Genomic DNA, 72,089 nt, shown 5'->3' with positions numbered 1-72,089 from the left:
TTTTTTACAGTGTAGTTTCTTGTTAAAATGACGTGGACTTTAATAAATCATGCTCTTGGGCACAATAAGCAAGCAAACATTTAGTACATTCTATATCTCATTTAAATGTGTACATTTTAATTTATATATTTTAGTGTGTGTCAACAATCAGTGCCATTTTTGAGGAGCACGCATGTGCATAAATGCGTATGGGAACCCCGGAAATTGACATATGAGGGAACCCGTGATGAATAAAACATGAGATAAAGCAAAACAGTGAATTAGTCCTCAGTTCGTTACAGCAACACGTCAGAAAAATTACGTTGTATGGAGAAAACTGCTGATTGAATGAACTGCATGTTTACAGGTTAAGTGTACACAAAATACTGCATGTTAACGTTATTACAGAAATGTAAATTAGCTAATAATATTGAATACATTAACTGAGATCTCAAATCTGTTTGTTGTTTCAAATTAAAAAGTGTTTGTGCTGCCTTAAAATTTTAAGTTTAGTCAACTCAAATATCCACGTTGTCACATTTCAAGTTGACTAAACTTAAAATTTTAAGGCAGCACAAACACTTTTTAAGTTGAAACAACAAACAGATTTGAGATCTCAGTTAATGTATAACTAAATTTTAAGGCTGCTTGAACACTTACTTTTTAAGTTGAAACAACAAATTTTTTTTTTTTTTTTTTACAATGTATACCACCTGCACTTGACGTCATTAACAACAGTCCTATTGTTGAACTAATGTGGTTCAAATGAAATTAGGTGCAACCAGTTTCGGGAAACAGATGTGACTAGTTAGTTTCTACAACAATGCATCGTACAATGGTGGTTCAGCAGTGTGTTATGTCATTGTACGGTAAACTCACTACAGTAATCCATACTGTCAGTAATTCCATACTGAAAAAATAAGTGCTTTTAGTGACATTATCTAAAAATTTAAAGCAAGAGCAAGTTGAGGAGAGATTTTTTTTTTCCATTTGGGGCTGCTAGTGATGCAGAAATGACATACTTTAAGTGTGCTAAACGTACAGTCTTCATGGCTTATTGCTTGATTTGAGATGCTTCAACTGCTATGTTGATATTTTCATCTCTTTCTGTGTGTGTGTGTGTGTGTGTGTGGCATCTCCGACACTCAATGTCAAGCCTAGCTAAAGCAACCTGAGTTCTATTTCATGAAAGACCCCTGCATCTGCATATATATATGTGTGTGTTTGATGCAGATCAGCTCCTGGTGTCTTAGATGGACTGTCAGAGCCACGGCTGGACTGACAGGATGTGGGAAAGGGAGACAGGAAGGTCAACTGAGGGAGAGATAAAAGAATTCAGTGGGGTGATTTCTGCCCATCTGGATACTCTCATCTCTCTATCCCACAATGCATCAGAGATGAACATTCTGATGCAATGAGACATCCAAGAGAAGACACTGAAATGAAAAGATGGAACCACAGCAGTCATAAATAGGCCTGTGTGTGCTGGGGCTCTCTGTGTGTAATATGGGACATTAGACTTGTTTACTATCGTAACAAACTGAGGGTCCTATTTTGAAGTCGGCATGAAAAGGATGTTGCATTAGTCTTTTTTTCCTATTGTGACATATATTCACATGAAACGGCTTCTGGAATAAGAACAAATGTAGGGCGGGATTTGATTTTGTCTATGGGAATTGATTTGATGGTTGAATGGTTGTGGTTTGCTATTGGTCAGTCTCATGTGAGTGACAGGATCTCACTCCCTCACAACAGTAAACATGCATGGTAAATTTGGTGTTCATCATGACTAATGGATCTGTTAAATATGCATTCAGTAGTTGATTTGCTGATTTGAATTTAAGTTTTCCACATTAGGAAATAAATTGTGTTTTTGTAAAGAGTCATCTAAATGGTGTAGACTCACAGGAGATGAAGACTGAACTCATAATAATTTTCTATAAAAAGCCTAAAATGCTAAATAATAAGCCCGGTTAGGGACAAACATAACATCTGAAAAGTTAAAGGTCCCGTTTTTCGTGGTTTTTTTTGAAGCTTTGATTGTGTTTATAGTGTGCAATATAACATGTGTTCATGTTTCGCGTGTAATAAAACACAGTATTTTTCACATAATTTACTTATCTGTATACTGCTGTTTCCACTGTCATAAAAACGGGCTGATGACTTCCTTGTTCTATGAAGTCCCTCCTTCAGAAATACGTAACGAGTTCTGATTGTGCCAGCGGTTCCTGTGTTGTGATTCGACAGCAGTTTAGCGCATCTTGCCCGGAAAGGTCACGCCTCTTACCATAACGTGGAGATGCATGCGCTCAGTGTTATTGTAAACATGTCTTTAATTTTACCCTATCAATTTGAGCCGGAATCAGACCCGGTGATTGGACTGCGGGATGAAAATAACAGCGTTTCGACGACATGGCGACAAACACACTCTACAAACGCAACTCTTGTGTATTCCTGTGGGCGGAGGTTAGTCAAAAAACTGTTTTAGTGACGTCATTAAAGAAGGAAGTAGAGGGATGTAGTCCAAACTGGCCGTTCGATGTAGGCGACTTCTGTTAAATAAAATATCTCGCTTGGCATTGAACTTTGAGCTTTAAAATTTTACAGATTTTATTTATACTCTAACAACAACATTACACACTAACTAAAGTTTGAAACATGGGATCACGAAGAACGGGACCTTTAATATATATATATTTGTAATGTGTTTTAATTTAATTTAATTTAGTCACAATTTTGTTATAATACTGCTTTGATCTCTTGTGGTTCCAGTCTTGTGGCTCAGATCATGGGAGTCGCAAATAGCGGAGGAGCTTGAGGTGGGCCCGTACCTTTCTCAGCTCTCACCTGTTGGTTCCAGTGCTTTCACTTGGGACCCGGAAGCATGCCCGAGTGAAGGCCTGGTGCTGGCTTTATCCAGTTTTGAGGAGGTGGATATTGTCAGCATTAATGCAGGGGAGCTTGAGGATTTGCCAAAAAATGTTTTTTTTAAACCTACACACAGAGGTGTCCAGGTCCTGGGATAGGCCTTTCTCTGCCCATGTCTTAAGCCCTATGGTCTCCAGCTACTCATCAATCATGAGGCTGAATGAACACAGGTATGCACCGATGCTCAGGGTTGAAGAGACACTTGCAAACTATCTCTCCCCTAAGTCTGCATCACCCCTCAAGGCCCTGACGCTGCCCACCAATCCATGTAGAACCATATCATCATTGGTGGGCAGTCTATAAGGTGGCAGGTCAGGCTGATAAAATGGGGATCTTACAGGCATACAAAGATGACCTGTTAGGGAACTGGATGAAGGCAAGGGTGTAGAGCCAGACATGGTTGCAGACAAGGAGTTGCGTAAGGCCACAGATTTGTCTCTTCCGGCCACCAAGTAGACGGCCCATGCCATTGGCCACTCAATGACAGCTATGGTGGTTAAGGAGAGGCATCTCTGGTTGAACCTCTCTGGAATTAAGGAAAGAGACAAGTCTTTCCTGATGGACACCCCACTCTCCCCTCCTGGCGTCTTCGGTGACACAGTCAATACTGTCTTTGAGAGGTTCCAGGAGGACAAAAAGCAGGCGGCAGCATTCCAGAGATTTATCCCTTACCAGGGTCAGGTCCCAGCAGCCCAAGCCATCGACAAGGTCCTCATACCACCAGCAGCAGAAAGAGAGTGTCGCATCTCGAGCCTTCCTCAGCAAGACTGGGGGTCAAGACGGCACTCTGGGGGAAAGACGGATTTGAGGACCGTCATTCTTGGTAAGAAGGCTCTGGGTAAGAGGTCCTGACACCAGATTGCTCAGGCCTCTGAGGGCAGGCCTGCTACTCATGCCACCGCTGTTGTTTCAGGGCGCAGCAGTTTCCAGTGAGCTCATTGTCTGCCCAGACTCTGGGACTCTTGTGACACCGTGAGACTTGCCTGCTCCGATAGGGGTTCTAGAGAAGTATATTTGGTTGTTCCCTGCCAGGCATCCACTTCTGTCAGGACCACTATCGTCAAATATGATAGATAATGCATAGAGTTTGTATTGGCGGTATGGTTCTGTTCTGGGCAAGAACTCCCTGCGCATCCATGCAGCCTAGCATTTTTCGAGAATTAGTCTGATTCAGGGGAAATAATAAGGCCAATCCTGACTGAAGAGAGGAGGAGCTGGGGATGGAGGAGGGTAATTTGCTCCTGAGAAATGCAATAGCTGCTGATAATACGGAGGAGCTTATATATAGATGCCGTAATAGGCGTCGTATTCCTATAGGTAGACGCAAGTCACCTGGGAGTCAGCTGATGCAAGCTTGACTGACGTGACCTGCCAGAACTGACGCTACGCTAGATTTCTGTCAGGACCACTATCGTCAAATATGATAGATAATGCATAGAGTTTGTATTGGCAGTATGGTTCTGTTCTGGGCAAGAACTCCCTGCGCATCCATGCAGCCTAGCATGGATAAGAGCAGGGAGAGCAGCAATAAACCCCCAAAACAAACCATATGCTGATATCCCCCAACACAAACTGAGTGCGAAAATCTGAATGCCATTTTTCCTCAAAATGCAGTTACCTGAATGACCTGAATTTTATTTATTTATTTATTTTTTTTAAATAAATGGGGGAAGCTTACACCCGTAGCGGCAGCAAATCTGATACAACAAGCATGTTGTAGCGCATTTAGTTAGCGATTTTTATATATCATATATGCTTACACCGTTAGCAGCAATCTAGTCGGTGAAGCATACACCCATTGCCTAATAAATTTTTTTTTTTTTTTTTTTTTTTTCTCTCTTCTCTCTCCTATTGGGGAAGCTTACACCCCTAGTGGCAGCAATCTGTTACAACAAGCATGTTGTAAATCACAGACTAGTATTAAACTAGTGGTAGTCAGGTTGGGGAAGCATACACCCGCAGCAATAGCTCTGAGTTAGATGCAGCGTGCAGCTAAGAAATGAAATGCAGTGCTTACTCATCATGAGCACGATTTCTGCTCCAGTCGGGCCGATTCCTTTGGCTACGAAAGACAAGATGGCCACTCCCATGATATCACACTCCTTACAGGACCATCAAGTTAGACATTGTTAGGGTTGAATAAGAAACCTCTGTGTATTTAAAGAAAAGCATGTTACAATACTTTGATAAGTTTTCAAGCCACAGACGTTTGTTCACTTATCACAGAATGTTGCGATATGATTGGATATCATAAAGAGCATAAGTCTAAGACAACAGCTTAAGATAACATGTACCTGAATAAACTTACCACAGTAGTGCTTATAGTATGCAGCAATGACACTAGAGCTTTGGTAACAAGCAATTTTTTAGATAGCCTTAAGATCAGCTTGTTCTAACCTTTAAGAACGAGCGTTTCCAGTGGCACTATAGCTTTAAGAAAAACGATGTTTACTATGTGCTGCACCACAACAGAAAAGCCGTTTGCACCATGAATCTTTGTTTTTCTGTCTCTACTGCAAAGCTGCTTGAATCTGCGATGTATAGCGCTAAACACGGCGATTCGACCAGCGTGTGCGGCGATCAAGCCGGTTGCCAATGACAACAGATAGTAACGCACATCGCCAAATACGATCGCAAAAGCTTTGCAAAAACATTTTTACTGAGAAGGACTAGAAGCCTAAGCAAGAGTGATAGCTTTAACAACATCATGAGTTAGATTTAAAACAATGAGCATTAAAAGGAACTTAGCTTAGCTTCGTGGAAACATTCAGAGATGAAGGAGAGTGAAATAGCCGGCTGTAACGTGGATGTTTGATCTCGTCTTGAAACGTTTCTTCATGCGGGGAGTGCAGATCATCTGAACTGCCAGTCCATGTCTAATTGCAGCGATGCGAGAAGCAATGCTAACCTTAACTCAGTCATTTCCAATCAGTCGGCTTATGATCAATGCAGTGAATGAGAGGTGAAATCCACAAATCCCTCTCGCTAAATTCCCGATTGCACAATTCCTAGTGAGATGATGCTGTTTGCCTGTCGAATTCGCCATTTAATTTGCTCCTGAGAAATGCAATAGCTGCTGATAATACGGAGGAGCTTATATATAGATGCCGTAATAGGCTTCGTATTCCTATAGGTAGACGCAAGTCACCTGGGAGTCAGCTGATGCAAGCTTGACTGACGTGACCTGCCAGAACTGACGCTACGCTAGATTTCAGGGCATAAGGCATGCTAGTCAGGATGCAACAGAGGTCAGTCTCGAGAGACTGTTTTCCTTTGGTAGATTTTTTGGCAGCGTTGAAACTTCTGCCAAATGGGTCTCAATGGGTCCTGCAGATTATAGTGAGGAGGGTACAGAATTAAATTCAAGTCTTGTCCACCTCACTTCAACAGGGTTCTATCTAAGATAGTCAACCCCAAGCAGGCTCAAGTGCTGAAACAAGAGGTTCAGTCTCTCTTAACGAAAGAGGCCATAGAACGTGTTGCTCTTCCTGAGAGAGACTCCAGGTTTTACAGCCGGTGCTTCATAGTTCCAAACAAGGATGGAGGATTGTGTCCCATCTTAAATCTTCATCAGCTAAACCGTTCTCTGAGGACATACAGGTTCAAGATGCTAACTATCAGCCTTATCCACTGCAGAAAATGTTATTCTTTCTTAGATTTTTTGTCTTATTTCCAGTCCAAATATCTGAAAATTCTTAAATCAAGAAGCATTTTCTAGACAAGTAAAAAATTATTGTCTTGTTTTCAGAAAAAATAAGACTAAATTAAGTGAGTTTTTCCTTAAAACAAGCAAAATAATCTGCCAATGGGGTAAGCAAAATAATCTTATTTCAAACCCGAAAACAACACATTGGCAGATTATTTTGTTTGTTTTAAGCAAAAACTCACTTCATTTTGACTTATTTTTTTCTGAAGCAAGACAGTAATTTTTATTTGTCTAGAAAATGCTTCTGGATTTAAGAATTTTTTGATATTTGGTCTGGAAACAAGACAAAAAAATCTAAGTAAGAAAAACATTTTTTGCAGTGTCATAACTCAAATCAGATCAGATGTCTGATTTGTCACAATAGATCTAAAAGATGCGTACTTCCATATATCCATTCTTCCTCAAAACAGGAAGTTCCTCAGGTTCGTTTTCAGGGGTGAAGCTTACCAGTCTTGGGTTCTTCCTTTTGGCCTAGCATTGTCACCTCACACCTTCACGAAGTGCATGGATGCAACGCTGGATCTGTTGTGACTCTAGGGCATCGGTGTACTCAACTACATCGATGACTGGTTGATTCTGGCACAGTTGGAGGAAATGGCGGTCCGGCATCGAGATGTCTTCCTCACCCACATGAGGTGCTTGGGGTTAAGACAGAACTCCAAGAAGAATGTGCTTTCTCCATTACAGAGGACCACTTTTCTAGGAGTAGTTTGGGATTTGACTACGAAGAAGGCATTTCTGTCTTCTGCATGTAGAGTCAATCCTTTTAGCCGTAGGCAGGATCAAGCTTGGCCAAGCGTCACTGTGAAACCATATCAGAGGCTGAGGTGCTTCCTCAGTGCTAGTACTTGCTTACATATCTCAAGAGTGTAAGAGATCTACAGGCCCCTATATGTTGTCTCTCCTGCTTAGAATTTGCTCCCGGTAGGTCTGCTCACTGGTGTAAGACTGACCAGCTGTTGGTATGCTATGGTTCACCCAGGCGGGGTTCCTTGGCATCCAAACTGAGAATAAGCAAATGGATGACTCAAAATGAGCCAAGAACGGGAGATTTTCAGAGTTTGAGTGTGCACAACTGATGGTGCGAAAAGTTACTAATGCTGGATTTTAGGATTTATTATTGTAAATGAAAATCATATTTAGGTCACGACTGTCAGTTGATTGTGAACTAATTCTGCTGTAAAAGTGCGAGCTGTTAAAGCCCAATTGTAAAAAAAGAAATATGGATGAAATATGAATATGGACATGTCCATATTTATGTATTTTTGTCTAAACGGAGACTTTAATAATGCAAATGATTTCCCATGCATCCTCCCTGCTGCCGTTACAGTTTCAAATGATTTTAAACTAGTATGTTTGCATAGCATTTATCTTAATGTTAACACTTTATGCCCTATGTGATGTCTGTTTTTATATTGTATGTTTATATTTGTCAACACACATTCTACACAGTTTTTTTTTCTTCTCATTTTTATATACTATATGGTATGTTTTTGTATTTTCACTTGTTTGCACACTTGAATTATCAGTAATTATCAGTTGTAGTTAGAGTATGACAAGTTTTTGGTAATAAAAATATATATATAAATATATAAATGTATTTATATATTTATATATATTTATTCATTTGTATATTAATTTAAATATATAAAAATGAAATTAGCAATCATCAATCAGTACTTTTTATATTTAATAATTAAGTACTTTAAAAATCAAGTATTTTTGTACTTTTACTAAAGTAAAATTGAAAATAAGTAATTTTACTGGAGTAATATTTCATTAGGGTATCGGTACTTTTACTCAAGTACTCAATTCATTTGCTTCATCCATCACTGGTTGTGATTGCCAATAAAAAAAGCAACATTTTGAGCATAAAGCTGAGAAAATCACATTTTTGTGAAAGTCTACATCTGGATCAGATTCAGAACAATGATCAAAACACAGATCGAGTAGATTGAGTCCATCAACACCCCCAAAGCTTGCACAGTCCTATAGATAATCCTAGGTTGACATTTCATTCAGTAATTTTGATTTATATTATTTTTAATGTTGATGATCGTGTTATTTTACATATGCATATGATTACATACTATCACTTGTTTCTGCATCTTCTTCACCTGTGTTTTGATCAGGAGATGTAGTACTCTTTCAGAAGATGTGTATAATATCACCCCCTACCTTATAACAGATGAAAACACGGAAAGCTGTAAAGTCTTGTCTTTGGCGGGGGAAGCGTTTTCATGAATGACAAAATATCTCATCAATGGAGGAGAAAGAGTAAAAGTATGAGATGCAGTGGGCTGGGTCTCTCCACATCACATTCATCAGATTATATAGCCTGTATCTGTGCTCAGAAGGATTCACAATGGGACAGGCATTTGTCAGTATGGCGCAGCTGTATTAACGCTCCCATATCATCATCAATCAGATTGAGTTCCCTTGAAAGGGAACATCTCAATTACAACTGTAACCCTGGTTTTCTGAGAAGGGAACGAGTCACTGTGTTGCCTTGCTATACTTCTGGCATGCCTGTGAGCGACTTATTTCAGCCAAATTAAGAAGCTGACACTGTTGTGTTCTGGGTATCCTTTATAGCTTATGTGGCATGCAGTCACAGGGTGACGTTGCACCAATGAGATTGGAGTGTTTTAACACGCAAATATCAATAATATTTTGACAACTCAACTAGTCGAAAAACAACATTTATCTATGAAGAGAGAGAAATATAGTTTGTAAATATTTCATTCAGTGCTGAAAAGTATTGCTAAAATGGTTCAAACTAATTAAAAGTAGACCAGTAGACCCAATATGTATCATTGCATTAACTAAGCTGCACTCTAATGGCAAACTCTATTGAAATGAATTGTCAATCGAGTGTGTCAAGCTTTGCGTGAGGTGTATTATTGATATGATGCGTGGAGTTGTTACCTATGTATACATTTTCCAAATCAGTCACTTACAAGGTTCTCTGTCAAGTCAAGTCAAGTCAAGTCACCTTTATTTATATAGCGCTTTTTACAATGCAGATTGTGTCAAAGCAGCTTTACAGTGATAACTGGTATATAATTTGGCTGCACAGCAGCTCTTAAAGAATAGTGTCAATGCAGGCAGATCAAAAGCACTGTTGAATAAATGTCAAGAATACTGTTGAATATCAAATGTCAAGTCAAATGACAAGTGTCCCCAACTAAGCAAGCCAAAGGTGACAGCGGCAAGGAACCAAAACCCCAATAGGTGACATCAGGTGGCAAACAGGTGGCAAACAGGTGGCAAATAGGTGTTAAATGGAGAAAAAACCTTGGGAGAAACCAGGCTTAGTCAGGGGGCCAGTTCTCCTCTGGCGAACAGTGCTTTGTTACGATTCAGGTTGCTATCATAAGTCTGATAGGATCGCAACATTCAAAGTATTTATTTCAGTTCCATCCAGTTGAGGATTGTATTCATCACGCCGGTATGGACAGTCTGTTGAGGAACTGTGGCACTGGCTGTCATGTTTCAGTGAGGACGCTGCCTATGTGGGCAAGAACAGCAATACGACTAGGTATCGGATCAGTCAGATATATGCATCTTCTCAACGAGAGGCTAATATGCCTATTAATAGTTCCTATATATTCAACTCATCCTGACCAGGCTCAGTTCATTACACTCTTAACCAGCATGCATTAGTCTCCCCGACTCCTTCTGTCTCTTGGGGGGAATTTAATGGTTGAAGCTTTTTAACCCATTTAAAGTGTTTGATGTCACTGGAGAGCTTCTATACTTATACAGTTCACTGCAGAGAGATGCAGAAATAAGTTGAAATTCCCAGTTTAATACCATCAACCCTGAGCCATGTTAAATTACTGGGGTTTTAAAAACCTTTTTAATAAGCTCTTCTCTGAAGGACATGGAGTGATTTCCACAGTAAATGATGAAGGCCTGTCAGTCATGTGTCTAGAAAACCAAAAACCTGATCAAATCTGAAATTATGAACATTTTGAAATGTGCTCTCTCACTGTTTTACAATAATAGTTGCAGCCAAATGCAAATTCTCTTAGCATTTACTCCTCATATTGAGTTATGAATGCAGTCTGGTTTTTCATAGAAGATAAAAAAGATGCTTTGCAGAACTTCTGAGCTGCTCTTTTCAATACAATGTAAATGAGTAACAACAGGGACTGTAGAGCTTAAAAATTACATTGTTACTTTTAGTAACTTATGCATTATATTGTGCATATTCTGAAATCTTATAATTGCTTCATGTGGGAAACAGAATTAAATCAAAATTATTATTCACTTTTATCAACATGTTGCCACCAATTAAAAAAAAAAGGATATAATAAATGTTGGGTGGGACATTTTATCTATTAGGAATTAATTGGATCCACTGTGAGAGCATTTATGCACAACATTTTGCATGATATTGAAGTTTGCAATGGGTGGCACACTCCTGCTCCTTATACTTTGGCAGCTAACAGCATGTTATGATGCATTTGACAGTTTGGAATTCTCTCGATCCATTTGTCTAAGCAGGTCCTGATTGTATCTTTGCACCTGGGATGGCCCAAGGCACAGTTTGCCAACCATGCTGGACTTGCATTAGGGCCATTATGTTATTATGACTTACAATAAATTTAAACTCTCACACTCTTAAAACATCAAACTGAAATTTGCTATATCTAATCTAATAGCAGTTAAGGTTAATAATGAACGAACAAATGAAAAATGGATGTTTAATTCTGACATTTGCAATTAAGTGAATGCTTATCTTTGTTTTATCCTGCAAGGCACTTCTGCTCTGATTTTTTTTTTTTTTTAAAGGGAGCAGTATCAAAGGGCCTGTTGTCATTTGATTATTTGAGTTGAGAATTAAAATACTTAAAGCAACACTGTATACATTGTTTTTATAAAAAAAAAATATTTAAGAAATGTATGATTATAACATAAGTGCAAAAATAATATATCTTCAATACTGTGTCATAACTTTACCCAGGTACACTTTGATAAAACGGTAATAATTATTTATGTTTTAGAATGGTCAGGACGGATTTTGTGAGATTTTGCACACATACGTCATATCCGTGAGAAGAGACAGGAAGCTCCGGCAACTCTGGCGCATACATGGTATGGGAGTAATGTGAATATGAAGCTATACATTATAGATTAGTTTTCACAACAAGAGAGAAATGCTTACCATGGACCATGCAGAATGCCTCAGATATGACTGTAACCTTGGTTCCCTGAAGAGACAGTGCGTCGACCTTGGTTCCCTGAAAAGACAGTGCGTCGATTGACGCTGTGCGTATGCTCTGCATGATTGCTTTGTGAAGCATGTGTGAAATCAGTCCAGTAGTGTGACAAAACATCAGAGGCGGGTGAAGTCATGACCAGGAAACTATAAAGCATGTCCAAACAGTGCAGCGCTAGCTTATAATAGGCCGAATTAAGTCAGTGAAAAGCATGGTGGAAGTATAGCAGGGCAATGCAGTGTCTCGTTCCCTCTTCAGGGAACCAATGTTACATTTGTAACTGAGGCATTCTCTTTCAAGGGAACTCGTGCTGCATCGATTGATGGTATGGGAATGTTTATACCCACGCCACCATAATGACAAGTGCCTGTCTAGTTTGAAATTGAACAAAAGCACTAGGACAAAAGCACCTGAGCCCCTGCTGTAGAGCTCAAGTTCAGGTCATAAAACCTCACAAATGTGTTTGGTGATGACCAGCCTGCTGCATCACAAACATCTTGAAGTGAAATTCCTAACAAGAGATCCTTAGAGGCAGCCATACTCCTAGTAGAGTGGGCTCGGACTGACATAGGGGAAGGTTGTCCGGCCGACTCATAAGTAAGAGAGATAGCCTCAAATATCCACCGCTCATGCTCTGCTTTGATGCTGAGGACCTCTTCCTGGGTGACCCAAAACAGAAGAAAAGTTGCTCTGACTTACACCAAGCATCTAATGCTCAAACTGGACAAAGCAGATTATTTCTTTCCTGGTCAGAGTCCTGAAAGGGAGGAGGACGGAAGGCTTTAAGTACAATGGATCTAGCCACATTAGCAGGGACCTTGGGAAAATAACCTGGTCTAGGATGAAGAAATGCTTTCATCATGCCTGGTGAAAATTCCAAGCATGAAGGGCAACCAACAGGGCTTGCAAATCTCCTATTCTTTTAAGAGACATGATAGCCAGAAGGAACAATGCTAAAACTTAACTGGAACCTCTTCAATAGGCTTGAAGGGAGCCAGGGACAGGGCTTGGAACACTTTAGACCATAGACCTCACTATTGCAGGAACTCCACAGCTGTACCAACAGGGCAGATGGGTCCAGCTGGCGACTACTACACCAGGAAGTGAATACTCTCCACTTCAGGGCATACAATTTCCTCATGGATGGAGCTCTGGAGTGCAGAATGGTCTCAACAACCTCAGTTGAGAGACCAGAACTTATGATCTGGGCATCCTCAGAGGCCAAGCCTACAGTTTCTGAGTTCTGGGCGGGGTGTAATATTGAGCCATCCACCTGGGACAGAAGGTCCCTCCTGACCAGAATTTCCCAAAAAAGAGCCATCGAGGAGAGACACAGATCTGAAAACCATACTCTGCCCGGCCATCGCGGAGCAATCAAGATGAGGCGGCCCTTGTCCCGGTGAACTCCCAGGAGCTGAGTGATCGGGGGCAAAGTGTACAGACATAGCATGGGCCATGTCTGAACCATAGCATCCAGTCCGAGAGTAGCTGCATTTGTGAGGGAGAACCAGAGTGGACAGTGAGACGTATCTCAAGATGCAAACAGATCCACTTGTGCCTGGCCGAACACCCTCCATATCACCCTCCACCGAGGTGGTGAAGCCTCTATTCCTAGGGCCTCAGCCCCTGCCTCAACAGGATGTCTACTCCCTGATTTTGGCACCCAGCTGTAAGCTTCCCTGAGTGAAAGCAGTTTTCCCTAGGAAGACAGGAGAATTTGGTGCGCCAGTTTGCAGTGTGGACGCAAGCTCAAACCCCCCTAGTTATTTATGTAGGCGACCAACGATGTGTTGTCTGACCGGACAAGCATATTTTGGCCCCTGAGGTCTGGGAGGAGATTCTTGAGAGCAAGAAACATTTACAGGCGATTGACATGCCAGGAGAGATGCTGTCCCCTCTGCGGACCATGAGTTGAGCGACCATCTAGAACAGCTCCCCAACCCATGAGGCAAGCATCCATCGTTAGCATCTTGTGACGACAAGGAGCTCCCAACAAGGGACCTTGGGATAGGAACCAGGGATTCTTCCACATTACCAAGGCACATAAGCATCATCGCATGACCTTGATCATGTGAAAAGGATTGCTCCTCAGGGAAAACCCCCTGGTCCTGAGGCAACACTGTTGGGATCTTATGTACAAAAGGCCAAAAGGTATCACATTGGATGCTGCTGCCATCAAACCCAACAGTCTCTGAAACTGTTTCATAGTGAGTGACTGCCTAGCTTTACTTGGTTTACGACCGACAGAATTGATTTGATGCGCACAGGGGAGAGACGTGCTTCCATCGTAACCGAATCCCATACCATGTCTAGAAAAGTAGTCCTCTGTGCTGGAGAAAGTACACTCTTCTTGGCGTTTAACCTTAACCCCAACATTTTCATGTGAGTGAGAACGACATCTCGATGTTAAACCGCCAACTGATACAACTGAGCTAAAATCAACCAATCGTCAACCAATACAGTTGCCTTGAACGCTGTAGCCTGACCAGATGCAGCATAAGCTTTATCCACCGAAGCCGAAGTTGTTTTGACCAGCTTGGTGGGCAATGTTGTGGTCTTTAGGGACGATGCAGACTTAGGGAGAAATTGCTGGCTGGTATCTCTTCCACATTAGGCATTGCCCCATAACCATGCTCTTTGTAGCCAACTATCGATGAATAGTGCGATGTCTGAGCACTATACAATACACATGCCTCAGAGTGGAGATTGGATTGTAGGCCCTGAAGAGGAGGCTGTGGTTCCAGGCAGGAAGCATTCATCCAGTTCAAGAGTTCATCCAGCTCTTAGGATGAACATCCTACTTCTCAGCTGGCCTTTTGATGTTTAACTCCCTCGGGTCGGCAGTCACGCCGGCGTGACCACCGCGTTTTTTTTCTAACCAGTGTGAAAGAGACTCAAAATACTCTGTCAATGTTGCACATACAATTAAGAGCTATACACCATTTTAATCTGTGGAATATCTTCTTTTATTTGTGTACACTCAGAGTAAAAACAAAATGTTGTGCTTTTTGTAAAATAAAGACAACTAACTTGATGCGTGATCACTCATCTCCCTCTGAACGAACTCCAATCTGATAGTTCTCAGAAAATGAACTGTAACTTAGTGAATACTAATCACAAAAAAATTAGACTTATGTCTAAAAAAACTTTGAAATGTCAGGTTTTAAATCGTGTAAGTCAAATTGAAAACAAATATTCTCTGTTTATGTAATCTGTATGAAAAAAGAGCCATGTCAGAAATCCGTGATTCAGCTCATTATCCGCTAATGCGGCCACGCCCACGGGGCCAGCGCTATTCATAGGCAAATACTGAGGCAATGCATGCATTCATCGTCTCAATTGTGTATTTTGTTACGGTACACAGGAGTCAGACACAGATGGTAGTTTATTGACACCAGTAGAGCATATGGCAGAGAACAGGTAAGCAGTAATGGAGTTGTGGATGGATATAGAGGATGTATGGAGATATATCCTGTCCTTTTCTTTTCAGATATGGAAATCCTTGAACACGCTGGAGCTGGAGATCGCTGGAGACGGGTTGAGCACTCACACACAGGAGACGAGGAACACAGGGGGAAGAAGACACGCTGGAGACAAGTAAGTATGAAGCAGGGAGTCCTTGAGGTAAGCATTAACGTGAGTATCTGCAAACGAGACCGGACGTGGAGTGCTGTGTGTGCGTTCTCTTTATGGTGCTGTTGATGAGTGCAATGATGAGGTGCAGGTGGCGGTGATTAGTACTCTGGAGATGGGGTGCGCTGTGATTGGTGGATGTTGGAGCCTGACGTGTCTGTGACAGATTCCACCTTCCTCTCGTCCATCCGGATGCCACTGTGGTTGATGATGTATCCCAGGAATGATACAGTAGACTGATGGAAGGAGCACTTTTCTGCTTTGAGGAATAGGTGGAATTGACGAAGGCGGGTGAGGACCTCCGCAACGTGTTGGCGATGTTCAGCCTGGCTCCGGGAGTAGATGAGTATATCGTCGATGTAGACTAGGATGAATCGATGGAGAAACTCCCGGAGCACCTCATGGATGAAGTCCTGGAATACGGAGGGGGCGTTGACCAGGCCATACGGCATCACGAGGTACTCATAGTGGCCAGTAGGTGTAATGAAGGCGGTCTTCCACTCGTCCCCCTCACGTATCCGGATGAGGTTGTACGCGCTGCGGAGGTCCAACTTCGTAAACACAGTGGCACCACGGAGATGTTCCAGGGCCGCTGGGACGAGAGTAAAGGGATATCGGAACTTTACAGTGATCTTGTTGAGTGAGCGGTAGTCGATACAGGGCCGCAAGCCTCCGTCCTTTTTTGCCACAAAGAAGAAGCTGGAAGCAGCAGGGGAAGTAGATGGCCGGATGTATCCTTGAGCGAGGGCCTCCTTGATGTAATCCTCCATGGCCTTCTCCTCCGGGATGGATAAGGGGTAGATCTTACCCCTTGGCACTGGTTCACCCGGAAGCAGATCGATGGCACAGTCCCATGGCCGGTGTGGAGGCAGCTTGGAAGCCCTTTGAGGGCAGAAGACATCGCTGAAGGGGGCGTAACACTTGGGAATGTCGATGGAACGTTTCTCCACTGGACTTTCAATGGATGTTGCACAGATGGGAAGATCTGAAGGAGGAGTTCGTGGTACAGGAAGTTCAGCGAGACATTGAGAGAAACAGGTTTCGCCCCACTTCAGGATTTCGCCCGTCTTCCAGGAGATGGTGGGATTGTGCTGCTCCAACCAGGGGCGCCCTAGAACCACGTCAGCGGTGGAATCCTCCAGAACCAGCAGATGTAATTCCTCTTGATGTAGAAGTCCTACTTGAAGCTTGAGTGGTCCTGCTACAGTTCGGACATGCTTACGGCTGAGAGGCTTGCCAGTTATGGAGTTGATCTGGTAGATCGTCGGAGATGGAGAGGTCTTGAGACGAAGTTGCCGGCAGAGGGCGCCGGAGACGAAATTGCCGGCTGACCCTGAGTCGAGGAGCGCGACCACTGTAAGGGAGACATCAGCGGCAGTAAGATTGACGACAGTGGTGAGTGGTTTCATTTTCTGAATAGGGGATAATGGCACTCACCATTGCCGCTTAACTGGGATATGATGAACGCTATCTTAGATGTATCATTCGGGTACAGGTGCGGCTGCATCTCCAGGACCAGTTCGCACTGCAGCAGGAATCCGCTGAAGTCCTCCGCCGATCCTGAGTAGGGTGCTGGTTTGGCCATGGGACTGGCGTACAACAGAGGTGAAGGACAGCTGACGGTGCTGTCTGAAGGTGCCGCTGGTGCAGGTGAGGGAGAAGTGGCTGGAGATGGTGACGGTGGATTGGTGGTAAGGGTTCGCCGAAGCGCATCCACCAGGGCTTGGAATGGATCTGGTTGGCTCATACTGGGTCTACGGTGTTGGTCCTGTCTTCTGTTACGGTACACAGGAGTCAGACACAGATGTTAACAGGTAATGGTAGTTTATTGACACCAGTAGAGCATATGGCAGAGAACAGGTAAGCAGTAATGGAGTTGTGGATGGATATAGAGGATGTATGGAGATAGTTACTGTCCTTTTCTTTTCAGATATGGAAATCCTTGAACTAAAGGTGTTCAGAGCGCCCTCCGGCTGCAAGTATGAATTGAAAACAAGTATCCAGCACTCATAGTGATGACAATAAATATTACTCCTGTGTATAGAAAATTGACATAAACATGAGAATCCATCAATATTTCTCCAAATGTGCATGCTTTTAAGCTAAAAGGCTATATGAAATGCCATAGAGGTAACATAATTGTTCAGACACTTTGCATCACAGAAATACATTATATTTTAAAGAATATAATAGAATACCATTATTTTAAATTGTAATAATATTTCACAGTGTTGCTGTTTTTTCTGTATGTTTGATATACACCATGAGCTTGAGACATGATCAATGTCTCACAGGTTTTTTCACAGCCTACCTGACTGAAAGAGCTCATTATTATGCAAGTCATTTCAGGTCATTATTATGCGATTCTTTTGTCTTCTCAGGTGAGAATCACCCATTATTCATGATGATTCACGCCTCCACGCATACTGTGTTTCTTGACAAAAAGTGTCTTACAAAATTTAAATCTCTCTATTGTTTTATATGAAGGAGTAGGCAGAATAATTTTTACATCATTCTGAAGCAAAAACTCTAGTCTACAACCTCCAATACCCAGAAGTCTTGTGAACACAGATTTAATATATAATTTTTGGCTTTATTTCAGTGACTTAAGTTTTTTGTTTTTTCAATAACCACGCATAAACGTTATTCCTTCAAAAACGCAAACATGCGGCAATATGCCAAAATTTAAAAGGATTTAAAAGCGACCCAGAATTTATTTTTTTTGTTACTCAACAGGTAAGATATTTTTTTGAACTGATAGATAGCCATGTATCAGACCCATGTATCACTCTAACATTAGTGAGTTCACTACCCAAAATTTTGTTGCTCATTTAAACCCCTTTTTCTTTTGGAACACAAAAGATGTTTAGCAGTATGTCCAGGCTTAGTATATTATTAATTCAACTCAAAGTGACATTGTATGCTGCAGTATTGGACATTATTTGTTGTGTCAAACAGAAGGCTTTATTACTGCTAGTGTGAATTTATCCCAAACATTCAATCCTGATTCACTACTGTGAGAAATCATGAGCTTCAATAAAATGTATAAAATCACAATGACCTGTTTCATACAGGATTAAAAAAAAATCCATTGTCTAGAGGTCAAACATCCCTCTCTTGTACAGTATTTTTTTTAAACAAGCTTTAAAACAAAATAGAAGTTTTCATTAGATACTGTTTTCACTTTTTTAAATTACTGATTATATTAGATTACATTCGAATTACGATCTCTATGTTCAACACTACCTTAAACCTTTGACGTGTACATCACACTCCATTCTTCTCACACTTCACTGGCCACTTACTTTCATTTATTTTGGAAGAGAAGTGAATGAACTGACAAGTTGTAAATCTATTTTATATAATGTTTTATCACAAAATAGAAGTTTTTATTAGATACTGTTTTCACTTTTTTAATTAGATAAGATTGCATTTGAATTACAATCTCTAACAGGTCATTAGTTAGTTCGACACTAACTAATGACCTGTAATAAACCTAAAGTGTCTTTGACAAATGAGTCTAATGTTAAGAGGAGGCTAAGGAAAGTGTTAAGTGTTCAAGAGGGCAATATTTTTGACAATGTGACAAAATGTGTCAGAAGTAATTGGATGTGCTATTAAAGATTGTGTCAGTCTAAAAGATAATATCTGATTTATATGTGATGAAATTAAAGCATCCCCAGCTGATTGCTGGTAAGTTTCACATGATCACACACGCATGCAATGTTCCATTCTTGTGTTTTTAAGTGTACATTTGGTGTACATATATGAAGCTTAACACTATAGTTTGAAAGGACAGACATACAGCTTAATAAAAAAAAAACAAAAGAAAAAAAACAAATCTGTCTTGATTGAACTGATTGCTGGGTGTTGTGTTTGTGCAGCAGAGCAGGTTAAGCAGGTTCAACACAAACTTATAAGTTTTAAAACAATATTCTTCTTTCCAGAACATTCTGAAGACTTCCAGAAGACTTGAGTTGCACATGCTCGTTAGTATACAGACTACAGAAATATTTTGTTCACCAGTCAAATTATTAAATCAGATTTGGTGGTCTCATAGGCCTCAATGTTCCAAAAAAGTGGAAGGTAGTGTTCAGTGATGCACTGCAGCCAGTTATAAATTAATTTGTTATTATTGTGGTGAATGTACTGTATTGTATTGTATTTGTGTGTGGTATTGATGTGAGACAATGTACCATAAGACAAAATTCAAAAGATATTTTGACCATAAAAGTTAAATTGAAATGGAAATGAATAGATTAAAAAAGAAAAAGAAAAAAAATGGCTTTGTTAAATGGGTAAACCCAAATATCTTTGTTTATTTAGTTTTATTCATGAGCTCACAACAGGCATCAGCGTGACTTCTATCAATAGTGTTCGATCATGTTCATTCAACAGTTAAATATCACATCTCTGATCAACATCTTACATAGACTAGTGTTCAAAAGTTTGGGTTCAATAAGAATTTAAAAAAAAAAAAGTTTTTGATAGAAGTCTCTTACTAAGGCTGCATTTATTTGATCAAAAATACAGTAAAAAAGTGAAATATTATTACAATTTCAAGTAACTGTGTAATATATTTTAAACTATTTTAATTCCTTTGAATTTAATTCCTTTGATGCTGAATTTTCAGCATCATTACTCCAGTCTTCAGTGTCACATGATCCTTCAGAAATCATTCTAATATTCTGATTTGCTGCTCAAGAAACATTGCTTATTATTATCAATGTTTAAAACAATTGTGCTGATTATATATATATTTTTCTCTCAGAACTCTTGATGAATAGAAAGTTCAAAAGAACAGCATTTATTTGAACAGCATTATAAATGTCTTTACTGTCACTTTTGTTCAATTTAATGCATCCCTGCTGAATAAAAGTTTTATGACTCCATAAAAATTGACTCCATACTTTTGAACGGTTTATGTATATACGAGGCTCTGGAATTTGATTTAGCGGAGGTTTGTCCAGTGATTACAGATTTAAAGGCAGTTTCAAAAGCTTTGTACATTCTTCACATTCAAATGCTCCAATATTGTTTTCATTGCATAGTACATTTATAAATGCTTGAGGTTGTTGTTATTGTTGTTTTTTATATAAAAAAAGACTATAATGAGAGAATGACTGTGAATGTGTGTGTCTGAAATAGTGCGCAAAGCAAGTTAAACTCAAGAGGTGAGGTCAGACAAGGACACACACACATACACACACATTGCACTTTGTGGTTTGTGGCTCAGGTTCATGAAATCACAGAGAGCATTGTTACATTAGCAGTGGAGTGGAGAGGTGGTCTGGAAAAGACCCCCAGAAAGAGACAGCGAGAGTTGAACAGGAGAGGAGAGTGCGTTCTTAAGGGAATTTCTCTTTCCACAGTCAGTCAGACACACACATTCAGAGTGTGTTCGCTGTAGAAGAGACGAGACTTTCTCTCTTTCTCTGTCACTCTGGGACTCTGAGAGCCGCATAAACTCAATGTCTATAAAAAGTGCTGGAGATTTTGATTGTCATCCTTTATAATGAAGGTGCAAGCCAATCGGCAGAAAAGGTCATTCTATTCCAGTTGACCAGAGGGGGATTATGGGTCGGGAAATTGCAGTGCATTGCTTTTGTGACACTGGAATGTAAACCGGATTCTGGGAAATGTGACCTCTTATAAGGGGACTGGATACAAAATACCCTTGGGAAGGTTACGAGTCTGACTGAGCTTTTGCTTATTTATTTTCTTGGTTGCATGAAAGTATTTGGACTAAAACACACCATGCAGAAAATGGTTGTTTCATAAATAAGCCTATAAATATCTGTTGTAATATCACTACCACAAATAATAAGAATGTTACACACATTAAGCTTAGGTACAAATAAAAGACCTTATGTAAGATATGTGTGTACAATAATCTAGGTCTGTAACATTAATAATATATTGGCCTGTTAGTTTAAATGCTTCAGGACAAATTACATGAAATGTTTCAAACATTAAATAAAACCATGTGAATATTAAATATACTGTTCTTAATGTTACACAGCTTACATCCGTCATTCAATCAGAAATGCCTTGCCGTCAGAAATAGTTTAGCAGGCAGCTGCAGAAACAGAAGAACAGTCTCCACCTGCTGGACAGTTTGGAGGATGGCAGTTTTTCCTGAAAATAAAAAAGAGACCGTTCATACCGATACAGTGATATCAAGGCATTGGTTTTTATACAACAACAATGTATACACGTTGAAGAAACGCAAATAATAATAATAATAATAATAATAATAAAGAAGTTGCATTCACATCCAATATTTATGATAAATGCTCTGAACTGCAAATGTATGCCTCCGATTTGAATAGCATAGTCTATAATTCCGGCGTCACTGTGATGAAAGTGAAGGATGAGTTTGAGATTAGAAACAATGTAGGCCTAAGGTTAGTTAAGGATAAAATGGTATTTGGCTGCTCTTACTGTTCAAGTTGTTAGAAATCGATCAGATCTTTAGATTAGTCTGTCTGTTCATCCGCGGAAGACACCGATCAAACGAAAGGAAAAAAAGGCAGAAAACGCATCTTTAATCTGGATAATACAATATCAGAAAATGTAAATATGAAGTTGAGGACCCAGCTAACAGGGAACGTTCTCAGAAAAATATGAACACACATTCTTCCAGTAACGTTAATAGAATTTCGTTCAAAGTTATCTGGTCTTTAATAACGAAACGTTAGCACAAAAACATGGTAATGTTTTTTCTGTTTTCCCTTTAAAATTGTATAGTTCGACGTTCCTCTGTTTTTTTTTTTTTTTTTTTTTTTTTTTTTTTGCAAACATTATTCCCACAATGTTTTCAAAATGATGAAATGGAATATTCCCTTAACGTTCGCATAACCATAATAATAATAATAAAAACATTCAGAGAACATTCAAAAATAACAATTTATATCTTACTGTAAACATATTTTTGTTGTTTTAAACTAGAGAACAAATGTAGCCTATAGTACAAATCTTTTTTTAACACATTTACAGAGGGATTACACATCTGAACGCACACACACACACACACAAAACATGTCAGTGTGCGTTTGAGCCACAAACAGGGGTTGGATTTAAGAGGCCATAGGTGTGTACTTGTGCATATGACTTTTAGGATGGTCTCTCTCTCTCTCTCTGTGTGTGTGTGTGTGTGTGTGTGTGTGTGTGTGTGTGTGTGTGTGTGTGTGTGTGTGTGTGTGTGTGTGTGTGTGTGTGTGTGTGTGTGTGTGTACTGTGTAGTACACAGGTCTCTGGGGTTGGGCCGTGAGTCTTGTATGACAGCGGTACAGCAGCACATGCCAGAGATGGCACAGGGAAATGTCCTCGTGACACCAGAAGCATTATCTTTCAGCACTGTGTGCTGAGTGTGTGGAAAAGGGCCAAGGGCGCAGAGCACACGCTTACACACAGTAACTCACTAAACATACCCATGCTACTAACTTTACTTCATTTTTAATTAGCTTGACAGTTGTTTTCAAAACAGTGCAGCTTTTCCAGTCACAAGCTACTTTTACACATGCAGCTTTACAGCCAGTGAGCTAAAGGTGATAATCAGACACACTAAGATTCATTTTATTAAGTCAGTTTGTTCAGATGGTTCATAAATGAAGTGATATTAAACCAGTTTCATTGATTGATATGATCTTGCATGGCATTTTAGGTCTTCATAGTTAGGGTAACATGGGGGAACATGCCCTCTAGAGAACAATTTGGATTGACTTTTAAACTGTTACAAATAAATAGAAACATCTGCTGATTTAGTTGTTATAGCACAAAATGTCAAATATTAAAATAGGGGTAAAATGGCCCCTACTGGGGTAAGTTGGCCCCCTGGGGTAAGAAGCCCCTCATCTCACAAATGTTGATATGCAGATATTCAGATGAAATGACAAAATTAAAAATAGCATAAACATTCATCAAAAGTGGCCAAGAGAAATATTGGGGGTGGGGGTATGTTTGAAATCACATACTGTATAGCAGGTACTACACTGGTTTTGTATGGTATAAATAGGGTGACCACCATCAAACAAACCAAATGTGGGACGATTAGGCCTACTAAGTTTGTGTGGGACAATGTGGGACATGTTTCCAACACTAAAACATAACCTGAAGCTGTTATATAATGTCTATATAACTTAATAACAACATTTGTATTCTGCCTTTCAGCTTATAAAAATACTTTGTTCTTTAGTCCCTTCCAGAAAACACAATTACACACTGTAAAAAAAATCCCAGTAAAATTTACGGTAAAAAACCGGCAGCTGTGGTTGCCAGAACTTTACCGTAAAAAATACAGTAGCAACGTAAAAAAAATCGGTTAAATTTACGGTAAAATAACGTATTTCATTAACTGATATAATGTTAATTTACCAACCTAATGAAGTACTAATATCTGTTTGGTACCTTTATAATACACTGACAGTCACCAAACACAGTGGTAATAAGAGTCACATGATGAATCAAAGTTCATCACAAGCAGATTTTCCACAAGCTGAGGAGGACAATACTAATATATAGAAGGTGCACACAGTGTCATTCACACACACACTAAACACCATCATGGTAACATGCATGAAATTTTAAAAATGCAATAAACATTAATTTAACAACATTAGATGTAACATAAAACCCTAATGTACATAACTGATTATAAAAAAATGAGAAAAACTAAGAAGAAACAGAGTTATTTCAATGAAAATATATCAAATGTGAAGTGTCACGCAGGGAATTGTGGGAATGTCAATTTACGGTTTTTCACTGTAAATTTTACACTGAATTGTTATTTTTCACTTCCAAAAACTGTGAATTTAACGGTATTTTACCGTAAAATTACATTAAATGTACCGTTAGATCTATTACAGTTATTCACCGTATATAGTACGGAAACTTTCTGTAAACCAATTAACAGTTTTTCACCGCAGCATTTTTACAGTCTTTTACTGTTAAAATCACGGTCATTTTTTACAGTGCATCACAATGTATGTCTTTATTTTACATGTCATTTAAATTAAATATCACTGACCCTAAAGGCAGCAGGCATCATGCAGATAACTATTTTTGAATTAGGTGACCAGATTTCTGAAATGAAAACTGGGGACATTTCCTATTTTAGGTGAACAAAAATCTCATTTGTTATTATCTATTTAAAAAAACAGGGACATTAAATTTTTTAATGTTTTTGTTTTTAATTGTTGTGGGTTCATTATAGGCTATTATTACATGAATAATTATGATTTAGTTTTATTATTAGGATTTTTGCTATAGACTATAGAATAACACAAGACGTGTCACTCGTATTGTTTTGATAAAGTGTAACACGCAATATGGCGGAATAAGTCCCGTCTTCTAAATAAGAGCCAATCGCTGACTGGTAAAGTCATCGCGTCACTTCAGCGGCCGTTAGAATCATCGGTTTCTATAGAAACAGTCAGACTCGCGCCTCCAAAGAGACGCGCATTTAGGTCTGCGCATGCGCATTAGCTTGATCCAGCCTGAAAAATAGTTTTTTTTTATTTTTTATGATTCGAGCGTTTAGAAACTAAATTTATGAGCCGGTTGTTGTTAGATTTCATTGGTGATTTCAAATATGAAATTTAATCGTAAGGTTGGCGAACAGTTTTGGAGAATTTAATGTTTCCCCATTCAAAGAGATTGCATGATGCCCAGGATGCCCAAGAGGCGTTTCAAAGATGGCCGCCGAGTGAAATGACTTGTCTTAAAGGGACTTTGTTTAAATACAACCAAAAAAAACTTTTACACGATTAATAGTAACCACTATAAAACCAGTTCTAAACAATACTGTTATAGCCTAACATTCGTGTGACTTTACAAAAACATATTACATTTTAAAAATAAAACATAAATAAGCCTATAAGAAGATAAATATTTAACAAATATGTTTTAACATTATTGAATTTAATATTTTAATTTTCAGATGCTGTTTTTAGCTACTGTACAGAAATTAGGTTACAACTGTTTTAACTTTTAACTAATTTTAACTATTATTTTGCATTTTAGACTTATTTTAAGCAAAAAGTATGTGTATTATTTTATTTTATTTTTTATTTATTCATATCTGAGTGTACCTTCACCACGTAGTTAAGACGAGTGTGTGGAAATTGCTGCGTTATGACTGCGGAACTGTGGACGTTTAAAATTGTGCAAAACAATCTTGCACCCTGTTGAGGTCCTGTTATAAAACACACAAACAGTTTGAATAGTTAGTATGTTACTAACCTTGAAACTGTTAATGATGTTTATTTTGATATTTAACGATAATGGCGCTTTGCTCTGTTCAAGATCCAGATTACGTTCCTCATAAAGTAGCGGCTCGCGCGCGACCAAGTGTAGCTGCACAGCCCCCTCTGTTGGAGAACATGATCACTACACAATTGCTCCAGCAGGCTGCCGTATGCTCGTCGGAACAGACCACAGTCTATGGAACAGACTGATGAAAATGCGGGACATTTTCTCAATATGCGACGTGCGGTCGCATATTGAAGATAAAATGCTGTGCAGTACAGAGTTAAAATGCTGTGCAGACGGAGTTAAAATGCTGTGCAGTACAACGCAAAGCGGGACGGGTGGTCACCCTAGGTATAAATGTGTAAATATGATGTGTAATTTGGATATACTACCTTTGTCATGGTGTCATTGTTATGTGGCCTATGGTATTAGCTGCATCGCTTCACTGCCATTCACAAATCCCCTCCAGTGGCTTCATGGGATGGTAAAGTGTCCATTGCATGTGCACTTTAGAATCTTGCTGGGAGTAGTAGGTCATCCGGGTACTTTCCAGCTACTATTTTATAAATACTATGAATTCATGACATACTACTCGGCTCTCATACTGTTTTGACCTACTATATAGTATGGAAGTGCATAGTGCATAGTTTCACTGCAGCTTCAAATTGTTCTACACGATCCCAGATGAGAAATAAGGGTCTTATCTAGTGAAACCATCGCTCATTTTCTGAAAAAAAAATGGAAAATTATTTCTCATCTGGGACAGTGTAGAACAATTTGAAGCTGCAGTGAACCTAATTTTGACCTTCAACTGTTTGGTGCCCATTGAAATCCACTAAATGGAAAAAAATCCTTCCAAAAACTTTAATTTCTTTTTGACTGAAGAAAGAAAGACATGGACATCTTGGATGACATGGGGGGACTAATCCTTTAATCTCATTGCTGTCTATAAAACTGAGATGTAAAATAGATCTCATTTATGATTTTTCTTTCCTATTGTTGCACACACTCACTCTTTGGTAAAAGCTCCAAATAAGAAGTGAATGTGCAAGCAGTTCTGTAATATGTATCCCCTCTTCCCATAATGCCTTTCATTGGCATCATTTAATCTAGGAGATGATTTAAATGGATTTCTCCTCCACTCAGGGATCAGATAAACCTCAGGGAGCACTTTATGGATCTCATCATGAGGTGAGCAGTGAAAGGAACAGAATGAGTGTGGGCAGCTTTAACCAGGCATGGGCCAAAGCTCAGCCGTATGGACCGCATCTGTTAGTCCACTTTCTAATCAATAATGTAATGAGTAGACCCTTTGTCCCCTGAAGACCACTCTACACCTTCAAAACCATCTTTCTCTCTTTCACCCTCATCCCTTCATCTTTAAAGGAACAAAAAATAAAATCCTATCACTTACTCACTGTCATCTAGCTCGATGCAAATATGTTGAAGAATGTTGAAGAATATCCTGGATGCTCTTTTCCATGTGATATAACAGAGGACTGAGTCTGTTAAGCTCCAAAATGCAACTGCATTTGTAAAAAGTTTCTGTAAAGTTCTGTCATTTCTCTCATTTTGCTTTTTTTTTTTTCTTGCTTTAATTTGGTCCAGTACTCTGACTTCAATGAAAATGTCTTTTGCTGTCTCTTAATTGCTCTCTCTCTCTCTCTCACACACACACACACACACACCAGACCTCCTCTGTAGCATCCAGACATCCAGGCAGATTGTCCAGCGCATTTTCAATCCCCAAGCCTGTCTTTATGTTTCAACCTGTGTTTGCCGGGCCATAGATCACCTCAGCATTAATGACCTTCGAGTGCTTTGGACAGTTGTAGACAGCTTGTTGAAGAGGTATCTGCCACAACCGTTATCGCTTCACTTCTTCATCTGTTCACTGATTAATGCCTCCGAGAGGTCAGAGGTGACTGGCTAACCGATAACTTGCTCCACCACTGAAATGACTTTCCTCGACTGACGTCACCAACTCCTTCTCTCCAACCACCTGTCATATAGAGACTTTTCATGATCGGGGCCTCATTTATAATGCTTTGCGTAGATTTAATCTTAAAAGTGTACGTACGCGCAAAAGCTAAATTCTGCGTACACAAAAAAAAAAAAAAAAAAAAATCATATTTATAAAAACATGCGTTCGCCAGAATCTACGCACAAATCCCTTTATAAATCCCAGTCAGCAGAAGATTGTTCTTACGTGCATCTCCACCCTGTCTTCTCCCCGAAATCACCATATATGGAGCTTAAAACGCCTAGTTTTACTATGCATAACCTCATCTGCATATCATTTCCATACATGTTCCCATCCACGTGACACCAATATTTAACCCCGTCAAAGGTACAAGATATTGGAAAATATTAGATACGGACTATAAATGCCATTTGTGCAATACACTACATTGATAAAAATAATCCAATATCCTCTTAGAATAAATATATCAAAATATCCATAAAAACAAAATTGTATAAAATGCTTCAGATAAAGGTTTTAATATAGAGTTGATTCATTCATTTCCACTGGCCAAATAGTATTTTAATTGTTTTAAACAATTCAAATCAAATTTGTTCAGTTTTGCTGATAAGGTGAACATATTTAGGAAGTTTATAGGGTATTTTTAGTGGAAACAGATCGGCCTACTTATTTATTGCAGTGTAAATGCAATTGTCTGTCTCGGCGTGTCACTGACAAAGTATTTTAAAAAAGGAAACATGCAAATCTTACATCCTTCAGTGGTAATTGTTTGAAGATCCTTCACATGACATCAACACCTCCTGCAGCTGTGGTTGTACAGTAAGCCATTATCATTGGACCTATTCAAACTGACTATTGGCGATAAGCACTGAAATTACATTACGCAGTCATTACGGAGAAGTTAAACAAAAATTATTTGAATTTATATTAATTTTTTTCTACTTTCGATCACTTTTCCTGTGAGCACAATAATTCCTCATTAAACTAAACTGCAGATGTTATGACAAAATATTTTAGTGAGAAGATTGATGATTGATTCACACTTAATTTATATTATGGAAGACTGCTGGTTTCGGCGGTCGAACGGTCCTTTGTCCAAAGTGTAATATTAAAGGTACAGTTTCTAGGACCTGCCACTAGAGGGGGCACTACCAAAACAATAACAATCGCGTGGTTTGATGACGCTAAGAAGGTGCGTGGAATGATGGGATTTGTTGTCTTCTACCCAACCGCAGACGGCCATCAATCAGACGGAAAGATACCTCATGGATTTAACGGATGAGGTAAAGTTTTATAAATGTTGTGTTTGATGTCATAGTTTTATTATATTGAATTAGACCCGAGTAATGGAAGGTTTACAACGAATGATATGAAAACGATTACCACTTGTTCAACAAATATATACACTCGTGTAACGTTACATTCAAACACAATAATTGGGCATACATAGCAAACGCGAGTTCAACGATTTGCGCGAGTAGATTACATACAAAGTCAATGCAAAGACGCGATCAGACTATGGATCAGACGCGTTTGGCGTGTATTCCCCATAATACTAATCGTGTTGATCGTTATAATGGCATACGTTTTCTGTAAAGATACGAATCAAAACAACTGACCTGTCGAGTAAAATACAAGCGAGATCGGCATCTCTTTCTAGGTAAAACGGTCTTTTCCAAGATGCGCCGCGCCGCTCTCGCCGGAGCTCGCCGCCGGGCTCTCATTGAAAATCAATGACTTCCTGTCACTTTGACGCTCTCGCCGCCGGCGGTGTGAACACACAGTTACGTTTACGGGAGCTGTCCTTGTCGACAGAACCAGCGGCAGATGGTTAACAGTAATTATGTTCCATAAATAAGTAACACAATCCACCATAAAACGTGCAAGAAGTAAACAAGGAACTGCTTGAAGCAAGCTAGTGGTTTGCTGGACGCATTTGTCCACGGCACTGTTGTCATGTGGTTTCTACGTCAGTAAAGGCGGTAACAAAGGGTAACTGACGTCACTGACAGGCGACTGCACTGCCCCGTGTCACTGTTTAGAATGGGAATTTTCTCATGATTTACAAGTAGTTGAAAACATTAGAGATATTGTTAGTAATCAGCTGGACAAAATATATAACACTAGCCTAGTGGTTTTTGGATATTTTACTGCGAATATCTTACAAATTGTACCTTTAATGTAAAGGTGTATATGAAAGTGAAAACGTGAGTTTCCATGCAAGTTTAAATCATTCTTTTATTTATTTAAACTGTTATTGTGGACATGCACTGTATTTATGATTAGGACTCATAATTAGGATTTAAAGTGGTTTTCCTTCATCTGCCGTGAGTCCCTCAGCTCACCATCGGTGTCGCCAAACTGCTCTGTCTCCAAAATGTTCGTACACATGGGTCAGACTTTGCGTGGAGGTGCGCAAATTTTCCCGTCAAGTTTGTTTTTAAAAATCACAACTTATGCGTCGGAAGTGGCCTACGCACTTCCAGGGCCTGTTTTGTGTGTACGCAAAGTTTTATAAATGAGGCCCCTGATCAATTTCTTTCGATCTGGCGGATAAAATCAAGTTCCATCCTACTACATCCTGTTTCATTCAGAAATACAGCACATTACAGAAATAAAATGGGATGTGAAAGCCATTCCACGTTGATTGTAACAGATTGCTTACATCTATGACAAATTACTTCAGCTTGCGATTTATTGCACTGCAAATTTGTATTTGCAGCCATTGTTTGGTGAATGTGATAAAACAATATTAGAAATGATGGTGATAAATATGAAGTCAGGTCAGCTTTTTTACTCATCATCTGTATTTTTTGAACATTCAGTCAAATGAAAAACACTCCAAATATCACATCTATCACACAGCATGTTGGATTGCTTGAGAATCACAGACATCCTCTCCTGAGTGCGCTAGACTGGCAGAAACGCTCTTTAATCAAATGTCAGAGCTTTCGTGCTCAGACTGTAACATTCAATTAAAACTAGCTGACAACTGTATTTACCATCTGCATGAGGATTCAGTGGATATTTTCTCATTTCACAACTATATTGATGTTGCATTGAATAAAAACACAGAACTAGAAGAATTACATTTTATACAACACATTATAATAAATATTTTAACCAAACAGAAAAAAAAAATGTCATGTCGTTCCATAGTATGACAATTTCTTCTGTGAATTTGTGAAAAATATTGTACTTTAGTAGTGGGTATTTTTGCAGGTTACATCATTACACCAGTGGGTGGCGACAGGTGTCATTATGAATGATTCATTGAATCATTCACTCAACTGATTAACTCAAGTCACCTTTATTCATATAGCCCTTTTTACAATACAGTTTGGCTCCTTCACTGCTACAGTGTTGCTACATTGTTACAGTGTTGCAGAGGTTTGCCTTTGTTGGAAACTTTTTACGTTGACAGAACAAAAACAGAAAGTGGCAACATTGTCTAAAATGTAGATTACTCAATATTAACTTCTTGTTTGTTGGACAGCAGAAGCACTGGTGCTATACGTTTTTCACACATATGTAATTAACAGTCATAAAATACAATCTTCCTTTAAAACAATGTATTCTATGTTCCATTTATTCAATCTCGTTATTCCAAAAAACACAGGGTTTCCCCTACCATTATATAAGGGGGGCGCCCCGCCCTCCTAACGGCTCGCCCCGCCCCCCTTGAAGGTCAAGTAAATTTGATTTGATTTTCTTTATAGCGCCAGATTACAATTTCTTATTTTATTAAACATAATTATTATTTTATTAAACATAAACTAATTAGCCCTTAAGTAATATGTTATTTATCTTATTTCCACGATGACATGTCTTTTCTGTCTGTGTTTGCGCGTTTACAATTATCCCAATGAGTGCGCACCCGCGCACACTCACACACAAACAAACACTTGCGTCACATACAGATAAGCACTAGCCACAGAGAGCGCGCGGCGGGAAATATGTCGTGGCCGGGTTCACACCGCACGCGTCAGCAGAGCGTAAGCAGCGCGTATTTTTTTTGGCGCACATGTCAACAGATGAGAGCATTCACACCGCACACAGAGGCTGCGCAGCAGCGCGTTGCAGAGCAGAAGCAGCAGTGCCGCGATCGTTTCGACGCTGGGTCTATTTTTTGCTGTGCTGCTGACGCTCAATTAAAGTGAAAGTACACCTTTGATGGACAAAATAAATATGATTTCACACAAAAAGTGCTCAAAATGCACTGAATAAGCATATCTAGTGTGTTTTAACAAGAAGTGGAGTATGTCAGGAAAGAAATTAATATTAAAAAATATTTATAGAAGATTTACTCATTTAAACTAATTATTCCGTTTGGTTTAACGTATGGTATATTATAAAAAACTAAACTAAACTAGCCAGAAAATATGATATATAAAAATTATTTTAGTTATTACACAGCAATAGGCTCTTGCATACCCAAATCAAACCCGAGTTTGCTGGCTTTTCTCACCGAGTTTGCTGTGTTGTAAACATGTTCATGCGTCAGATAATGTAAAACACAAAGGCCTACCTCATTCGTGTGCAGTAATGGATGAAACGAGGCTGTTATTTATTTATTTTTATTTATTTATGTATTTACGTTTATATTTAGTCTGCGATTTTATCATAATTATTGTTTTAACGATGCACAATCGATCTGACATCCCTGTATGTGATGTTGTCTTGCAATAGTGTCGGTGCGCATAAAGTGCACGCTTTCACTCTGTGACTTTAATATAGTTAATAAATATCACATGAAGAGTGCCGTTTTCCGATATCAGCATGATAACAATTGTTATATACATTTTATTCATGTTTACATTTAAGACACCATTGCCTGTTTTTGCTCAATTTCGCCAACGAATATAGTTCAAATCAAATCCACAGCACTGTAATTGCGTCCCTGAGCAACAAATGGCGCTGCTTCTTTACTGAATGAATCAGCTTTTAATTTGAACGAATAAGTTGAATCAATGAAAATTGGAAAAGATAGGCTACAAGTGATGACGAGGGAGCTTCAGTTGAACAACAGTGAACTGCGGTCAGATGAGATGTTGTCAGACTATGCCAGTAAAATTCAGAAAAATTAACATGACTGTCCAATCAGCCATTATACTGTGCTCGCGGCGCGCACTCAATAATTGCATGCGCAAATGCGCCGGCGCGCGCTGCATAATTACTTTATTATAGCTTAAATAAAGCGCAAAAGAAACTACGAGCAATGACCGTCGTTGTTCTGTTGTAAGTTAAGTCATGAAATTACCACACATGCGATTACAGCTGCCTCAAAACTGTGCATGCATATATTTGTTGACATTGTTTTAAAGCTATTTTTATCCAATTTGTTGGCCTTAAAACGTCTTAAAAATGCACATATGTACACCGGGGAAATATAAATTTTCTTGGGGGAGCATGCCCCCGTACCCCCCTAGGAAACTTCTGACCTCGGTAATTAATGTGTGTGCAAATAAATGGGACCAAACGCGACTGAATGTAAAGGTTTGTGTCTCATTATTCTATTAATAACTACCGATTGATTTTGCATGCATGTGTGTGTATATACAACTATGGAAAAAATTAAGAGACCACTCCAAGTTCAGAAATCAATGTTAAGTGGTCTCTTATTTTTTTTTCCATAGCTGTATATATAGGCCTGTATATATGTGTGTGTGTGTGTGTGTATATAAAATATTATATATATATAAAATTTATATATATATATAAAATATTGCCACCCCAAGATTATCCCCCCCCCCCCAAAAGCTGTTAACCTAGGGGAAACACTGAAACATACATATATATAAAAGTATTTTTTAACATGTAGTACACTACATATATATATATATAAAATTACTTCTGTCAATTGATTAAAAAAATAATTAATCGCCAATTTTTTTCTGTAATTAATCACGACTAAATACATTCGAGTTTTTAATATTTTTATATTGCAATAATTTCACAGAACTCTCCAAATTAATGTAGAAACAGCTTAAAGGGTTACTTCAGGATTTAGCATTAAGCTTTGTATTAGTAGAATACCACTAGTATTTTCGAATTACCTTGCTTTCCCCCTTCATATCAGCCCGAGATGAGAGATTTATGCATTTTTATTCTGTAAAAAAGCCTTTTAAAAAAGGATTTTTTGGCCAGAGGCTTAAAACTACAGCCAGAAATAGCAGGTAGTTCCGCATTTTTTCACCACGCCCATACATACATATGCGCGTTTGAGGTTACTCACGGACATAGATCAAAGATTTTATCAAAAGTGGGTGTCAATTATATTTTTAAGCTTACAGTAATTAACTTTATTTTGTCTGCACTACATCAGTGGTTCATCTCGCAAATGTATCGGTCTCTGCAGTCATCTCAACCAATACAGCAACAGGCTTTTGTGGTAATGTTAGCATAAATAGATAAATAGACTAACTCAGTTTTACAGAACAGTGGCTTTACTTTGATAACAGTCAACTTATATGCAACTTATATGTAATTGTCTATCTAACGTTACTTTGCTAAGTTTGCAGTTTTACTGCTACCTACAACACTACATATAATCTACTGTGTTATCAGTCTAGTATCAGCGAGTCTTACCTCTAGGCGAATACGCTTAGTACCAGATGCCCAGGCTGTTCGTCCTCAGGGAAGGTGAATATCGATGGTATCGCAGTGTCCTTCAGAATGGTTCTCTTCATTGCAAGGATTTTTGGTCCGTAGTCCTTGTGCTTGAAATGGAGACTACATATTCTGCGTTTTTTTAGGTTTTCTATAACGGTGTCATCTCCAAACTTCGGGTGTTTGATGGCCCGCAGCCACTGTTTACATCGCTCCAAATCTTTAACTTAATCGGAAAATGATGGAAACTTACTTGTCCTTTCCTGGTTTTGGGTGTACATCCAGGTACAAAGCAATTTAGCACCATTTCGCTGTAAACGTATGAACTAACTCACGATTTATAGAATTAATATGTAACAAAGCAAGCCTAGTTGTTTGAATTTTCCTGGTAATGCTGCCTGTAACCGATAGGCGTGGTTTGGACGTGGCCTCGCAAGGGCAGCAAAACAAGTGCATTCTGGGAGTTGTTGTCTTTCATCCACATTAGTCAAAAATACATTTTCTGCCTTTTCTCAGTCTAGAAAGCTCCAAATTCAAAAATAATTTCACATTTCTACTACATAAATGACCAATTTTAAATACACATTCATCTTTCCAGGGGTGAAGTACCCCTTTAAAGACATATTTTAAATATTTGTTTAATGTCATCTTTTTATGAATGAAGGCCAGTATCACGGATACTAATACTGGTACTGATGTCCAGTGTTGGGGGTAATGCATTACAATTAACTTAAAGGATTAGTCCACTTTTAAATACACTTTTCCTGATAAATTTACTCACCCCCATGTCATCCAAGATGTTCATGTCTTTCTTTCGTCAGTCGAAAAGAAATGAAGGTTTTTGAGGAAAACATTCCAGGATTATTCTCCTTACAGTGGATTTCAATGGCTACCAACAAACTGAAGTTCTAAATTACAGTTTCAGTGCAGCTTCAAGGGCTTTAAACGATACCAGATGAGTAATAAGGGTCTTATCTAGTGAATCGATCGGTCATTTTCGAAAAAAATACAACCGTTAATGCTTTATAAACAAAATATCGCCTTGAACGTACTTTCCGTTTCCGCATTCTTCATAACGCTTACGCTGAATGTTCTACACCTTCCCTATTCTACTTACGGAACGAACGTGGCGCCAGTTTCGTTTTTTTCCGTAACTTGAATAGGGAAGGTGTAGGACATTCAGCGTAAGCGTTATGAAGAATGCGGAAGCGGAAAGTACGTTCAAGGCGATATTTTGTTTATAAAGCATAAACGGTTGTATTTTTTTCAAAAATGACCGATCGATTCGCTAGATAAGACCCTTGTTACTCATCTGGTATCGTTTAAAGCCCTTGAAGCTGCACTGAAACTGTAATTTTGACCTTCAATCTGTTGGTAGCCATTGAAATCCACTGTAAGGAGAATAATCCTGGAATGTTTTCCTCAAAAACCTTCATTTCTTTTCGACTGAAGAGAGAAAGACATGAACATGGATGACATGGGGGTGAGTAAATTTATCAGGAAAAGTGTATTTAAAAGTGGACTAATCCTTTAAGCTACGTAATCAGATTTCTTTTTTGAACTAACTAGTAATGTACCGCATTACTTTTAAAGCTGTAGTCTGTAACATTTTTTGGTTAAAAATGATCCAAAATCACACCAGCCGGTGTTCAAAACTATCTCCTTACCTTAGCCCGATTCACAGTGGTAAGCTTGTAATAATGTTTCCTAATCCGGATGGTACTGGTGGGTTTCCACCAGTATCAAGTTATAAAAACTCCACATTTTGAATTTTTACCGCAGTATGTTTAACTGAGATTCTTTTTGTATGTGCTTCGCTAATGTTTCCATTTCTCCTCAAGATGCTGCGCAAGCCTCAACAGTGCAGCCTTGTTATCATCAGTACATTATACAGACTATTATTATACACTATCGATCGCCACTAACACTAAATGTAATAAAATCAGTCATACTCACGTTTTGGTGATTCCCAAGTTGCTTTTGCAAGTTGTCGTTTCTTTTTCTTTTCTTTTTTTTTTGGTATTGACGTTTTAATCAGGTCCTTATCTGTTTGAGAAAGTAAAGTTCGAGCCCTGACATGTTGAACCAGCACTAAAATCATGATTTATAATCAAGACATTGTCTGACAAAATCACCATACACATAAGATAAAGACATTTGCTGTGATTTTGGCTATATGTACATTATATGTGTACAAAATTATCACTCAGGTTAGAAGCAATAGTATCTATTTTATTTGTTCTCCGACAGAGCGCACATCCTTAAAGGTACTAAAGAGGATCTTTTCGTTGACTGAGAAACCAAAGACTGTTAGTGAGTTTTTGAAATGAGCGCATGCGTGAGAACAACCCCCCTCCTTCACAGCTCATTTCGAGGGAACGCCTCCCAAAACTCATGCACGAGTATTGGAACACGAGTGTTTACCACCGGCATTCTCTGTGTCGTGTTAGAGGATTCATTATGTCGGACTCACCGCAGGTGACTCATAATCTGCAGTTGTTACTCCTGTCTCCTAACAAAAACATTGCATGCTGCGCCTGTAGAGTGTGGAAAGTTACTGGAGAGCGCAGCCGCGCACGTCTCTCACAAGGAACGTCATGGCAGTGATTGACAAGCCAGAGGGCCAATCGTTTATGTGATGATCACGTAAACGATTGGCTGATGTTTTTAAGGCCCTACCTCGTGCACAGATGATGTATATTAATATTATTCCTTTCAGTGCATCTAATAAATAGTTTTATCAGTTAGTAAAGACAGTTTCAAGTAATATTGCAAAAATGTATAAAACAAAACATCCTCTTTAGCACCTTTAACGCTTGAACCAGTGAGGTGCACCTGCGGCAGGAAAGCAAGATCTTGCGCTCGTGCAGTAGTACCGGGGGTCTCGGAAGCTAGATATGGTTAACAAGTCACTATATTCGTCACAACGGGCTTTCTTAGAAAAAAATCTGGCAGGAAGTTTTGGAAGATCACTTTTAGTCCAGCTCTGAAGACGGACATTTCAGGATAAGAGATGGACTAAAAGTGAACTCCCACACCTTACTGCCGGATTCTGGAAGATAAATTATTCAAACAGTGGTACAAGAGTATGTGGTGCTGGTCCTTCAAGAGTCACTCTCAATCTGTCTGTCTATAAGGCCTATAAAAACCCAGTCTTCATTTATTTTCTAACACTTCAGCTTGTGATTCTTATTAAGAGCGGGTCATTTTTTAGGATTCTTTAGCTAACCTAAGTCTCTGAGATCCTGACACCTTGCACTTCTGGAGACTCCAGGTAGGTTGCAGTTCTGGAAAATGGTGGCGCTGGAGACTAAAGGGTTCCTGATGGTTTCACACTTAATTCTTCACCTTAATTCTTAATTATTTTGCAGTTAACGTGTCTTTTCTTTTCCACCTGTTTTTGTATGACTCCGCTGACCCAATGAGCATTTTGCTGTCCCTTGGTCATGCTTTAACGTTGCAATTTCTAGTATTGCATAAGTATTGCGTCCTTCTCATGAGTATTTAATTTTTTTTGTCTTTTCAGTCTGAGTTAAATCTCTTTTTTGGCTCATTTTGCCTGTAAAAGAAAACCTGCCTAATAATTCTGCACACCTGAATATAAGGCATTTTTCATTTCCAGCCTTCATGAACAATTATATATCACTTATAAATTATTAAAAACAATATTAATAGTAGTTATTAAGATTGATGTGGATTGGAATTGGTAAAATGTGCTTGGAAAAAAAAATATGATCAGAAAATCAACTTGCCTAATAATTCTGCACACAGTGTAAATACTCATAACAGTTCATTTAACTTAACTAATTTGTTAAATTTAAGTTTGTCCTACTCAAACCAATTAAGTATTTTGAGTATTATGGTTTACAGTGTATTCAACTTTTTTTTAAATCTTGTGACTGTATTTCTGAACATGTCAAACACACTGGAAGATCATCTTCCATCACACTGCAGTGTTTGCAGGGCTCATAGTTGTTTCGTTGTCCATGATGACAAAATCAACATGAGTGATGTTTGTGTCAGTTGATGTCAGTGATTTCTGGCTCGGCCAACTCTTCCTGGAATAAGCATAGAGGGTAAAACTGTAAGTTTAAAGGATTAGATGAAAATTTCCTGATAATTTACTCACCCTTATGGCATCCAAGATGTTCATGTCTTTCTTCAGTTGAAAATAAATGAAGGTTTTTGAGGAAAACATTCTAGGATTTTTCTCCATATAGGGTTGAAGGTCCAAATTGCAGTTTCAGTGCAGCTTCAAAGAGTTGTACGCGATCCCAGATGAGGAATAAGGGTCTTATCTAGCGAAACGATCTGTCATTTTCTAAAAAAAAATTAAAATGTATATACTTTTTAACCACAAATGCTCATCTTGCACTGCTCTGCGATGTGCCATGCATAACGTAATCAAGTTGGAAAGGTCATGCGTGACGTAGGCAGAAGTACTGATCCAGTGTCTACAAAGCAAACATGCAAAGACTAAGCCAAACGCCCTTTACGAAAAAAAAAAAAAAAAAAAAAAAAAAAGGTAAAACAATGATATCGGACAATTTTGAAGTTGGAGGAGAAAATTAGATGTTTTTTGCCCTACCACGGTACTTCCGCCTACGTGACGTGTGACCTTTCTAACGTAATGCGTGGCAGGTGGCAGATCGCAGAGCAGTGCAATACTAGCATTTGTGGCTAAAAAGTATATAAATGTTTGTTTATAGAAATTTCATCGTTTCACTAGCTAAGATCATTATTCCTCGTCTGGGATCATGTAGAGCTCTTTGAAGTTGCACCGAAACTGACATTTGGACCTTCAGCCAGTTGAACCCCAGTGAAGTCCACTATATGGAGAAAAATCCTGGAATGTTTTCCTCAAAAACCTTAATTTATTTTTGACTGAAGAAAGAAAGACATAAACATCTTGGATGACATGAGGGTGAGTAAATTGTCAGGAAATTTTCATTTTGAAGTGAACTAATGCTTTAACTTACGAGACATTTATATTTACTGTTACTAGCAGTTCAATTAATGCACTGAATACTTACATTTCAAGTCTTGAAGAACTGTGGGTCATCCTCACACGTACACTGGGAGAGCACAAAGAGCTTGTTTCCTGTTGACATGTAAACACGAAAATTAACATGTTAAACAAGCAAGCCAACTTTATTTTAAATACACTGAGGTAGTTAGTGTGGACAAATCTGAACTCACCGGAAGATCATAAACATTCAATGTCATGCATCGTCTCTGAAATCTTGCTAGTGTGAGTCGCTTTCTTTGATACAGTGAAACTCAGCACAAACCTAGAAAATCACAAACACACAAGTAAGTATATAACCAACAATGGATTTGGAAAAGAGACAGACTAGTCTGTGTCCTGTTATCTGAGGAGACATCATACAACTTGCAAATCAAACAGAAGTTACCTTAAAGGATTAGTCCACTTTGAAATAAAATTTTCCTGATAATTTACTCACCCATCATGTCATCCAAGATGTTCATGTCTTTCTTTCTTCAGTCGAAAAGAAATTAAGGTTTTTAATGAAAACATTCCAGGATTATTCTCCTTACAGTGGACTTCAATTGGCCCCAAAAGGTTGAAGGTCAAAATTAGTTTCAGTGCAGCTTCAAAGGGCTTTAAACGATACCAGACGAGGAATAAGGGTCTTATCTAGTGAAACGATAGGTCATTTTCTAAAAAATTCAAATGTATATGCTTTATAAACACAAATGATCGCCTTGCGAGTGCTTCCGTCTTCCGTATTGTACAAAAAGCTTACGCTGTATGTCCTACACCTTTCCTATTCTACTTACAGAAAAATAGAACTGGCGCTGCGTTCCTTCCATAAGTTCATATACATCTGTATTTTTTAGAAAATGAACGATCGTTTCCCTAGATAAGACCCTTATTCCTCGTCTGGTATCATTTAAAGCTCTTTGAAGCTGCACTGAAACTGTCATTTTGACCTTCAACCGTTTGGAGGCCATTGAAGTCCATTATAAGGAGAATAATCCTGGAATGTTTTCATCAAAAACCTTAATTTCTTTTCGACTGAAGAAAGAAAGAAAGACATGAACATCTTGGATGACATGTGGGTGAGTAAATTATCAGCAAATTTTCAATCAGAAGTGAACTAATTCTTTAAAAGGGTGGTTCATTGCGATTTCACTTTTTTAACTTTAGTTAGTGTGTAATGTTGCTGCTTGAGCATAAACAGTATCTGCAAAGTTACAGTGCTGAAAGTTCAATGCAAACGGAGATATTGTCTTTTAAAGTTATGGCAGTTTAATGCCTACAAAAACGACCGGTTTGGACTACAATGAGCTTCTTCCCGGGTTGGTGACATCATAAACCCGGCAAAACGCAACAAAGTGGGTGAGGCCATGTGGCGCAGCATAATGGAAGCAGAAGAGTAGTGTACACCGGACGCGAGCGACGCATCAAAAGACAATAGAACCCTTTATAATCTGTGACATTTTCTACACTGGATGTGGCGCTGAAGACAGCTTCCAGAATCTACACGAGTTTAATGCTGGATTTGCACAAAGACCTTTACCGAAAGTTCCCACTTTAAAAGCAGAAGCTGCTGTTTATTAGGGCTGGGCGATATATCGCATGCGATTCTCACGCACATTTCGTCAGTAAAGCCGGTTCCCTGATTACGGCTAAATCGCCATCACCTACTTTCAAATGGAGCGCCTTTTAATAGACAGAGCCGTAGTTCACGGACAAGCCACGCAATATCGCGTTCAGTATCGAAGTCGATTCATCAGCGATTTAGCGGTAATCAGGGAACCGGCTTTACTGACGAAATGCGCGTGAGAATCACATGCGATATATCGCCCAGCCCTACTGTTTATGGGCCCCAAACTGTAAGTACGTTTTATTGTTTGTCCATGTATTTTAAACATATAGTTCTGTTGCTATTTTTGGTTGCATCAAGGACATATACAAAGAGCAACAAGTTTTTGCTTCTCTAGCCACTTAGCTAAATTCTAGTGCATTCTTCTCCAACAAACTTCTATGTTGATAGACAAACAGTTGTTCATGCTATAAATTAAACGCTATCTTTACAAAAATGCTACTACTCAGTCATGTATTCGGCTACAGTAAAGCTTTAATCAGGATAAAACCGTATATTGAAAGCTAACAGACAGCAGTGACAGCATATCTAAACACTTTGACACAAATACAAAATGAAATACCATTCATAAACGTCCTTAAAAAGCCACGATTGCAGAGCTTCTGCTTGACTCTCTTCATCTGGGTCTGATTCGGGCTCAATTTGATACAGCAATATAGACACCATTATTTACATTTTCACCGAAGCACATGTAACGGCTCTGGTAACAACTAATGGTAAGGGGCGTGGCGTTTCCAGATGCTTCAGCGAATCACGATACACTGAGCCAGCTACCAACCTGCTAACCTATCTGAGAACATTGCATATTTCAGAGGGAGTGGTATCTTAGAAGCAGGAATTCAAACGAGCCGTTCATATGACAATGGAAACAGAGATGTAGAATAAAGGTAAAATATATGAAAAATACAGCGTTTTCAAAAAAATGAAGCATTAAGACATGTTAAACTGCGCCCTAAAAACACAATCAAGCCTAGAAAAAAAAAAAAACACTGAACCACCCCTTTAAGTGTTGAGGCTCACTCTTTAGTATTCAACATCCAGTTCAACCTGCAATTAAATAATGATTTTAACTTTACTACAATTTTACAAAATTTCTTTTGTAAAATTAATATCCAATATATTACTAAATTCATGTATGTGTATTAGCACCTATCTTGGATGAAGTTAGTGTTAGCGGCTAGTTTTTTTTTTTGCATGTAGAAATAATACATCAGACCAAATAAAATCACATTTTAGCAGGGTTGCGTTTCCCCAAAAGCATCGTAAGTATAAGTTGATCGTAGAAGCATTTGCCACCAATGGGCTCAACGATCGACTCAGCTCAAGGTGCTTTTGGGAAACGCAGCCCTAAACAGTTAACTTAACTAAAGCAACATTCAAACCGTACGGCTGCGATTACTGAAAAAATACCAGCTAACGTTAACATTACTGCCCTGCTTTGACATTAAAACTACACTATAAGCAGTGACGCTAAAATAGCATTCAAAATGCGCATTCAAAAGCACTGGGGAAATGCCGCACTTTACCGCGCTGCGTAAAAACAGTGATTAAAACTTCTTTAACATGACATTCTTACAACATTAAAAAAAAAAACACACACAAAAAAAAAAAAACATAAGAAATGTTCACATATGTTTTGATTTACTTACAAGTTGTTCCATTAAGTTTTATCCGGTCGCTTGCGAGTGTCCGCCATGTTGAATGGATTCTTCTCATTTTTTTTTTATTTATTTTTTTTTAAATGGATTCTTCTCATTTTTTTTTTTTTTAACGAACTTTATTATGAACAATGCACAGGACAATAGGTACAGAGAACACTACAAATACTGTGCAACCTGCACAACAAAAAATGACATGTACAGACCAGAGGATAATTACATATTAATATAATATATAGAAGGGGAAAATTAAAAATTAATCAGTTCCTTCAGGAGATGAAATGTTCTTTTAGCCTTCATATTTTGCATGTTTTCTATTGTTTTGTAATATGATTTAAAGTCCAGATGAAATACATTAAAGCAAGGTTGTGAATTAGACCATTTACATTTGTGAATATGGTATTTTCCGAAGATAATAAACAGTTGAATAACAAAAATTACATTTTTGGACAAACCACATAAATCAAAGTATAACATGACATCAAAAATATTGATTCTGATGTTTACATTCAATTTTGTGATTATAAATTCTTCCAAATCAGACCAAAATTTTTTTGTGTACACACAGTGATAAAATAAATGAAAAATAGTCTCCCTATTTGATTGGCAAAAGACACAGGACTCTTCTATGTTTATTTTAAATCTCCTTAGCGTATCTTTAACAGGATAAATTTGATGTAAAATTTTAAATGAAACTTCTTTTATTTTATTATTAATACAGTATTTATAAATAGTAGTATTAGCCTTTTCCCAATTTAAATCACCCATGGTTGAATACCAAAAAAACTTTGCAGCAGGTGGAACTGAGCACGAAATTTGATTTCTAATATATTTATTGGTGTATTCTTTCTTTGTAATGTCTGTATCTCCAATAAAAATTCTATTAAATTCAGCACTAATATCTGTGAATGATATGTGTTTTAGAATTTGAAGTGAACCTGTAGGGATTGCATCAAATACAATTGCGTATTCTTTTGGTGTCTGGATTCTTCTCATTTAGAGCAACGATGTGACGTGGATGACGTCACTTTACGTTGCTCAGTAAACTTAAAAATAATCATTTAAATAGGAGCGTTTACTCAAAAATGTTGAGCCAGACAAACATAAAACTAAATTCCTCGTTAATAAAATATAGGCCTAATTGTTTTAAGTTGCATTAACTATTTAAAGGTGCCCTCGAATCAAAAATTGAATTTTCCTTAGCATAGTTGAATAACAAGAGTTCAGTACATGGAAAAGACATGCACTGAGTTTCAAACCCCATTGTTTCCTCCTTCTTATATAAACCTCATTTGTTTAAAATACATCCGGAGAACAGGCGAATCTCAACATAACACCGACTGTTACGTAACAGTCGGGGACTCCGCCCCCAATATTTGCATATGCTCATGATCCAGGCCAGGCGGAACCGCCCAGCGGAATCATCGGAAGTTCTGCAAGCAGAGTGAAGAAACAAGCCAAGCGAGGATAACAGCGAAAATGGCAGATCATGGAAATAAATGTTATGTTCCAGGCTGTGAAGGGGATGTGAAAACTTTTCATAGTCTTCCTCCAGAAAAAAACTGTCAAAAGGCATGGCTGATGTTTATCTATAACCGGATACCGGAACAATTTAACTCAAAGTTGTTAGTTTGCTCTGCCCATTTCACCACGGACAGCTTTTCTAACCTGGGACAATATCAAGCAGGCTTCGCTCAGCGTTTGACACTGAAGAAAGGGGTAATTCCAACTATATTCCCGCAAGCAGTAAGTAGTGCTTTTATCCACATCTTGGCTGTAGAAACTATTTCTGATTAAATGTAAAGTTTCTTAGTGAGCTAACAACATTAACGACCATGTACCCAGTGTTGTCTAGATCTAATGCAAGATGCTAGTACAGTAACAAATAGCAAAGTTTACGTAACTACTATTAACGGTGAGGTTAAAATTTATTACTGTCTTTGTTATATAAATCTATAACATAACCGTAGATACATATGCCAATTCTCTTTTGTCGGATATAATTAGACCTATATTTAACCAACAACACATTACACCGAAGCTAACTATGTTAGTTTATTTGCTTACAGATAGCTACAGATACTCGATCCTTCTAGCTAACTTTCTACACCGTTCAAACTGAAACGATAGTCATTTGACAAGACATTTAGTCACTTTTTTTCAAATATTTTTATTTTTGAGAACTTGTATGACTTGTATGCGTACACCTGTGGAAAAAGATATTTATAGACGATGTAAGTTTTTGTTACTAATAGCTAAATCGTAATCACACTACGGCAGCTGAGTAGTAAACATGACACTGCTTTTTTGGAATGTCTTCTATGCTTTACTTTGGTTGGCTAAATAAATCAAATTTAAAATAATATCGGTAATGTCAATATATTAGAAACAAATTTTCGTTCGTTGTTTAGAGCTGTTATTGCAAAGTGAAGAAGCTATCATTGTAAAACCATACAGCGACACATTATTACAATTATTTTTTTTTACAATGCTAAAAACAAAGTTGCAAATACTGACGTTATGAGTTATAGTGTAAAGTTAACGCTATATGCTAGTTCCATTGACGTAACAGTTACGTTTTGCAGGTGCATACTGAAAATAAAGACTAACTTACCACTCAGAAACGTCTATGGCCAATCGCAACAAAATTGGTTGTTCCTCTACATCTGCATCTTCGTCAGAAACAGGCTCAAACATATAAGGTTGAATACCAAAACTCTCCATCGTTCACGCCGTACAGTACAGATTTGTTCGCTATCAGTGTGAGCTACTGGAAGGAGCCGAACAGTGAAACAGCCAATCAGAGCGGAGCACCATATTACTATTCATGAGCCTTCCAAATAAGGCAAAAACAGACCTTTTCATTCTAGGGGCTATTTGTGGGGTTATAAATGGAGCTGTAAAACCATATCTGGACAATTCTCGGCCATAAAAAAGCCACATACCCTCTATGTAGATATCAGGGAACAATTTAAAATGTTTTTTCAAATCACTCAAGGGCACCTTTAACAGAATTTAAATGCAGTGTTCTCAATCTTTATAAGATAGTAGTACTCTTCAGCTCGTCTTCAAAGTGCAGACAATAAAATAAAAAAATAAATATTACATTTAATCATCTTCGATGGGAAATATAGTTTTTGCGGGGCATACAGAGGGAACATACACCAGGACAGAATCATTTCACAAACAGTATCACAAAAATATTAAGCAGAACAAGTGATAATAATAGAAAATATTTTTCAGCATAATAAGATTTTTTTCTTGAGCAGCAAATCAGCATATTAGAATGATTTCTGAAGGATCAAGTGACACTAAATGATTGATGCTGATAATTCAGCTTTGCCATTACATATATTTAAAATATATGTAATAAAATAAAATATATTTAATATTATTTTATATATTTTTAATATATTAACATTAAAATATATTAAATATTATTTTATATAATAAAATTGAAAAAAGTTATTTAAAGCTGTAATAATATTACTGTTGTACAGTATTGTTTTATATTATAATTATTGTTTCATATAAGTTAATTTTTTTTTTTTTTTTTTTTTTACTATATCAGTTTAATATTCAGGGGCAGGAGGAGTGTTTGAGGAAACTTGTTTGGAAACAGTCAGTATTTTATTTGGTGCCACTAGTGTGAGTGTGTCTTTGCTGCTTCTGGAGCTGCTCACATTGTTCAGAGTTCTCCCTCAGTAAGGTAGAGATCACTGTTGTGACATCATAGTGGAGATTCCATTCTGGCAGCTCTAAACTGCAGCTCTGACTCTGGTCTGCTGTTGGTGTGTTAGGAGTGAACAGATCGAAAGACTTTTGTGACTTTCTACAGATATTGACGACAAATATTGAATTTGCTTGCAGCATTCAGTGTCCATTAATGGCTCTGTTTAGCAGCGTTTTTAGACGACTGTTTGAGCGTTTCGCTCACTTCTTGCGCAGAAGGGAGACACAGTCATGTGCAGCACAAGAATTAGCGGCAGTAAAGAAACTTCCAGAGGAGTGTGAGGCCTTCGACTTCACTGCCAATGACCGGAAGTGCAGGAAGAGACGCCGCAAGGTACCTGAGAAGTGCCAGCTTAGAGAGAGAGAGGAGGAAAGAGAGGTGAAAATAGAGGGAAAGATCAGTCATAAAGATGAGGCTGAAGAGGAGAGCGAGCCACTCAGACTTGAAATGATAAAGAAGAGTGGACGTGTGCATCTGAAAAAAAGAGAGATGCACAGTCTGGAAAAGTTGATGGAGGGAGGAAGTGAGCTTAGGGAAGCTGGAGTAAAGAAAAGGAAGAGAAGAAAACTGAAGCAACGGAAGACCACAGAGCCAACACCACTTCTTGTGGAGGTCAAACCTCTGCATACTCCAGTCAGATCTTTCTTCTTGAAGCCAATAGAGGAAGAGCTACCAATGCTTCCAAGTGTCTCCGAACACCTCTCTCTACCAGCCGCTCACTTCAAACCCCTGCCGCCAGTGACAAAACCACCCGTGAGTCCTCAGAAACTGGCTCCAGCACCTCAAGTGGATCCTCCCAAACTGTTGACGGTTGCTCCACACCCCACTCCAGCTGCTGATTTGTTTTCTTCATCCCAAGGGCGTCATCCCAAACGACTTCCTCCGAGCCCGACTCCTGCACCTGATGAAGTTGTTGCTCTGCGACGTCCTCCCAGCCGGAAGCCTCAGCCGTTCACTTCTTCCCTGTTTGAGCTGCCTCCAGAACTCATGCTGGTTGATATAGAGGATGAGGAGAACGAGTATGTGGAGTACACAGGGAAGACCTTCCGGGCCAGCGACTTACTCAAGTCTGCACGCCCCCAAACGCCAGAGGCTCAAATTAAACAGAGAAAGATCATTGCTTGGTTGGAGAAGGACAGCGAGATGCCAGAGGAAGCATGGGAGAGTGAAGTGGTGGAGGTCCAGGAATTTGAGGAAGAGGACCCCAGTGAAATGGGAGACTCCAGCGCCATTCAAGGCCATGCCTCTCAGAAAACTGATGAGCTCACAATGAAGCTCTTCTATGTAACCTCTCCTGACGGTCCCAAGAATGATACCCAGCACACTGTGAACGTCCAGGAGAAGTGCAAAAGAAAAGCGCCACCTTTTCTGTTCACCTGGGCAGAGGAGAAGGCCAAGAAAAAGGGGGAGAAGAAAATAATCAAGGAGAAGGAGCAACGAGAAAAGGAGTTGCTGCTTGAACGCTACATGAACGATCCGAAACTGAAGCACTTGTGGATCAACAAGCACAACCGCAACTACTGCTTCTCCTAATGCGGATCATCGTTCCCCTTCACCTTTAACCTTTGTAAATAAAATATCCTCTTCACCCTTAATAAAAAAAAGTGTGCAAATTATTTTAAATAAAAAGGGTGCAAACTAAAATACATGTAATATGAAGTGAATATCTATATATTATCTAATTTGAATAACTGTTTAACAAGTGTTGGGGTAACACATTACAAGTAACTTGAGTAACGTAATCAATTACATTTTAAAGTAACTAGTAAAGTAATGCATTACTAGTAAAATAATGCATCACACAGTTTCTGCCAATCTCATGATAATCTTGAGTACCTATAGAGTAGTAGTGCATCCTTCATATCTCCAAAAAGTCTTTAATTTTGTCATATTTATAAAAGATACATACGCCGCACCGAATCTTTCCGAGAACAGCCGAGCGAGTGGCGCTAAAGAGTGACAAGTATGCGCAGCTTTTGCGTAGCGCTCATCTGCAAGCTATCAATGGTCAGCTAAACAAATGTATATAAACACACACAATACACCATTGGATTATCCATGGATAACTTTTGAATCACTATATTGAATATAGCGTATTGTGCAGGGGTGGGCAAACTCGGTCCTGGAGGGCCGCTGTCCCTGCAGAGTTTTGTTCCAACCCTAATCAAACACACCTGAACCAGCTAATCAAGATCTTCAGGATTACACACAGATGAGTTTTATCAGGGTTGCAGCTAAACTAGGACCGAGTTTGCCCACCCCTGGTATAGTGAATGATGAATAATTAATTTATGAATTCACTACATTTGTATTGTTTACATTATATGCACTTAGGCACCTATTGCCAACAAAACATATGAAGCAGTTTTACTCACCACCTGTGGTTCCGACTCATGACCAGGATCATTATTGCTGTGACCGCTCTATCTTTCAGTTTCAAACGATTTGTAAATCCAGTATGGAACTGGGCTTTGTTTATAAAACCATAAGCGCCAATCCTGAGGGCTTGAGCAGCCACGGAAAAACATGAGATATTCTCCATTCATTTTAACCAATAAAAAAGTGATTGCAGCTATCAGTTTCTGTGGTTATTTTAATAACAAATATCGAGAGCGCATCATGTAATGCGTGAGCACAAATCTCTCAGCTCCACTTAATGCTGGGTTCTTTGGTAAGCAAAGTTATCTTTCCCTCACAACCAAAAACACACGTCTTTGGTGACATTGTTGATTTTGTGAAGTCCTGTGACCTGTGCAACACTGCAGACGACTTCCTCTCTCACTCTGGTCGGTGTGTGCGTGCATGCTCTTCCGGGAGAAGTGCCCGTATAAGGAATTCCGACCTTTATGACGTCATGGTCCCATACTCAAAAAAAAAAAAAAAAAAAGACTGCAAAGTTTATGAGGATTTGGAAGAGTATTTTTGGCACAGAAACATCATACGTCATACGTTCGAAACTTTGGCCATGTTCAGCATGAGGATCCGACTCTTTAACAGTGTAAATAAGTCAGAATACATGAAATTGCATTATACCCCCCTTAAAGCTTTTGTCTCTTTGTCGCCATCTCTGTTTGAAACTGCAATTGCAGTTAGTTGTGGAATTATCATTTTATTGGGTTGTGCATCAGCACGGCTCCTCAGCACAAATAAATCTAATGTTTTCTGTCAGTCACCACACTGGTGTGAATACTGTATTTCGGAATTACAAATAATACGTCTTGGAAGTACGAACAAAATAATAAGTTTCATCGGAAAATGTCATCTAAACAATTGTCTGCCACTTTTGTTCTGACCAACTGAAAAAGAGTTTTACAAAAAATGTGTTAATGGTGATTAAATCTAACGATTGCAAAGTTAGCTCATATCACTACAAACCGTGCAAATTAATATTATTGTTATACTTTGTTCTCATTGTTAAAGTTAACAACATCAACATATTTAATACGTATTAGCATTATCTAATTAGCTATCTAATTACGAAGCTAGTTACAGTATGCTGCGTTCCAGACGAGGTGGGTATAAATAAAATAGGAATACATTAAAAAATGTAGGCTATGCTTGCAAAATTCTAATAGCTTTGTGTTTCTTCGAGGGTAATAAAGACTCAATATAATATTTAACTTCATTTTTAAATGCTATAAAACATATTTTTTTTACTTGGAAATTTACATTTATGGATATGAAATTTGGCCATTAAAATAAAAATAAATAAATAAAATAAGTGCAGGTCTGTTTATCTTTGAAGTTTACAATAATGCCTAAGAACATCTTTCCACTGTAAAATAAAATTATCATCAACATTTCCCAAATTAAATGTCACACGTCAGACCTCGGTGAGTTCCACACGTCAGGCTGACCACATGAAGTCGAAATCCAAATTCCGATCTATCTAGGTGCGTTCACGCGGCCTCGTAATTCCTGTCGTTACGAGATTCTAGCTTGTAAAAAGCGTTCATGTCCTCATAGAGCTCGTAATTACAGCTTGTAAACTTGGAGTTTTCTGAAAGCTCCCAGATATACCACCTGACCGCTGAACAGCTCCGAATATAACGTCACGTGTTGTCATTTCAAGATTCCGGTAAATACGAAGTGGCGTGCCGTGAACGCAGCATTAGCAAAGAATATGTATATATGTGTATACCATAGACTGTAAAAAAATAAGAAGCGACAATCCATTGCAACACCGGCGCCCAGCTGCAGCCCTGCGTTTCCGCCATTTTGTGGTGAAAGCGACTCGGCAGTCCACTAGTTTCTATGGTAATATCACTTTGGCAATTTTATATGCGCTGAAAAAAAGAGGAGGCAGCGAAAGAGGAGAATATGGACACGGTCATGGCTAGGGAAAAGAGGTCAACTTGGCATGACAATTTTGCAAATGGATCATCAGGTAAGTAGGCCTAATTAAGCAACATCCATGGCCCTGTTCCAAATGGCATACTTCGGACTTGTGGACTTCCTCAGAGTCCACACTTGACGTCATGTAGTGCAGACCAATAGGGCCCTTGGCGCGAGTCCACGAGGGCACATTGAGAGGTATTTTTGGTACAGACTCGATCATCACGCCGGAAATAACAGTCTGGTTGTTTTTTGACAGGAGCTGCAGGTTCGGGGAATATGCTGCCTATTGTTGTTGTTGCAAAATATTATCTCCATGTCAACTACACAGCCTGCTTTTGCTTATGCCACCTGGGCATTAGACAATATATACATGCTTATTTAAATAATGTATACAGTTGTAATAATACATAATGTTCCATTTGAACTAAGATTTTAACACATAATAAACATGTGCATGAGTTTCAGATGAATTTAGATATAAATACTAGGTTTACATATGACTCAGTAAAGCCTTGACATTTGGTTCTATTTATTTAATGAATCATAATGCGATCGTATTATTCAACGAGCTATTATTATGTTTGAGATATCAACCACTGGTCGATGACCATAATGTTTGTATAAACTGTAGGTAACAACTGGTAAAATGTACACCTAGGTCATAAAAACCGTAATGATACCTACACTTAAATATTTTCTTCTCAGCCATGTCATCAATTGCTCTTGAGCGAAATCTCCTCCCATCCGTTGTCTGATTGGCATTTCGCAAGGATTCCTGGATAGTTAAAGTGTGCGGAGCCTGCATGCGGGCTTCACGGAAGACCGCTTCAAGGGTACAAAGGGGGCGCTGCTGAGCACACTTCAGAGCGTTAAAATGCTGAATGGGACGGCCTACGGACTCGTAGACTCAGCGAGCACGTGCAATTTAAGTCCACGAGACCGAAAGTCCACATGAAGTGTGCCATTTGGTACAGGGCCCATGTCGCATTGATCAATACGCCATTTCATTTTGCATTTTTATTGGCTAGTCGGTAGACGTACCTGAATTTTGGCCATAGCCAGGAATTTTTACTTTTTTTTTTTTTTTTTTTTTACTGTTTCTCTGATAGCACACGTGCACCTCAGAGATGTCTATTTGATGTGTGCGTTTACATTTGGAAGACGTATTTTCTCAATGTGTCTCTAGTACGTTACCTGTCAAAATAGACATTTAGAAAATGTCTTTAAGATGTTCATGATTTAGAATGCATGTAAAACTTACATCTTACAGACGTTTCTCATATGGTTGTACACAGTAGATGCTTTCCAGATGAAGTGCTCTTTAACAGACATGTGTGCTATCTCTAATCTGGGTTAGGTTAAAGTTCAACCAAGCAGAGCGCGCGTGAAGAAAGCCGCTTGGGGATCAGTGTCTCTTTTACAGCTTAATGCAAGTCTCTTTATTATCAAGCATGTGCTGCAGTTTAGCAACAGTAGACTGTATTTTATGACAAACACTGATCTAGCTGATTTGAACATTAAAGGGTTAGTTCACCAAAATGAAAATAATGTCATTTATTACTCACCTTCATGACGTTCTACACCTGTAAGACATTTGTTCATCTTCAGAACACAAATTAAGATATTGTTGATGAAATCTGATGGCTCATTGAGGCCTCTATTTAGAGCAAAGCCATTCAAACTCTCAAGGTCCATAAAGGTACTAAAAACATATTTGAAACAGTTCATGTGAGTTCAGTGGTTCTATCTTAATATTATAAAGCGATAAGAATAATTTTTGTGCGCCAAAAAAAACTAAACACCGACTTTTCAACAATATCTATATGGCCGATTGCAAAACACTACTTCATGAAGCTTCTGAGCTTTATGAATCTTTTGTTTTGAATTAGTGATTCGGATCTGCTATCAAATGGCTAAACTGCTGATATCACGTGACTTTGGCGCTCCGATTTACTGATTATCATTTTTTCAATATTGTTACATTATGATGAGACTCCACTTAGAAATTGGACAAAATTCATCCTCAAAATCAACATTTTTGAAAAACTTATTTTTTCCAGTACAAAAAATGCTAAACTTTGACAAAAAGTAATTTTTATTGTTATAATTGTGATTTCATAACATTTAGATATGAATCCACCAAAAAAAAAAACTTTAGAAAAGATGTCTTTAAGTCAGTCAAATAGCACATAGCATATCGTGGAGCTCTGCAGCCATCTACTGGTTAAAGTGATTTTTTTTTTTTTTTTACTTTTAAAACTGTATTTTCCAAAAGATGAAAATCTTACACTAAACCATGTCAAATTATCCATGTTATCCCCCCATGAATGAAAGTTAGAAATGTGGGTCTTTTATGAAGTGAATTTTACATAAAAAGCTGTTTTTGTATAAAAAAATATTTATTTATTTATTTATTTTTTTATATAAATTTAAAAGATATGACAAATCCTCCAAAAACTGCACAAATATAAAGTCAAAACATTAATAAACAGTAAAATTAAATTTGTTTTTTTTAAAAACAATTATTTTGTTAAAAAATTACATTTTGTGTCCTGGGGTCTGTGGATACCCCGAAGACCCTGAGTGTGCCCTTTTTTTTACACTAACATAAAAACAAGCTATCACTCCAATTTTTTTTTCTTTGTAGATCTAGAAAGTGACTGAATGACTTTGCTTTCAATGCAAGCCTCACTGAGCCATCGAATTTCATCAAAAATATCTTAATTTGTGTTCTGAAGATGAACGAAGGTCTTATGGGTGTGGAACGACATGACGGTGAGTAATAAATTACATTATTTTCATTTTTGGGTGAACTAACCCTTTAAGTTTGGGCTTTTAGGAAGTAAAGAATGCACACCACTGTGAAGGAAAGAAATGCACTAAAATATCACAGCACTAGTTTCTTGCAGTCATTGCTGTCAATGTCTCCGCTCTCTGCATAGACGTCAAATTTATTGTCCTTTTCAGACACCTGTAGAACTGCCGTACTGGTGAATGTCTTGAAGCAAATTTAGCTGCGCATAGAAATATTGTCTTACAAGTTTTGTGTCATCTGATCGGCTCTTCTGATTGACCTTTATAGAGACCACGATCAAACTATATAAGTTATTATCGGCCGATAACAGTCAGAGCACCCTTAGACACAGATCAGATTACAGGATGTCAGATGCATATCAGATTTAGAAACACATTTCAAGGTGGCTCAAAAAAACAAAGACAAACAAACAACAACAACAAAAAAACAAACATCTTTTTTGTTGTTTAAGATCCTGAATCTGAGCCAGTTACATTATGGTAGCAATCCTAAAACATTATGCAACACCCTAGCATTATTGTAGCAACTTTATCACCACTCATATTTTCCACAGGAAATGTCATCATAATTTTTGTCTCTCATATTCAATATCTGGTCTGTAGCTCTTGACTTTGACCAGTGTCTGTATTTGTCCTAAATACCTCTGCATATCAGCTCACATTTTCTTATTTTTGCTATGTCATGCTCATGTGCTGAAGTGAGCTGAGTGATCACACACATTAAACAACATCCTTATTTAAAGGTACTGACAGAAGTCGACGCGACAGTAGGGTATGTGAGGACAAACTGAGGAACTAGAAACATTAACCTTATTTGAACAGGGCCAGGTTCGGTAAATCCATGTTTTGCAGACGTACAGTACTTTGTGATTTCTGTCTGATAAAAATTAGACTGCAGATGTATACACTACAGCCGCAGTCTAAGCATTCTTTACACTGAGTGTGGTGGTAGATACTGTTAGCACCAAGTATAAATAACAACAAATAGCATCTTGTTTACACTAAGTGCACTTAGTGATAGTTGCTTAGCACGCAAAGTGTAAACAGAATTAACATGCTATTTGTACTAGGTAAATCATCTGAGCAATGGTGGGCAAAGCAAGTCACATGGTTGATTAGTTGCATTCAGAGTAAGCAGACACTGCCTAAACATTATGGTGCAAAATACTTATCCTTACAAAATACTTACAAAATAATGCTGTTTTGATTGATTGATTGATTGATTGATTGATTGATTACTGTTATTTTTATTTTGGAAAACTCGGGCATCATCTGAGAATAAGTGTTTGTGATAGCAGAAAATGAACTGAACTGTCACATTTCTTTTCACAATTCTTGCTTATTTTGACCATTGTTGAATACAGTGACTGCCTGATGCAGTTGTATAAAGAGATCTCATCTATAGGGTGCAATGCAATGCAATGCAATGCAATGCAATAAAATAAAATAAAATAAAATAACAAATACTATATTAAAGGATTAGTCCACTTTCAAAAAAAAAAAAAAAAATTCCTGATAATTTACTCACCCCCATGTCATCCAAGATGTTCATGTCTTTTTTTCTTCAGTCAAAAAAAAAATTAAGGTCTGCAATGAAAACATTCCAGGATTATTCTCCTTATAGTGAACTTTAATGGCCTCCAAATTGTTGAAGGTCAAAATTGCTGTTTCAGTGGAGCTTCAAAGGGCTTTAAACGATACCAGACGAGGAATAAGAGTCTTATCTAGCGAAAACGATCGGTCATTAAAAAAAAAAAAAAAAAAAAAAAATACTACTGTATATGCTTTATAAACACAAATGATCGCCTTGCAAGTGTTTCTGCTTTCCATATTCTAAAGCTTACGCTGTACGTCCTACGCCTTCCTTAGTCTACTTACGGATAAAATGGAACTGACGCTGCGTTCGTTCGTAAGTAGTATATAGAAGGCGTATACAGCATAAGCTTTTTGAAGAATACGGAAAGCGGAAGCACTTGCAAGGCGATCATTTGTGTTTATAAGGCATATACATTTGTATTTTTAGAAAATGACCGATCGTTTCGCTAGATAAGACCTTTATTCCTCGTCTGGTTTCGTTTAAGCCCTTTGATGCTGCACTGAAACAGTAATTTTGACCTTCAACCATTTGGAGACCATTGAAGTCCACTATAAGGACAATAATCCTGATGTTTTCATCAAAAACCTTAATTTCTTTTCAACTGAAGAAAGAAAGACATGGACATTTTGGATGACATGGGTGAGAAAATTATCAGGAAATTATTGTAATAATTATTCCAGTAACAGAGCTTGAACTGTTACCCCACATACTTTGATAATTACACATTAAATGTGTTTGGTTACAGCAAAGACAAAATGAAACAAATAATTAACCCTCCCCTTCCCAGTAGAGACCCTATTTAGGGCTACCATGGGGGTTTATAAATGTTAGCTAAAGAAAAAAACAAGGTTGTGCTAACAAATTCATAGGGGCAGGAACTCCTGTTTTCTGATTAATGGCAGGGTCAGAGGCTGACAAGTGTTTTAATTTGATTCGACGGCCAGATAAAAAAAACACTGCGCTGTTCGAGGGCCATTTATGGAGCCTGTGCAGCACACAGACTAAATTCCCTCTGATGGTTCCTGAGGGACCTGCTCACACTGCACCTCTCTCTCTCTCTCTCTCTCTCTCTCTCTCGTACGTCTGCTCTAATCCTCTTCACGCAAGCAAGTGGAGTGCAGGTTTACCCGCTTTACGTCAGTGGGCTGTAATAAAATATCCCTGCTGGTTATCTGATCAATGCTTAGAAGAGAGATTTGACTCTGCCGGGGTTAATGGGCGCCATTTCACTTAAATACCAAATTATTGACCCGGGCTGAGACTAGGGAATACTGCAGCTCGGATCACATGACACAGCAATGAGAGGGGAATCATGGGAGGTCTGTCACTGTGAGAGGAGGATGTGTAAAGAGGCTCGGGTCACAAATGTGGGGTAGAGTAACACACAGGACTTCTGTCTATGATCCTGTCAATAGCACTAATGACAGTTCACGTCTGCCAGGAGCACTGAAGGAGAACCGATCCACGCTGATAGTGCTGCTTGTTTGCATGCACCGTCTACATTGTTTCTGATTGGCTAAAGTAATTATACTAATCAGGTTGCAGAATGCAAAATGCACATTCCCTATCTTGTGGGTCAGGTCTGAGTGCTCGGTCTAAACATCTGATTCGGATCTTCAAAGAGAGGCTTGTCTACACTGCGCATCTGAATATAAACTGTAAAAAATCATTTTAATGGTAAAAGATTGTTAATTGGTTAACAGTAAAGCCCAAAGTATGCTCCGGCCATCTGTGTTCCGTGACGGTCCACACTCTGTGTGTCTTTGCATGCAAAGGCTGATCCACGCTTTTCTTCTTCTATCCTTCTGAGCAAATATCCTGTAAATGACACTACTGAGTGCTGCCCTCTGATGTCTTATAGAGTAGTGTAGAAAAGCAGTTGTACTGTGTATATCAAACTCATCCATTCGCACTCATCCGCGGTTAAGTATTCTTTGAAAGCTGAACTTTAATTACTTTTAATGAGCTCATTGTTTCTGCCTAAAATTAATATATGATGTTAGATAACTGTGTGATTTGTATTATCTTAGAACTGTACATTTTAGAGATGCACCGATTGCAATTTTCTTGGCTGATTCCGATTTCTGATTTATTTAGTTTTGTTAGTGTGACCTGGGCCATCCCCTGGCTCCGCCCCTGCCTGGGGCATAAGTTCCATTACGCTGTATAGCAAAAAACTAATGGTATATTTTGTGTACTTTTACAGTGAAATAGTGTTAAATTTACAGTTTTTAAAAGTGTTAAAGAACACATTGAAGACATTGTTGATTCAACGTACAGATCTTGTTAAAATTTCAATGTTGATTTAGTATTTTTGCTAACCTTTCTCAACCATTTAGCATTAAACATAATATCAAGGTTGTTTCAACACTGAAACAACAAATTACATTATTTCAACCACATTTCAATGTTGAAGGTCAGTCATGTGCTGGCTGGGATCATCTTACAATTTACAGTTAAAACTGGCATTCCCAGAACCTTCTTTGTGACACTTCACACTTTATGGTTTTTCAGCTGCAAACACAGCTGCCATTTTTTTATAGTAAATTTGACATTGTTTTCTTTTTTTACGACATATGGTGGTCATCAAATGGTCAGCAATGTAAATGTGGCAACGAATGGAGCCAAACGAGATGGCGCTGGTGACGGATAACAGATAAGCAAAGGAAAACCTGCTTCTTGTGCTTCTCTGAAAATAGAAAGCGAACAGAAAGAGATATCAGGAATCAGTGCGCTAGTTCAAGGACTTGCTTTCCTCACGTAAGCATTCTGCTGTAGCTCGAGCCCAGTGTCTCCTCGCAGCGCATTGATCCGCAGGCCTTTGTAATGGACTCAAATAACAACTCTATTACAGCACACGAGCCGATTGCTGTGTGTGGCTACAAAATTAGCGGCAAAGGAGCCAGCTTGTCAATATTCATTCTGCAGGAGAGATTACTTGTTATAGGAGAACAAAGGTGTTCCCTGGACGACTGAAGTCCTCGCCTGGTACAGTTCAAGCCAGGTATCGATTCGGGTTCTATATTGTGTCAGAGCCTCAGAAACAGGCGTACACGACGCAACCGTCCAGGCTACGGTTTTAACACGAGGCTCGCTTTGTCCCCTCGCCACCGTTCGGCAACATACGGCAAATTAAATCAATGCGCTCCTGCGAGCAGATGGGTGTTTTAACAGTCAGTTAGCCTTTAGATAATTGAGGCGTCGACTCTGGAATCATAAAACGGATGACTTGTTTATACATTTTGCCGGAGTAGATCACGGAGGTTAAATAAATGAAATCCCATTTGTCAGCCGGTAATAAATGGCAGCGGTTCCCCCTCCCCGCAAACAGTGATGTTTGGCCTAATAAATACGGAGGGGCCAATGGAGGCGCTCCTCTATTGATAGGGTAACAGCTTAATGAAACGCTCACTCCCTGCGCTTGTTTTCCCCTCTCCTCCTGCACCCGGTGATAAGTAGCAAAGCAACCAAGCCTGTAATTACAATCTTACAGAGAACCCGACCAATCTGTATATAAATCTCACCATCCAATTACAAGATGTAATAATTTTGCAGTCAAGCTGGTAATGAGGTCTAATACTCATGCATGTGATAATCCCCCCTGGATGCTGACTCTATCAGATGTTAGCTTTGTAATTATACTGGCAGAAAATCATTATTTCATGTTCAGCAGAAAAATGAGGTTGGTGGTGAAGTTAATTTTCTCCATGCTCCGTGAAGCATAGACAAAATTTTAATGATTTAATCATTATCCACGATGCTGTCTGCAATTGACCCGTGTTACTTGTGTGTGGCTACATTTGCACAGTTAAGAGTCCCTGATACATAGCGAGGCCTGCCAGGTAGCCTGTCGCGCCTTTTTTGTGTAATTGTGCCACAATAAAACTATTACGCTAATGGAAAGGAAATCTATATTGTAAAAGCCGTCGTCTCATTTAACAGCCACGTGGGGCGTAAATCAAAATTTTAAATGCGCGCAGTTACCGCGCAGCATTATCGCAAACGTTCGGCTGGATTGTTGAGCTGTTTTTTTTTCTCTCTCTCTCTCTGATTGTTGACCTAAATGAGGCGGGGAAAAGGTCACTCGTGTTAGGAATGTTGAACAGATTTAAAGTCTGATGCGAACACGGGAAGTGTTTGACTGAAACTCTTATAATCTCACAAACTGTTTACATTGAAACAAATGTGTAAAGTTAAATGTACACTTTGTAATCAGTATACAATACGAGCTAATTAAATAATAATAATTGCGTTAATTACAGTGACAATGAATGTACTCACTATTTGTACATAGCTACTTTATTACTGTACACTTACTATAAAGTGTTACCAAATGTATTTGTTTAGTGATTTTCCCTATATTTACAGAAAATCATGATGTTCTTAATATCTTAATGCCTTATAGTTGCATTTAGCAGATTAGAGCTGGGAGATAATATAGTTTTATAAATTTACCGACCATACAAGCAATGAAGCAGAGATTATGCTATATCGCCCTACACAAGTGTACTGTATGTATGGAGATGAAGTTGGACAAACTTATATCTAACTTTATATAAGGAGATATAATATAGTTCACATATGTAATACGATAGCTGCAGCATCATAATGTCCCAATCATAATCGTCAATCAAAATACAGTATTGCTACAATTATTTTTCTGATTTAGATTGACTTATCTGATAAATAAAACATTTTTGTAGGATAATAATACAGTACATAAGCAATATTTACTATATGGTAATTTCCAAAGAAACTCTGCATTTTTAAGATTTTTTAAAACTTTTTAATAACTAGTTTATTACTACGTTATTGGCTGTTTATTAGTACTTATAAAGCACATATTAATGCCTTATTCTGTATGACCAAATTCTACATCCCTTAATCTTACCCAATACCTAAACTTAACCACTACCTTACTAACTATTAATAAGCAGTAATTAGGAGTCTATTGAGGAAAAAGTCAGAGTTAATGCTAGTTAATAGTGAGAATTGGACCATAATCTAAAGTGTGACCATTTATGTACATCTAAAAATCTTATAACATTATAGGTCTTAAATATTATGCTACAAACAAATTAATTGTCAGGACTTGAAAAGTTGTTGAATATATTTGGAAAATTGATTTAGAATAATGCAGTTACTGTAAATGCATTACACATGAGTGAACTGAGATCCACACCGGCATTATTTAACCACAGTTAGTTCTGACTGTACTGATAAAGCCAGACACTCATTCAAACCTGCAACACATACTGTAGGCGAACCAAAAGCTACTGTTAGTGTTCAGTATTGGCATTAGCACTAGTGTTATCGTCAGCTGAAGTAAAAGCTGCAATCTGCAGGTGATGTTATCTGTGCTCAGCTGGTCTTGGGTCAGTCCATGTGGAGCGTGAGATAGGCCTGTTAATGCAGGTGATTGATGGAGGCTGACCTGAGAGAGCAGGACACGGGGGATTAAGGACATGATTTGCGTCTTTTCTAAAATGTTAACTAATCAAGAGGCGAAGCAAGGCGCAGGCCATGGATGTTTAATGAATGAGTAAACGAACAAGGTGTTGCACAGGGTCACCCTAATAAAGTGAGTGTTCATTATTTACACACTGCAAGATTTGGAATTCAAGATTTCAAATGCATGTTTGTTCATAATATCGTAAGTATTCATGAAATTTTACACTTTTAAAAGATGGGTGCCATTTCTCTAGACTCGTGTCACTCCTTCAATTTAAGTCTGTGGGATTTTTTTTTTTTTTAATCATCCAGCAGGTAAAAATTGTAAGTCTCGTCAAAACTAAAGTAACAACCTCTCCTCAACAATGTGCAAAATGTTTTTAGGGGTTCAAGTACGTAGCGCTGAAACCCTATTGTAACTGTTAAAATTTCCAAGGATCAGCTTTCCCCCCTAAAAGTAATCGGGCAGACCAAACCGTACGTTGTAGAGACTTGAAACTTTGAGGGCTGGTAGTACTCACACCGTCTACAGTGTCACCAAGGCTTGCCCTGATAGGCCTTACGGGGGGCGCTACAGCGGTCCAAAGTACGAAATGGCTCATAACTCCTGAAACGTTAGCCGTAGACTCAAGTGTCTTATGTCATTGGAAACCTACTTTTGCGATCTAGTCCTAGGTTTTTGACCTGATCGGAACCAAGCCAGTGCAGCAAGATTCACTGGAAGTGGGTGGAGTCACTTTTACTAAAATTTGATATTTTCACCAAGCTCAGCACACCTATGTAAGAGTTCATCCTGTGGTCACATGAAAAAGGATGCGGTGACTGGCTATAACGGGAAAGTGTCTTCGTCCGAGGTGCCATGATTGTCTATGAGGACACTGACGTATATCAAAAAAACATAGCCGCCATTGGCCAATGAAATTTGAGCAGCTATTAGACAAGGTTAATGGAGGCCAACTGGAATGAAACTTGCTGGGCCTGTTTGACTTTTCAAATTTCAAAAGAAATAGGCAACCGGGGGGCCGCCTTCACCTTCATGGTTTGTGTATCTCGCGATTTTTCACACATGCCTGTGACATTCATACCACATGGTAAAACTCTAGGATCGCCTCTGTCCATCAAATCGTTCATTTAATATTGGAGATTATTTCAAAAACCAACTCTGGCTAACTAGTCCTAGGTTTTTGGCTCAACCTCAATAACTGTTAAAAAGCTTTAAAAATCATATATTTCTTATGATGAATTGCCTGTGTTGGCTATAAATGGTATTTTCCTTCTATGATTTAAGTAGTTACATGCTTGCTAAATAAAATGTAATATCTTTTTTGCGCAAGTGCTTAAAAGCCTTAAAGCGCTTGTTCCCCGATAATTGCTGCTCGCAGTTATATTTTTTATTGTATTTACTGACCCTGTCCTTTTCATCATAAACAATGTAAAGTATGCCTTATTTCATATTGTTGCTTTCTATTTACTAAGTCTTCCATTCAGTCTGTACAAGCTTAAATCACAATACCGATATGATTCCGATATGAGATACACTGATACACGATTCTATCTGCCGTCACCTATTACATAATTGATCTCGAATACCTTGAAGTGTATTATTTCCCAGCATCTCATAATGTGATAATGTAAGATCCGGTGTTGCATTATATTTGTAATCAGTTCCATCTGAGCTCAGGCAGAAAATCCGCGTTCGGGATCAGACCGTGCGTACAAAAGGCCTGTTTTAAATTCCTGAAAGTGTCAGTGGATGGCGAGCAGGGATGAGAGGCTGTTACTTTTGCTTTTTCCCATTAACTGTTATTTAAATGTTGTCAGTCAAACTGCCGCCTGCATCTGGCATCCATGCCATGTGAAATTTATTTATTGAGAGTTTTGGTCACACATGGAAAGTTAAGCAGATGGTGCACACACACGCACACACACACGGGATGTGACAGGAGGATTTCCTCCCCTCCCCATCCCATTTTATGTATAATCTTTATGCCTGTCTGTTTCTGGACACGAATGGCGTTGTTTTGCCATTTTAAACCGATCTAATCAGTAGGGTGTTAAACAAGAGGGGATCTTTTATGCATTGGGTGTTAGGACAAGCAAATCACTGCTGTAGATCACCAGAATAAACAACTCGAGCTGATTCAATTACAATGGTCAGGCTGCCTTTATCTGCCTGTGACATCATTTCAATCAAAATGTAAAATAATCCAATGCAGTAGATGCAATAGCTGAGATAGGCTAGATCGGATACAGACTGCTGCTTTTAGTCATTTAATAAAAAAACGTGAAGGAATAAATAAATAAATAAATGCTAGACATTCTTCCCTCTGACAGCTGTGCGGAAGTTGCCCAAGCCAAACTCTATTACTCTGCATAATTGTATTCAAAAACGAGCGGCGCCGTGAGATTGTCTATTACTTTTCTTTTTTTTTTATGAGTCAGAGTTGTTACTGAAGACGCAGCCTAGCGATTGTTTCCTCATTTAATTAACAAACGCATACGATTTATCCCTTTGCTTTTGAGTTAGCGACAGCCATTACCAGTCGGTTCACATTTGCCAAAGGATTGAAATTTCTCCAAAGGCTGTAATAATCACAGGTTGCTGTAAATGTTCTAAATTATGGATCCTATTGAAATAGGATCCAGGCCGCTGCCCTTTTAGCCTGTTTAATTAACAAAGCAAAATCCACTTTAACAGAATACAGGAATATCCCCAGCCGAGAGGGGAGGGAGGTTTCTTTCACAGTAATACCGCAGGAAATTGAATGTATGGGAATGTACGACAATGTTAATAATTCGATGTGGCCTATCTACAACAGCGTAATCTAATAGAAAGCAATTAATTTAGGACACAGGCCGCTGCACTTTTTAGTCGTTTAATTAAAGCGGGTTTCGTATGGATGGAAATATAAAGGCTTACACCCTTTGTCACCCTTGAGACGCAGGTTTGGGCGGGTGCCGTGTAATGTATGTTTGCGGAGAGGGTTGTAAACCTCTGCGTTCGCTCCCCTCACTCACTTTCCTCCTCTGCAACCCGACGCTGAAGCTTGGTGCGTGACGTATTAAAGGATATGTTGCATTACAACTATCGGGGACTGTAATGAAATCCAGTTGTAACTTATTCTGTGTTTAGAGTACTAACACCCAGCCCAGACTGAAGAGCCTCTTCTCTCTCAAACCCAAACAGATTATATACTGAGAGGATTCAGCAGAATCTTAAATCCCTGTTGGGAAAAAGTTGTACAAATGCTGCGGGGTAGTGTTGAAAACCCAAACCCAAAGGACAATCCATTTTGTAAATATGTTTTATTTTTCCCTGTTTATCAAAAATGGTGCTTCAAAAAAAAAAATAATAATAAATAAAATTGAAAAAAATTGAAAAACTTTGGGGTCGGTAAGATTTTTCATGTTTTTGAAAGAAGTCTCAGTTACACTTTATTTGGTAACACTTTATTTTACAGTGTCATTGTTACACGTTACATCATGTAGTTACTATAGTAATAACTATAAATTATGCATAATTACATGCAATTAAACCAAACCTTCATCCTAACCCTAACCCTATAGTAAGTACATGTAGTTAATTATTACTCAGTACTTAAATGTATAATTTCACTGTAACACAGACACCTTAAAATAAAGTGTAACCCTTTATTTTAAGGTGATTTAGTTACATTGCACTTCTTACATTACTCCAGTAAGTACTGAGTAATATTAATTATGTACTTACTATAGGGTTACAGTTAGGGTTTGTTTTATGGTTAATTACTTATGTATAATTTACTGTTATTACTATAGTAAGTACATGAAGTAACGTGTAACTACGTCACCTTAAAATAAAGTGATACCGAAGTCTCTTTTGCACACTAAGGCTGTATCAAAAATGCAGTAAAAATAGGAATATTCTGAAATATCATTACAATTTTAACAGTAACTATTCAGTAAAAGTCAACATGTTCACTATTACCTACAACTTTTGCCTCAATTAACTCCTAATTAACTGCTTATTAATAGTTAGTACGGTAGTTTTTGTAGCGTTTAAATGTAGGTATTGGGTAAGATTAAGGGATGTAGAATATGGTCATGCAGAATAAGACATTAATATGTGCTTTATAAGTACTAATAAACAACCAATATTCTAGTAATATGTATGCTAATAAGCAACTAGTTAAAAGTGAGAATTGAACCCTAAAATAAAATGTTACCCAGTTATAAAATGTTACCCAAAGCTACCCAAACCCATCATTACTCCAGTCTTCAGTGTCACATGATCCTTTGGAAATCATTCTGATATGCTGATTTGCTGCTTAAGAAACATTTCTTATTATTATGAATGTTAAAAACAGATATGCTGCTTCATATTTTTATGGAAATTGTGTTACATTTTTCAGGATTATTTGATGAATAAAGTTCAAAAGAACAGCATTTATTTAAAAAAAGATATTTGTTGTAACAATTTAAATGTATTTACTATCACTTTTGAAAAAGTTTCTTTGATTCTTTTCCCTCTAAATTGTGAAATGTATCTTTGTTTTGCCCATTAATGAGTGGGTAACCCAGATTATGATGTTTTGCCAGTTGTTTCAATAATTACATTTAGGATGCCGACCATGAAGGGCAACATTTTTGAATATATAAAAGATCAGAATAAAGATCCATATCTGCTTGACATCAGACTTTAGTCCATTTGATTGGTGTGAAAGCAGTTTTCACCTGAGCAAACCACACCTGATTGAGTCAGCTTGAAAAAGAGATGTTGTACTTTCCACATTATGAAAGCATTCCATTCCAACTTGCATGATTCCGCTACACTGTTCAGTGCAAACTCCGCCCCGCTGCCGATTCTAAAGATTTCATTGGTCATGCCAATCACAGTGCTGATTGCCTACACAATGCTGCAACAAATACTAAACCCTAACCCTACTCAATGAAATTAGCTGAAGTTCGAGATATGTGGTGAACTTGTTTGGAGAAAAACAAATCCCCTGGTGGGATATGGGTAAGGTTAGGGACAGGTTTGGTTGTATGGGTAGGTTTAAGGGTGGGTTAAGGTGTAAGGGAAGGCTCAATGGTGTAATTAGATGTAATTACATGCAGGTACTTTTTTAAAAAAAAATAAGTACAACATAAAACACATTTGTAAACAATAAGTGCATTGTATCAAAATTTTAATTTAAAGGTGCCCTAGATTAAAAAATTGAATTTACCTCAACATAGTTAAATAACAAGAGTTCAGTACATGGAAATGACATACAGTGAGTCTCAAACTCCATTGCTTCCTCCTTATATAAATCTCATTTGTTTAAAAGACCTCCGAAGAACAGGCCAATCTCAACATAACACCGACTGTTATGTAACTGTAGGGGTGTACGCCCCCAATATTTGCATATGCCAGCCCATGTTCCCAACATTATGAAAGGCATTAGACAAGGGCAGAACGTCTGGATCTGTGCAGAGCTGAATCAACAGAATAGGTAAGCAAGCAAGGACAATAGCAAAAAATAGCAGATGGAGCAATTATAACTGACATGATTCATGATAACATGATATTTTTAGTGATATTTGTAAATTGTCTTTCTAAATGTTTCGTTAGCATGTTGCTAATGTACTGTTAAATGTGGTTAAAGTTACCATTGTTTCTTACTGTATTCACGGAGACAAGAGCCGTCGCTATTTTCATTATTAAACACTTGCAGTCTGTATAATTCATAAACACAACTTCATTCTTTATAAATCTCTCCAACAGTGTAGCATTAGCCGTTAGCCACGGAGCACAGCTTCAAACTCATTCAGAATCAATGTAAACATCAAAATAAACACTGTACTTAGGCGATTAGACATGCTGCATGACGAACACATAAAGATCCATTTTGAGGGTTATATTAGCTGTTTGAACTTTTTTTTATGTTGTTTAAGGCAAGCGCGAGCTCTTGGGGCGTGGAGCACGAGATTTAAAGGGCCACACACCCTGAATCGGCTCATTTCTAATTATGCCCCAAAATAGGCAGTTAAAAAAATTAATTAAAAAAATCTATGGGGTATTTTGAGCTGAAACTTCACAGACACATTCAGGGGACACCTTAGACTTTTATATTACATCTTTAAAAAAAAAAATGTCTAGGGCACCTTTAAATGTTATTACATACACTGTAAAAAATAATTGTTATCTGGTTGCCTTAATATTTTGAGTTAATTGAAATTAAAAATTTAATTAAAAATAAAATAAAAAAAAGTTAATACAATGAAGACAGTTGTTTTAATCAACAGAAACTCAAAATATTACGCTATCTGAACCACATTAATTACTGAAGTTTGGACAAAAGAAAAAATGTTCTTGAAATCATGAAAATATTTTTTACAGTGTAGTGTTTTACTTAATATAAAAAGGAACCACTTCTATCACATTTGATGGAGCTCTGTGTGTAGATGTTTTCTGTGTGTAGCTGTCATGACATTTATTGGATTCCTCCAAAATCATAGCGCTTGATGATGACCATGATAAGAATCTGAGATATTCGAAGCATTAGAGATCAGCGATAATAGTGCCAACGTGTCCATCTCGTGATGGATAAATGTAATATTATCAATATAGCCATGTTAGCACTGGTAAATCCTGTAGCCATCAACTTTTTGTCATGTTTTTTTTTTTTTTTCATTAAATGCATCAGTGACCACTTCACATAGCATTATGAGATAATAACATGCATAACTCTTTTGCATTAATATGACGGAAAGTAGTTTTACCTTCCTCCAGAACAGTAAAGGTTACTCTTGTAAGGTGAGCAGAGGAGGGAGTGACTTTTCTCCTTCTAAACAAGCCTTTTATAATTCATCAGAAGCGTTGACAGATGAGTTCTGCTGAAGAATATTAGAAAATGTCTCAAATCTCATATATATGCTAATAGTATGCTGAGACCGGTTGGAAGTGAGGTGGACTTTTTAATCTGCCCTGACCAGTGAGGAAAGTGGAGGAGACAAGTCATTGCACTCAACAATTTATGATCAAACAAGCGGACTGTATAAAAATCTGCACAGGATGCAGGATGGGTGTGGGGGGGAGAAAGACATTTTCTCATTTAGCTCTTGTGTAATAACAAATAACAACAGTTCCCGCTTCGCTCGTCGGCGGAGGCGTTGAATTAGTTTTCCCCTGCCTTTTATTTATTCTCACATATATGTATTATTCTTTACATGTATTGCATTTTGTGTTCGACATAACTGCACAGTCAGTTTAAAAGAGTGTTCTGTGCTAATGATTTTTTTCCGTCTCGCATAAATGTACGGATGTTTACATTGAATTAATAAGAGCTATTGAAGCACTTTTATGTTTGAGTAAATTTACTGTGAGTTTGTGCGAGGTCCAGTGTAGATTGTTCTGTGTCGTATTGTGATTACAATCTCTTTAATATCTCAGTTGTTTCTTCCAGACAGTACTGGGATTAAATGGAGACTTTTGCTTAAGCCTCCTGCTTCTTAGATGTTTCTCCTGAAAAAAAGACCCCAGCAATCTCTCATGTTTCTCCTCTAGAGGTTCAAAAGAAGTCTCTACTCTGTATCAACCTGTGCTCATATAACCGTGACAAGCCTACAATTAAGCAATAAAAACTGTCAAGCAAAAGCACTGATCAGTAGCTGTTTCCATTACCGATTTGAGCAAAACTTTTGCGAGATTTTCTAAATATCGCTAAAAAACTATTGCAAAATGGCATTTCCATTAAACAATGTTATGTGACTGAAACGTCTTTTTTTTCCTTTCACGAGAAGTCATTCCAAAAATCATGGCAACGGTATCACAGCCACTGCACTAGCCATTATTTTTCATCAAAGGAGATGTAGGCATGTTATCCAAGCATTTATGGCAAGGAAAGCCCCTTATACTTGGGATCAGCCACTTATGGGGTGTTTCTGGGTATTTCTCCCTCCTATCTGCTTCGAGATCTTGATCAATTCAAATTGTGGCATTTCTTTGTTGTTTAGAATCCAGTAGTCCCATAATACTTTTGTCTTTTATGAATTTAATGAAGAACTCTCGTCTTCTGTCCAAACATACCACGCCCTCTTTAAAGACTGATTGACTTTTACATACGGCAGGTAACCTGTAAATGCGGAAAAAAAAAACTGTTTCCATTGCAGTTTTGCGAAATATTCCTTTTTCAAATTGCATGAAAAACAACCACATTCGAGAGTAAAAACGTTTTTGCGATATATGGGAGTTTTTGCGAAATTGATGATTCCATTAGGTGTACTTTCAATTTGCAATTTCAATTTGAACAATTTAAAGGGTAATGAAAACGCGGCTAGTGATCTTCTGATTAGCGCTGCACGTTTATGACAAAAAAAAAAAAAAAAATTCCAAAAAGATTTTTCCCTTGAAATTGTAATTGTGATTATTAATTACAATCATCACAATTTACATTGAATGATGTTTTAAACAGCTTTATAGCATTGTTTGAAGTAACTGCATGCCATATATATATATATATATATATATATATATATATATATATATATATATATATATATATATATATATATATATATATATATAAAAAGCTAAAAACACATTTTTAGGGCCCGAGCATGGTGTGAAGACCCTATTGTAATTGCTCAGTCAATTATTCTAGTCAATGAATCACATTTTTTTTTTGGCCTAAACATGCTTGAAAACTCATGAAACTTTGCACATGTGTCAGAAGTGGTGAAAATTTATGTCTGATATGGGTTTCTGAGTTAGGTGTGGCAAAATGGCTTGATAGCACCACCTACAAAATTTCAATTAAGCCTCTTTCGCACTACGTTTCATGTACAGGTATGAAATTCGGTAGACACATGTAACAGCCCAATACCTAAAATAAAAAGTCTATGGGTGCAAAATCTGTAAACCTAACAGGAAGTGAGGTAGTTTGAATTTTCTCTGCAAAATGTTTGCAGATTTTGCCATTTCCACACGTTGTACTTTAACGAACTCCTTCTAGAGCTTTAATCAGATCAACGTTATATTTGGTCAGTCTAATCTAAAGGCCTCTGTGACATTAAATTGCAAAGATCTAGAGTTTTCACTGGAGGGCGTGTCCGTGGCGGCCTGACAAAGTTCAGTGTTTCGCAATGAAACAGGAAGTTATTGTAACTCAGGCATACAATGTCCGATCTGCCCCCAACTTCACATATTTTATTAGAGTCCTGGCCTGAAGACATCTACGTGGCAATATTCAGTTACAGCCATAGCGCCACCTGTGGGCAACAGGAAATGACATGTTTTACACTGTGATTAACTCCTTGTAGAGATTTTACCAGAACAACATCATATTTGGTCAGTCTAATCTTAATGCCTTAGCATTGTTAACTTGCAAAGATCTTATATTTTGTTTGACGGGCATATTCGTGGCGGCCTGACAAAATCTGATGTTTCGCCATGAAAGAGGAAGCTGTTGTAAGTCCGGATGTTAAGCACTGTCCGCATGACGTAATTTTCGGCCAATTTTAGAGACCACATACAACAGCGCATGTGCGAGTGACTTGAGCGATTAAAAACAAAATCCAATCATCTTTCCGCGCTCACGGTCAAAGGAGTTTACTTCAAAAGGCTCGCACGCTCAACTGTGCGCGAGACGGAGCGGAATGCGGAAACTGAAGTATACCCGGGCCTTTAGACCTTTTACACTCTGAAGTATTCATGATTCGCATCTCACAACATAACATGCTCTAAACACACCTCTTAAGCGCGCAGTGTAGTGTAAGTGGATATATTTTGGAATGATTAGGAAGTCATGGCATCTGTAATCATAATCGCGATTAGAAATTCAATTAATTGTGCAGCCCTACTTTTGATGTAGGTTTACTGTATTGGTGCATTTGGTTCCTTTAGCTCAGGACCAACACTGCTATGTCACAGCTTTACGGCAAGACTCCTTTACATTTCAAGGAAACAATAAACAAGGCTCTCTAAGTGAATGAGCCTGAAATTTTTTTTTATGCAAGATATGCACCCTACACTCCGTTCTAGAAAACCTGAGCATATTTATGCAAAACAGTACACTAAAAATGATACCATAATCAGTCAGAGGAGGTGATTCCCTGCTCTATTGGAGCTTGTGATGAAGTATTAATGGTTGGTAGCTGGTGCTTTATTTCTAGTAAATTACATGTGTCAAAGATAAAGGCTTTGTTTAGACTGTCGGGTCGGTCTGGGAAAATAAGGGCGTTCACGGAGGGCTCAGTTCAGTGCATGTGAAGAAAAGTTTGGAGAAGAAGAAAGTGGCATCTTTTTCTGATAGTCTGTCTACAACAGGCCAAACGCCGCCAGGAGTCTTCTGAACGCTTATGCTGATCATAAACATCTGGTTTAAGCTTCATTTTGACTTTCATAAACCTGTTAGGGCATAGCCAACTATTTGATAAACACCTTCTTATAGCTTTTATTCCATGTGGAGGATCGCGTTTACTGCAGTTTCTTTTTCCTAAGGTTTTATTTTTTGGGAGGGACTGGAGATGAAGGAGGCATTTTGTGTCACGATATGAAATCTGGTGAGCTTTTGTGTCGATGAAGTGAGGTTATTTTTGTATAAACCCCTGACTGCTTACTAGAGCTGGAGCGATCTCATGACCTGGTACTTCTGTGAGGATTAATAGAGTAGCAATAAAATTAGTGTGGACATTTCAAGCTTTTCTCAATTCTATCAAATTCCTACACCTGTTCCCTTTCAGGACGGCATTAGCGTCTTATCCTTTTGTTCGATGAAAAAGCAGACTTGGTGATTTAGAGGACTGTTATTTGATTACTGCACACTTCCCGCTGAGGTAACACTCCACATCCAATCCGCAACTCTGTCTGTTAACGGATCCGCTGACGGACAATTATTACACATCATTACATTTTTTTTTTAAACCACAATTGAGCTAGCCTCCAGAAAGGTAATGGAAAATGTCTCCACTGCTTAAGTTGAGCAGCCGTCTCCTGTGTCACACTGGTCAATTAGCTGTCTTCAGGAGAAAGCTACTTCCATATTAAACATGTTAACGTGTATCATGGCATCACAGACTTTATCAGGAGGATGGAAATTAAAAAGAGAGCCTAACACATGTTAAATTCAGTGTTCATTTATTTAAAATAGCATTGAACGTGCTGCATCAGGATTCTTACTTAGAAGGCGGTTTTGACATGATGATGTTTTTTTTTTTTTATTATATATTTTGAAATACTTCTGAAAATTCAGTAGGTTTGGATTAGTAAGATTGTTTAATGTTTTTGAAAGAAGTCTCTTTTGCTCACCAAGGATGCATTTATTTGATGAAAAATACTGTAAAAACAGTAATTTTGTGAAATATTACACTGTAAAACTCAACAAGTTCAGAATACTCAAAACATTTGAGGAAACTTATTACCTCAAAATATAAGAAAACTTTTTTTTTTTTTTTTTTTTTTTTTTTTTTTTAAGTTAGTGGAACTTAAAATTTTTGTAACAAGCGGGGCGAGGTCAAGAGCCGTGGAAGCGGAGCAAGGCCAGTGTGGTGCACAGGTGTCTCTCATTAACAATCACATCACTGGCAT

The 72,089-nt window shown here is 38.2% G+C and overlaps 1 protein-coding gene and 1 long non-coding RNA gene across 2 annotated transcripts; one reads left to right on the top strand and one right to left on the bottom strand.

Moving 5' to 3' along the window:
• Positions 1-38,135: 38,135 nt before the first annotated feature.
• Positions 38,136-45,523, bottom strand: LOC125244135. Its single transcript, XR_007179235.1, has 4 exons — positions 45,223-45,523; positions 39,518-39,609; positions 39,352-39,419; positions 38,136-38,376 (listed from the first exon to the last, which is right to left on the bottom strand). It is a non-coding gene; the product is annotated as an uncharacterized LOC125244135 (long non-coding RNA).
• A 668-nt stretch (positions 45,524-46,191) lies between these two features.
• LOC125243872 lies at positions 46,192-47,920 on the top strand. Its single transcript, XM_048153716.1, has one exon. It carries the CDS (start codon positions 46,495-46,497, stop codon positions 47,872-47,874), a length of 1,380 nt encoding a protein of 459 aa, XP_048009673.1. The 5' UTR covers positions 46,192-46,494; the 3' UTR covers positions 47,875-47,920.
• The last annotated feature ends 24,169 nt before the right edge of the window (positions 47,921-72,089 follow it).

This window comes from Megalobrama amblycephala, linkage group LG13 (assembly GCF_018812025.1).
Source record: "Megalobrama amblycephala isolate DHTTF-2021 linkage group LG13, ASM1881202v1, whole genome shotgun sequence".
Classification (NCBI taxonomy): Eukaryota; Metazoa; Chordata; class Actinopteri; order Cypriniformes; family Xenocyprididae; genus Megalobrama; species Megalobrama amblycephala.
This window is presented reverse-complemented; position numbering and strand designations above follow the sequence as displayed.

Bases quoted from the DNA above. Each gene is read 5' to 3' on its own strand.
- LOC125243872 (XM_048153716.1), top strand. From the start codon at position 46,495: ATGGCTCTGTTTAGCAGCGTTTTTAGACGACTGTTTGAGCGTTTCGCT.